Genomic DNA, 72,089 nt, shown 5'->3' on the forward strand with positions numbered 1-72,089 from the left:
ATAACGCACAGCACATTATGGAGTATGCCCCTGCTGTGGAGTCCTGCCTCCATCTACTTGTCGTTTAATCACAGCTGGACAGGTTCATACAAAATATTAGATGAGGCCAATTGTCCTATACATATTTTTGACCTAGGGGTGGGATTGATTGTGAACTGGAAAGGGAAAATGCTTAAGGGGCTGAGTACGGCTGCATCGTTACTGATTTGTAGAATCATTTTGATTCGATACAGGATCCGATTCAATTTGATTGGAATCTGGAAAGTTTTGCCTCAGTCAGAAATATTACAATTCTGGTCATGTATCGGTATATATCCATAATTTCGTATCTAAGAAAGCTGACACATGTGAGACTTAATTAGAGATGTAAACAGAGAGTTATGAAACCCGCAGCTGCAGAAGCCAGCGAAGAAAAAAGAGGCAAACACAGCGCGGACCCGATGACACACCAAAATCTGATTCTGACGCGTCGGGTCCACGCTCTGTGTTCACGTTTGTATGCAGAATCCGTAAACCTGCTCCCAGTTACTGTTTTAGCTGCATGGTGTTTGACGACATGTTGTGAGGTTTAACCTGAGATGCTGGCGTTTCAGGCATAATAACGTTAATTTACAAATCGACACGGGATTGTAATGAATCAATATCACTTTATTCAATTTAGTATGGATTGTAATCAGAAAGGCGATAATCAAAACCCACTCCTAATCAAGAACTTGCAAAGTAAAAACATGATCTATGTCAGGTAGCCCTTTTGTTATTTACATTTAAAAAGAGGATTAGTGTTACTGTGCGCTGGCTGAGTCTGTTTCTTTTCTTAGAAATAGTTTCTCCTGCCCTGAAGAAAATCCACTTGCATGGAACAGAAGAGGCTGTGGAGTGCAGGAACCACACTGCAAGTTGGTAGATAAGCAGGTATTCCTGGGTCCGGCAGACTATCACCTAACAACAATAAACAAAATGATTTTCTAAACTGTGTAGCAATGTAATGTACGTATAATGTCAAATACATTTTTGTAGTCTTCATCAGCTTTAATTCACATGGAAGTGTTCCTGAAGTCATATGCTGTAATGATATTTACATTATGAAAACATGATTTTGGACATTTCAGGTTTTTCACTTCGGCAGATAAAATGAATTGAGCAAAATCAACTCAAAATATTCCCACACGCCAGAACGTCCTCTCTTCCTCGCTGGCTCCATATCTGTCAGTGGAATGATCACCTCGTCGCTCTCTGTCACCATCAACACACTCCACGAATCCCGTGGATGATTCACTTCCTTATATCCGTTTGAATCAGGTACCGAAGCAGTTACGTGCGTAATGAAGCTTCGGACGTCACTGGTCACGTGACTTTTGCCAAACGAAGCAAGCCTCGACACAGTGCTTCTGAACCAGTGTGTTGTTTTTTTCGACACACGCTCCGGAGCGTCAGCTTCAAGCGGGCCATCACTAGTCATTAGCCTAAACGCTAATTAGCGCTAGCTAACCGCTAACGTTAGCTTGTTAGCTTGTTTCGTTCTGCTTTGCTTTGCATAGTAACAGGTCATAGCATCTTCTAATTGTAAGAATGTTTGCTTATATTAGCTCACATGGGATATTTTGTGTTTGTTTACAGTTTTACCATTCATCCATTCATGTATTTCTACAAAGCCATGCTATGCATCCAATCAAATAAATCCACCAGAAAGGAACAACGGTGTGGTTTTTCTACATGGGATGATGGTTGTCTGTCAAGTGCGAGGGCAGAACAAGTAGGTTTGATCAGTTTCAATTATCAAAGAAAAGACAAACTGAGCAAAAAGAAGGAAAAAAAGACCAACTTCTTCCCAACTGACAAGAAAAATACTCGTCATGTTTTCATAATAAAGGATCAGGCTCCCCATTTATGACAGCTTGGACCAATAATGTATGTTACACTGATGCTACTGTAGAGACAGGGTCAACATCTCTATTTAAATATAATTAATATACAAAACACAATAAAAGTTATACATGAATTATTCATTATTTTTCACTATTGATAAAATTCATGTATACTAATCAAAGTCAAAAATCAAATCAAATCAAATCACTTTTATTGTCACATCACATGTGCAGGCACACTGGCACAGCACATGCGAGTGAAATTCTTGTGTGCGAGCCCCACAAGCAACAGAGATGTGCAAACACAACAACACAAACGAGCAAAATACAAGAATGGCTAATCTGAAACTAATAAATATATGTACAATATATAATAGTGTATGCATTTCTGGATGTGTATACTAAATATTTTCCTACGTGTGTGTGTGTGTGTATACACATTTTTACAAATTAAATAGTAAAAAAAAATAATAAAATATATAAAATATACAGAGTTGAATATGTGCAAAACAAGTGGCATTTATATACAGTGTGTAGTGCATAATGTTGAAGTTCCAGTAGTGAAGCTGAGGTGTCTATGAAATGTTCAGCAGTCTGATGGCCTGATGGAAGAAGCTGTCTCTCAGTCTGCTGGTACGGGACCGGATGCTGCAGAACCTCCTTCCTGATGGAAGCAGTCTGAACAGTTTATGGCTGGGGTGACTGGAGTCCTTGATGATCCTCCCCGCTTTCCTCAGGCAGCGCTTCCTGTAGATGTCTTGGAGGGAGGGAAGCTCACCTCCAATTATCCGTTCAGAGCACCGCACTACTCGCTGGAGAGCTTTGCAGTTGTAGGCGGTGCTGTTTTGTTTATGTGTACTGACCACGTAAGATCCTCAGCCAGATGTACTCCAAGGAACCGGAAGCTGCTCACTCTCTCCACAGCAGCGCCGTTGATGGTGATGGGGGTGTGTACTTCTCTGCACCTCCGGAAGTCCACTATCAACTCCTTTGTCTTTGCGACGTTGAGGGTGAGATGGTTGTCTTGACACCAGTGGGTCAGGGCGCTGACCTCCTCCCTGTAAGCCGTCTCATCACCGTTGGTGATAAGACCCACCACTGTAGTGTCATCCGCAAACTTCACAATGATGTTGGAGTTGTTAGTGGCTGTGCAGTCGTAGGTGTAGAGTGAGTACAGGAGAGGGGCTCAGTACACACCCCTGTGGAGCACCAGTGTTCAGTGTGATGGGGGATGAGGTGATGCTGCCCAGTCTGACCACCTGGCGTCTGTCAGACAGGAAGCTAAGGATCCAGCTGCAGAGGGAGCTGCTCAGTCCTAGATCCTGCAGTTTCCTGTCCAGCTTCGAGGGAACGATGGTATTGAATGCTGAGCTGTAATCTACAAACAGCATTCTCACATACGTGTCTCTCTTCTCCAGGTGTGACAGGGCAGTATGTAGTGTCAGGGCTATGGCATCATCAGTGGACCTGTTGTGGCGGTATGCGAACTGTAGAGAGTCTGGTAGTGCAGAGCAGATGAAGTCCCTGGCCAGCTTCTCGAAGCATTTGCTCACGATGGGGGTCAGGGCTACAGGTCGCCAGTCGTTCAATGAGGAGATGGTGGAGGATTTGGGTACAGGGACGATGGTGGCCATTTTGAAGCAGGCTGGGACTACAGACAGAGAGAGGGAAAGGTTGAAGATGTGTGTGAACACTCCAGCCAGCTGAGCCGCGCATGACTTGAGGACGCGGCCGGGAATCCCGTCCGGACCAGTAGCTTTGCGCGCGTTCACCTTCCTGAAGCACTTCCGCACATCCTCCTCAGACACAGTGTGCGCACTGACGTCATCCGCGGTCTCATGGTGTTCGCTGTGTCGAATCTAGCGTAGAATACGTTTAGATCCTCACACAGAGAGGCCGTGGTCTGCGGAGTGCTGGTTTTCCCTCTATATCTACATGAGTAACGACATTATTAATAATGATTAATAATAATAATTCTAATGCCAACATGATGACTGTTCATAGCTCCTGCTTTGAAATACTGAACTTAAACATTGACCTGATGAAAGATCACAATTCACAGTGGCCCACTGTCAGAATCATTCTGAATATAAACTCATCGAGTTAATCTGAACCTTTCTCAAATGTGCTGTGAATAAATGCTGCTGCAAGCCACTGTGGGAAAGCTGTGTTATTATCATGGAAACATCTGTGACACATTCACAGAGGACGAGGACACAAAGGGACGACACGCAGAGGCTGTGTTAAAGTCAAAAATCCAAATCTTTAGTCCTAAACAGGCAGTGGTTACAAACAGGAAGACGAGCAGTCCATTAAACAGTCTACAGGGTCAAACATACAGAGAATTCAAACAGCTATTAAAAACAAATAACTGGACACTGAAAAACTTCAGTGATGTGTGAGGCACCAAAGGGAAGCAGCTGAGTATATTCAATGAATTATCTTCAAATACAAAGACAGAAACTCCTACAGGCAGCATGCAAACTGAGCAGGATACACAAAGATCAGAGATTACAAAATAAATCAGAAAAGGATTTCAAACTTACTGAGAGCAAGGCCTCTGTTACAAATCTGTCTAATAGAAAAACATGCTGTACAGATACAATACGCTCAGTGTTCATGGTCATTTAAAAACTGGTCAAACTGATCAAAACTGATCAAAATACATTAAAACATAAACTTTATAATAGGAAACAGTTTTCAACCAACTGATGAAAAGAAAGCTAACCACTTGACATGAACACTACAGTATGACAGTTTTGAAAGCTTAAAATGGAACTAGGGGAAGAGTTTGATTCACAGCTGCCTCATCAGATTTTTACAGGAGATTCTATCTGAACTCTGTGGAGCCTGATCTCAAGCTTTTTGAGTCTGACACAGAAACCAGAGGATCTTTCTGTGTCTTCAGATTCACTGTGATCCAGTGATGGGAGTGATTTCAGCCCTGAGTGATCGCGCTGATGTTTGCACAGAGCAGACAATGAGGTGAATGTTTGGGCACATTGGTAACAGTGAAACAGTTTATTAGTAACGTGGGATCGTTTGTGTGCAGAGTATGAACTGAGATTCCTGAAGCTCTTGTCACACTGGTCACAGCTGTAGTTTCCTTCCATGTGTGCACGTTCATGAAGATTACGATTACCTGACTGTGAGAAGCTTCTCTCACAGTGTCTGCACTTGTGTGGTTTCTCTCCTGTGTGGACTTGTTTGTGTGATTTAAGCTGACCTGCAGTGGTGAAGGATGACCCACACTGATCACAGAGGTGCTTTTTAACCCCACTGTGAATCAGTTCATGTCGTTTTAAGCGATGTGATGTGGTGAAGCTTCTCCCACATTCTTTGCAGTATTTCAGTTTGTCTCCAGTGTGTCTACGTTGATGTACTTTTAGGGTCTTTTGCCGACTGAAAGTTTTTCCACAGAGGTCACAAAGAAAGTCTTTCCCACCACCACAGTGATGACAGGGTTGAGAACTGGATCCATCTGTGTCGCTCTGCTTCTAAACAAAGACACAAAGACAGTGTAAGTCAGTCCTTCAACATTTGTATCCTGAACGTCGCCTGAAATAAAGAGCATCTCTGCAGACGTCCAACTACATTTGACTGTTTCAGTTAACACACTCAGTTTACTGGGCTGCAATAACTACAATACTACCACCATAATACTACAGTAATACTAAAATCATAACTGAAAGGAAAATCTGAATAATCACTCAGAGCTGCTTTTCCATGCAGTAGAATTGCTAACATGCTAACACAGTTTAATGAGCAGAGTTGTTCCAAACAGTCAGGCTAAAATGACAAGATAACAATATAAATACATACCTCACAGTAGCTGCACTTGTAGAGTCTCTTTCTGGTGTGGATCTGTTGGTGTTCTCTCAGGTGCTGTGGAGTTTTAAAAGTCTTCTCACACAGGTCACATTGATAAGGTCTCTCCTCAGTGTGGGTAAACATGTGTTGTTGTAAGTGTGCGTCTGTTGTAAACTGTTTGCCACACTGTTCACAGCAGTACACATCATGTCTGGTGTGAATGCGTAGGTGTGTATTTCGGTTCCCTCTCTGGCTGAAAGTTTTTCCACAGATGTCACAGCTGTATGCCTTAATTCCAGAGTGGGTAACTAGATGCCTCTGTAAGCTGCTACTGCGAGTAAAAGCTCTGCCACACTGATCACAGCTGTACGCTTTAACTCCACTGTGGATGAGTTGGTGTTTTTTTAGGTAATTCTTCAAGGAAAAAGACTTTCCACACAAGTCACAGCTGAACGGTCTCTCTCCAGTGTGGATGACCTGATGCTGTTTTAGTGATACCTTCAGAGTAAACTCCATCCCACACTCGTCACAGCTGTATGCCTTAATTCCAGAGTGGGTAACTAGATGACTCTGTAAGCTGCTACTGCGAGTAAAAGCTCTGCCACACTGATCACAGCTGTACGCTTTAACTCCACTGTGGATGAGCTGGTGTTGTTTTAGGTAATCCTTCAAGGAAAAAGACTTTCCACACAAGTCACAGCTGAACGGTCTCTCTCCAGTGTGGATGACCTGATGCTGTTTTAGTGATGCCTTCAGAGTAAACTCCATCCCACACTCGTCACAGCTGTATGCCTTAATTCCAGAGTGGGTAACTAGATGACTCTGTAAGTGGCTACTGTGAGTAAAAGCTCTGCCACACTGATCACAGCTGTACGCTTTAACTCCACTGTGGATGAGCTGGTGTTGTTTTAGGGAACCCTTCCTGGAAAAAGACTTTCCACACTCGTCACAGCTGAACGGTCTCTCTCCAGTGTGGATGACCTGATGCTGTTTTAGTTTAGCCCTCACAGTAAAACCCTTCCCACACTCGTCACAGTTGTGTTTTTTCTCTCCCTTTCTTCTGTGAGGTTTGTCGGCCTCCTGAGAGCGCTGACTTCTGGCTCCATGTTGGTCCTGCAGTGACAGAGATACAAACAGAGGCAGTGAGTGAAATGCAGTCGTGGAACAAACTCAACCTTCAAACTCCATTAACACTAGTTTTAAACCTGAAGGTGGAGCGTGGCACCAAACACCTTAAAGGTCTCTTATCCCCACCTGCTGGTAGTTCTAACACATTACATCCAACCTGCTGTTAAAGATAATTCATGACTGTTCAAACACTAAAATCATGCACACACACACACACACACACACACACACACACACACACACACACACACACACACACACACATTATTTTATAATTTAGATTATTTTGTTGTTTCCTATTACATATTTCTATAATTTGTATAGATTTATACAGAATTATTCAGTGATAATAAATCCTATGTTTGTTTATTCTAAAGGAACCCCGTTAGCTTCCACAACAGATGTTGCTCGTCTTCCGTCAAATACTCACATAAAATATTACACAATAAAGTGGATTCAAGATATTGTTAGATTATAATATTATTTTATGCCATGCTATACCCCTAATTAAAGATGGTGAATTATTATGTAGTTTTAGTTTGCATTATTCTCCTGAATTAGAAGAAGTTGATAACTATTGCATTAGTTAAACTGATGTGCATTATATTAAACTGTTGATTGATTGTGAATGAATGATATTGTTTTATGATGTATTATACTGCTGAGTTATAAGAAATACTGTTTGCAGAAAGTCATCGCCTTATTTGTCTGATTAGAAGAGAACAGAACATACTGGAGTTTTCTGCCCCATCTCAGCAGGAGCAGATAAACAGGGAACCAAGGTCGTAGCTCAGGCGCTGTGTGAGAGAGAGCATGTGAATGTTTAGGCTTTGTATGATAACCAGGGGCTATAAGAGTTTGAGCAATGCTCCACCATTTTGAGATTTTGAGGCTGTCTGCATCAGTGTCCATCTCCCACGCGTGTGTTCATTAAATCATCGTTTGACTCAACCCGACCGGACCAGTGTTGTTATTGTGGTTTTTCTCTTGTCTCCATCCCCGATATTTTTGAACCTTAACATTTTGGGGGCTCGTCCTGTGGTATTGGGGTGGAATTTAAAAGTTTGGACGGTCCGAGGTTGTCGAACGGACAGGCACGAGCCAGTGGTCTGATGTGAGTGGTCATAAGCCGGCTTATCTAAAGGTAAGGCACTACCTGTTGAATTATTTCCAAAGTGTGCCAAATTGGATATGACTAAATTAAAGTCTACTCACTGAAATTACTGGTAGAGTGTCTGTTTTGATTTTGATGAGGATCCGCGTGTGTTATGCAGTTAAAGTCGGCTAAGAGTTTTAAATGAAGTGAAAAAGCATGAAAGAAATGCTGGGTTCGAGTCCCAAGCAATTGTGATAAAGGCTCAAGTTTGGTAGGGAAATTAGGACAGAAACTGTTCTGGAGGAAACAGAGACTGGTTAATTGGTCGTAAAAAAGTTATCTTTCTTCGGTGAGACCCGTTATGGTAAAATTTCTCAAAATCGGTTAGGTGAAAGATTATTATAGGACGGCACTGGAAGATGCTAAGAAGCACATAGCCCGGGGGTTACGCCCCCTCCTGGCCGTGGACGCGCGGCTTTGACCTGTCGGCGAACAGGGTTAGTTCAGTTTGGCTTAGCTGTGGGGTACAGGGCATCTCGAGAATAAGCTAGGAGTTACCGAGTCTCCTCATCGTTGAAAACGGTGTCATGTGCTTTTTTGGATACTGTTAAATTGAGTTAGGGAATTTAGAAATCAGGCCATAGGCTGTTCTGGAGGAAACAGATACTGGTTAATTGATTACAAAAAAGTGAGACTTTATTCGGTAAGACCCGTTATTTTAAATTTGTCGAAATTGTTTAGGTTCTTTAGAAATCAGGCCATAGGCTGTTCTGGAGGAAACAGATACTGGTTAATTGATTACAAAAAAGTGAGACTTTCTTCGGTAAGACCCGTTATATTAAATTTGTCGAAATTTGTTAGGCGCTGAATCTGTCAGGCCTGTCAGTGATTGTAGATATAAGACGTCTTTGTAATATAAAATAAAAGAGTTTTATCTGAGCTTTGTGTGACTCTGTGTGTGACGACAGTGCAGCTGCAGTGCTGCAAGCTATTTTTAGACTGTGTGTGAACATGCAAATGAGCGGTGACGCACACAGAGGACTTTGCTTCCTGTTTAGCGTGTTTTTGAGCTTTATAATTATGAGTTGCAAACAATGATACATGCCTGTAATTAAAACGCTGATTTTGCTGATTATAATATTACAAATAAGGTTTTGAATGACTACGGTGAATGTTTGATGTTTGGCTGGGTTTTGATTTAGAAAAGTTCCAACGTATACAACGAATTTTCTTGAAGTTGTGTGTTTGTAGGGATAAATATTACTGGTTTTATACATTCATTATTAATGGTGGATTGTGGCGGAGAGTGTGGAGAGAGGACGTGAAGACGGCTTTGCAGCTGCTGGAGTGAGTAGCTGTGTGTGTGACAGGAACTCGGCATGCCCATAGAAGGCAACTGCCTGACTGTGTGAAGTATGCACCGAGAGAAAGAGAGTAAAATCTAGGCAGATGAAGTGAATGGATGTTTTCAGAAAAGAAATAGTAAGTGAATGTCTTAGTGTGTTGTTACAGGTGGCTACGGGCCTGGACCAACTGCCCCCACAAGCACAGCGGCCGAAGCAAAATTATAGTAATGGAAACCAAACTCAGCAAGAATCAGCAGCTGTGGAAAAGACAGCAGCTAGCAGAGAATTAAAGGAGAAATTAAGAGAAGTTTTAACACATAAAATTGGGGCCAACAGACTTGTGGAGGTTGGGAAGGCGTCCGGAGCATCACAACAAAAAGGTGAAACAAAAACACACACAAGCAGAGAAATAAGAGAGAGAGGCACGTGCTAGAGAAATGCCTCGTTTGAGAAAAAAAAAAAACAACGTTAAATTAGCCCATCTATAAACGCACATACACGCAATGAAGAAACAGCTTACACCCATGAACATGTGAAGATTTTCAAGCAAGTAAAACAGTGAAACTTAACATATACCCGCCGTTAAAAAATAAAGTTTATCCACTACTAATAAATGAACTCCTTGAGTTGCAGGACAACAACTTGATTTCAAAAAAAAAAAAAACAAAAAAAAGACATGACAAATTTAGTGGTTAATAAAAGTCAAATTGTGACATGTTTTCTGCTGATTGATTAATACAAGTGATTACTAAATGAAAGAAAATTCCAATTTTTGTGCTTTTAAACATGATCTTAAGAATTTTAACATGTACCTGTGTTGTCCTGTCACCTTAGTGGGTCATGAGTGGATTATATGGAGAGAAAAAACAAAAAAAGGGGGAGAGAAGGCTGACACAGGGCCTGGTCCCGTTGTTTCTCCCCTCTCTGAATAATGCAGCCAAAATAACATCATTTTCCTGTTCGTTTGTTTTTGTTTTGTGTTTGTTTTGTTTTTTCTCTTTATGCTTGATTACAGGCTGCTTTGTCGGCCTGGGAAGCCGAGGCTGACCCTGGACTCCTGCTCTCCCCCCCCTACCATCTTTGCTCTCTCCTTTACCATCTTTGATGTGACCCTGACCAAATGCTAAAGCAGCTGGACACACAACAACAACTTGAAAATGTCAACAGTGCTGCAGGAAAACGATCTCATGCAGCAGAGACGGAGAGCGTTAAATCCAAGGCCCGTTTCACTACACGGGGAGATTTCCGTCAGCGTCTTTTCTTTCTGAGAAGACTGAGAAAAGGCCCGGCTTCCACCACCGATTCTGACCACCTTCTATAGAGGAACTACTGAGAGCATACTGAGCAGCTGTATCACTGTCTGGTTTGGGAACAGCACCATGCCGGACGGACAAGCTCTACAGAGGGTTGTGAAATCAGCTGAGCACACCATCCGCTCCAAGCACATCATCCGCTCCGAGCACCCTGACCTGCATTCAATCTACAGCAGGCGGTGCTGGACCAAGACCAGGAAGATCGTGAAGGACCTCAGCCATCCCAAACACAGACTGTTCTCTCTGTTGCTGTGTACGTGACAAATAAACATCTGGATTTGGAAAACGAGGCACTCGCAAAGCCACCAGCGTTGTGCCTGATCGGACACACCCCTCTCACACACTCTTCAAACTCTTGTCATATGGAAAAAGACAGCTTCAGCTGACAGAGCTGTGACGAGACGCCCATTAAGCCAAGATGAAAAGTGAGGCCGAGCAAAACCATGCTGACCTTAACCACTCTGCATTAAAACTGAGCAGGACAGTGACAGACCAACAATGACCATCGGACAGCAAAAAGGGCGTGCCAGAAACAGGAGGAGTAACTGAGGTCAGGAGGCACCTCAGAATGGACAAAACACCAGGAGAAAATAAGCTGAAGGCACAGGTGTCGGGGCTCGGCCAGGAGCTGACCTCTGAGAAGAGCTGAACAGCAAAGCCGCAAAAGGCTGTGGAGCAAAGCAAGGAAAACATCGATGGACTTCAATCTGAAGTGGACGGAAAAGATTGTGAGGTTTCTGCCCTCAGTAAGAGCTCAAGGCATCAGAGCAGAAAACTGAGCGTGGCTCAGGAGGAGCTGGCTGATTGTTGGATCCATCAGACTTGGAGTCCCAGACACACGACTTGAAATCAGGCTCAGGACCTCAGCAAGGAGATGAGAACAAAGCAGAACGAGCAACAGTGACAGCAGCTGAACTTTGACCTGAACAAAATCTTGAATTGGCTGGGAGAAACAGAGGAAGAGCTGGAGCAGCAGCGTAGACTGGAGCTTGACACTGACATCCAGACGATTGAGCTGCGTATCAAAACCCTGAAGGAGCTACAGAAGCAAAAGGGTCAAGCTAAGGAGGAGTGGAATAAGGAGAAGATGCAGGATACTGGAGAAAAGGACTGCCTCAATTGGGGCCAGAACCAGTATGGACAGAACTTTGAGCAGCAGCACCAACGGATGCAAACGGACTGAAAAGGAGGAGGGCAGGACCCCAGGGCACGCTTCAGGCCGTGGTTTACCCAGAACACCAGAACAGGAAAGTGATGAACATAAACACCCACATCTACATGCACTGACTCAGAATGAAGAGAAACACACATATGCACATATGCACTTGTTGATTGAGTGAGAAATGACACACACACGTGCAAAAGAAAAAAAATAAAAATAAAAATAAAAAATCGAAATGCTGATTCAATTCACTGAAGAGTGATACACACACACACACACGCTGATGCAATGAAGAATGCTTTACTAACAAATGCTGCACACGAACATCCAAATATGGAGTCGGTTACAACTATAAGAACTCATTGATTGTTTATTGGTTAAATGCATTTCATGCCACACAGAGGGCATCTGTGTAGATTTAGGGGACAAGGTTTAAAGTAGTTTGGTTGTGAAAACAATGTCTGTGCGTGATGTCTGTTTATGGCTTAAGGCCTCCACTGAATTGTGTACTGTGCTTCACACAGCCTGATAAGGAGCAGTGGTACAGAGTGAAAATCATGAGTGAATGGTGAGTTTTATTTCGGAGAGAGTATGAAAAGGTTGTGTTGATTTGACTCAGTTGTTTAAGTTTCTGCCAAAGCAAAACATTTGTGTGTAACCAGTGTCCACTATTGAATTAAGTCAATCCAACATGTTTTTGTCAGTGAAAAAAAAAAAAAAAGGAGTTATGGTGTCTGTATGCCTACACAATATAGTGTGTGAAGTCTTGGTGGATATTTGGGTTTTGTTTGACGCTAGGTTGATTCTATCAGTGAGGTTTGGATTGTTCTCTTTCTCTAAGAGAGAGAAAGATGGTTTGAACTTTGGACATGTTTGCAATGGGCCCCAGTATCTGTTATTATATGAGTGTTTTATTGTTTACGTTTGTTTTTTCTTTTGTTACAGTGCACTGAGATAAGAACATCAGAGGTATGATCCACCGGTGGTGATATTTTGGTATTTTGTGAGTTCCTGATTTAACAAATCAGCTCTTTAATCCAGGCCTGAGAGATTGAACTTTAAAGCGCTATAAAATATTCTTATTGAAAACAGTCGCAAAGTATTTTTTCTCCATGATTATAATGGGATTGGGAGAAAATTCACTTATATGGGACACTGATCCTGAAGCCTAAAAGGATTGCAGCGAGTCAATCCAGTCCAAAGAAGGAAAAACAAACAAGGAACTGTTTCCTTTAAAATGATGACGTCATCTTGCTGGTGATGGAGCCTCGAATAGGTTGCGCGTGAGACTCCATTATCAGCAACTTCTGGTATGAATGTGTGTGGAGGTATGCATGACTGGACTGCGATGGACTGACGACTAAAAGTTTAACTGACTTGATACTGAGACAAAAACGGTGCCGACTTTAGGATTATTGAATGTCCACAGACAATTCACCCAGCCTGCAAAAGAAGGGTGGATGTTTTGTCTTGCTTTGTTTTGTTTTTGCAAGAACAGGTGGAGGTCAGAGAATAAAGAGCTGTAGCTTCACAGCAGTGTGAAATGAAGACTTAACCCTTCAGTTGCTCATTTTGAGTTACTGATGTTTGCATTAAGAAAATTGTGTTTTAGTAGCTGTGTTTTAATTAATGTATCATATTATATGGTTGGGAATGTTAAATGCTAAAGTGAAGAAAAGGTTTTGATTCCACTCATGACTGAACATGTTATTATTAACCATAGTGGGTCACTGTAAAAGTCAATTAATTTTTTAGAGGTAAAAAACAAACAAAAAAACAAACAAACAAACAAACAAACAACCCTCCACCGAGGTCTATGAATAACAGGGGAATGATAGACAGCCACACTCAAAATGGAGATATGTAATGATAAACACTGGTCCCCGTCTTTTGGGCGCTTTCTTGAAGTAGTCAACAATTTAAAAGTAAGATAAAATAACAGGGGCATGTGCTGAGGGGTGGTGCTGCACAAGAACAAGAGTAAAATAAAGAAAATATTGTTTTTAGTTTTGAGAAGTGCAAATTAAAATGTACCATTACACTCAGAGGATCAATATGAAGTTTGATATATGTTAATTTTGAATGAAGTACATGACTGGTGACTGTTCTGTCCTGAGCTTTTGTTTTTACAGCACCCGCTTGATCACACCAACAGTTTCTTGACACCGAAGAGGGGTACTTGCAAAGAATAAAGAATGAGGAGGAATATCATCAAAACTGGAAAAAGGTAATCCCCAAAGGGGGTGATAACGCCATAACTTTCACTTATGGTCAAATTCTCAAAATTTGACCCTGAACTTAAAAATTCTTCAAACATTTAGAGACAGAGTGGAGATTTAGATCAATACATGTCACAAACCACATAAGGCTGGAGCATTTGAATTAAAAAAAAGTGAATTGATACACAGCAAAAATGTTGATCATGTTGATTATGTTTATTCAAGGGTGTAGAGAAGATTAGTATTATTATTAAAAGACAACAAATGAAATAACGAAAACTAGAAGTGGAAAAAATTTTGCATTAACGGTAATAAAATCAAAACAAAAAGGAAAACTAACTAATACTGTAACGAATGTTCACAAAATTAACTAAAATTAACTGGATTTATAGCAAAATGTGTTTAGTTGCATTGATAAGTATTTTCATTTTTTCTTTTTCTTTTTTCTTTTTTCTTTTTAAGAGAAATCAAGTGTTGGGACGGTAAAATAAACACATTGCAAAAACAAAGTTGTTTTAAACTAATTTTATTTAAATTTTATAACATGTGCACTACAGTGCACAAGGGGAGTTCATTGATCACGAATGTGAAACTAACAACAGTCAAGAGCTGTTTAAGAAGATTACATGTTCCACTGAAATTTTTGTAAGCAGGATATTAAAACTGATTTATATAACAATATCATAAAACTGTAGATCAGGGATCAAATTAGAAGTCACTGACACTTCACTAGCTGTAAGCCACTGGTTCAGGAACAAGTGATTGCACTGGGCTTTCTATTCCACAAAAGTCAATTCATTTATGATATCTGAGGAAGTACTGTGATTTTTATTTTTATTTGGAGACACAAAGGAACATTTGGCACTTCCCTCATCTTACATATGTTTTACTGTTGCACCCAACCATTTTATAACTGAAATGCCTTGGACTGTTAACCATTTCAGCCAAGAGGAGCCTGAACTCCAGATACTGTGAGCTCTTTTCACACATTGAGATCACTGATAATTTTTAGCAACGACGTGATCTTGTAGAAACAATTAGGGGTTATGGATTCAGTTATAATTGCGACTCTTATTTTTTACTTTACTGGAAAGGATTTCTGCATTTTACCCATATTTTCTTTTTAACTCAAAATCAAAAAATTCCAGATTCTCCTACATGTTGGTTTTGCACCACATAGGATGACAGATTTTAGGTGGCCCTGGGTTTTTCTCTATTACATCTGCCACTGCATCTCGATAATCTTTGTGTGGCGCTTAGTGGGTTCGCACCCTCTCATATCTGGCTCTCATGACTCTTATCTTTTGAAAAATCTAGGTTTGAATCTCCCTTAATAATTCTGTTGAGAATTCTCTCCGCCTTTGTCAAAAGTTGATTATTAGGAAAAAGTGAATTAAAAAAAAATATAAGTACAAAGTCCCAATGTGTAGAGCACACATTAATACATTAGTCATGTTCTCTGTGAAACTAAATAAGCCTAATTCTCAAAGACCCCTTAAATTATTTACTAGATGTTTATTTTTTTTGAATAAAATAAAAATCTGAGTTTAACAAAATATTTTAAATGTAAATATCAAGCTTACCTTTCCTTCTTCCATAAAATGTGCTGGTGGGCACGCCAGCCATTTTGAAAGGGTGGGAAAAACAATTGACAAGGCCACACCCCCACATATGTGATATAATTTTAAAGGTACTGTTGTCCTCTCTAAGAAACATCAGGACTTAGAGGAGTGGCAAGTAGAGTATGAGAGCTACAAGCAAAAACTAAATGTGTACTACAGTGTGCAAAAATGAAATACTGGGTCATCAGGGGGTTATGAGGGACATTTGTGACACGAAAAATCCCACAAACTTTCAAGTGCACTTGAAAAGCTCACACAAGAAGGTTAACCTAGCTTACCTAGAAGACCTCATCAGGGGGAGTACTCTCCCCCTCTTTGAAGAGCTCACCCACTTAACTCGCATCCCCCGAAAACAGCTAACCCCAGATGAGGCAGCGTGATGCATCCCGAGATAATAGGACTGGGACATCTAAATAAAGGTGTGAAACAATCGCCTTCAAAAGGTTATCAATTCACTTCAACCAAAATTAGGAACACTCGGTGCGGCAAGTTAATAGTGATTAGTCTCAACACCCAAGGATAACCGGAGGAGCATGATTGATAAGATGGAAATGAGATTTTGTTACACTTAATTTTTGCAAAACACAACTAAAACTGAACTGAAACTAAGGATTTTCAGAAAATAAAAACTAGACTAAACTAGCAAAGAATTGGTAAAAACTAATTACAACTGGAAAAATTGAAAATCTGGAGTCGAAACTAAATAAAAAAGATAACAACTAATGAAAATGGCGGAATGTTTAAAACCCTGGTGCAGAGATTGGCAAATCTGACCAGGAAACGTTATAAGATGGATTGTCAGGACAGTCAGCGTAAAGCCACTTTTGACAGTCCATACTAGGATGGCATTGGACATCTTCGGGGCGGGAGAGGGTTGGTGTGACCGAGGTGTGGCTTGGCTTGTTGCGTGTACATTTTGAGATCATGTGGCTCTGGATGGACCAGTTACCAGGGCATGGAAGGAGGACAGACTCATTAAAGGAGGAGAAGGAATTTCCTGGGATTGGAGATCCTCTGGGTGAGTGGTTGATTAAAAGCATGCATAAAATAGAAGTTATCTGTTGTTATTGATTGGTAATAGATTGATAATTGGCCACATTTACAGCTGTATTGACTTGTTGTGGACGTAGTCGACTTCAGGTTTAAACACTCTAATTAACAGGTTGAAAAATAGTGACATTAAAGGAAGAGTATGCAGCGCCACCCTGTCAGACGCCAGTGATGGTGGAGCTCACTGATGAATCAGGTGAGCTGGATTCATGGTTGATTCAAAATTAAGATCCCCCTGCTGTGGTCAGTAAGGGGAGAACAGGGGGAAATAAAATTAAGAATAAAAGAGGCATTTATAAACGTTTATGGGTCAAGTGAAACGGAAAAAGTAAAAAGGGTGTTTTACTGTTATTTTTAATATCAGCATTATTATTGTAGGAGATTCATGCAACAGATATTGCATAGATTGATCATTTATTGAAGCTTTTGAACTTATACTAACATCTGTGTTCCTGTGATTGTTATAACTTCTGATGAATCTTCTATTTACAGGTGTTAGGATAATGATATAATTTTTCATTGCAGGTGTAACCATGATCATTTTTATACATATTGCAACTTGTTGCTCATTGTAGAGTTGTGCTCAAGTTAATAAGGGTTGATAGTTACAGTCAGCGCGAATGTCTGACTGATCTATTGAGGGAAAAGGCTTCGAGCATAGAAGGCCGCACGCGCTTACAAAACACTGATATCATGTTATTCTTTGTGATCTTTTCTTCAATTATGTCTTTAAGTTTAGTTTAAGTAGCAGCAGTTGATTAAACGACATTTATTAAAATATTAAATACCTGAGTCAGAACATTACACGCAAGATCACCTTAAGAGTCTGGGAAACTTTGTAGCTGCCTAACTTTTTTTTTTTAATGTTCTAGCTCCGTTGATTTGACACATTCCAATGTGTCAAAAAAGGGGGAGAGGGGAAGTTGAGCTTTAACATCAAACAAGGATTATTTGAACATTGTATAACTTCATTTGTGTATTTAATACCTTAGGTATGGTAAAGCTTAAGATAATAGCGGTCCGAGAAGTTTCTGGACCTTTTAGAGAATCAGTGAAAAAGCATAAACTATTACTTTCATGTTTAATCATTACTCATTGAAATGAACTGAGTAGCGTTTAGAAGATTTGTTAATTTCTTTGTCTTTGTTAAAAAGAGAGGGTTTCAATAATTTTCAGACACACCTTGCAGATGTGCTTATAACGAGTTGGCACTCAGTCTGTTGAAGGTCAGAAGACCAATTCTGAATCACTAGAAGGTCAATAGATAACAACATTAGATTATTAGGGTTAGGAAGAGAGGTGTTTTGGTTTTCTGTCTCTTACAGGGAAAGGAACAGACACCAGACGAGGTCACAGATATGCGAGGATCCTCCGCAGCAGAGACAGACACGGTGACTGCCGAGACATCAACTGGGTCCAAGGGTCATGGCGTTTGGGCTCCAGCTAGTCACCATAAAAGGATGGATCCCATAAACACAGCAATAACCATGAAGGGTTTGGCAGAAATCCGGGAACACCAGACCAACGAAGTTCGAGAGGCTTTTGGGCAAAAAGGGGAACACCTTCCTGTTCCTTTTTCTGGAGGATACACAGATCGTTGTTTGAAATCGGGGCAGAATAATCCCCTGATCTGTGCCACGACTGAAGGGTTGTCTAACCCCTAAGGTTGAAGAATGAAGAGCAGAGGATCACCCAACTGGACGACACTGGTAGCTGCAGCAATAAAATAAAGGCTAAAAGCTGTGGGAGACCTGGGGAGTGTCATCTGTACCCGCTATTGTTGGAATAATAGTTTTTCTTGCATCTGAACTGCGCAAACACAGAGGTCATCCCACATATGGTTCGCCCATCAGGGGGACAAAGAACCTCAGGAGCGAGAAGAGATGAACCTGGCCACACTGAATTGAAGGGTGTTGGTGAGGTCATTATTCTATTGTTAGATTATAATATTATTTTATGCCATGCTATACCCCTAATTAAAGATGGTGAATTATTATGTAGTTTTAGTTTGCATTATTCTCCTGAATTGGAAGAAGCTGATAACTATTGCATTAGTTAAACTGATGTGCATTATATTAAACTGTTGATTGATTGTGAATGAATGATATTGTTTTATGATGCATTATACTGCTGAGTTATAAGAAATACTGTTTGCAGAAAGTCATCGCCTTATTTGTCTGATTAGAAGAGAACAGAACATACTGGAGTTTTCTGCCCCATCTCAGCAGGAGCAGATAAACGGGGAGCCAAGGTCGTAGCTCAGGCGCTGTGTGAGAGAGAGCATGTGAATGTTTAGGCTTTGTATGATAACCAGGGGCTATAAGAGTTTGAGCAATGCTCCACCATTTTGAGATTTTGAGGCTGTCTGCATCAGTGTCTATCTCCCACGCGTGTGTTCATTAAATCATCGTTTGACTCAACCCGACCGGACCAGTGTTGTTATTGTGGTTTTTCTCTTGTCTCCATCCCTGATATTTTTGAACCTTAACAATATCCACATAATTTCACTCTTACATCCACAGTGAGGTTTCACAATTGTTCAAATATAAGCAATCAATAATAATAATAATAATAGTATCAATAACATTGAGGCACATTAGACAAATTTCAAAAACAAATCATGTCTTACAATATTTACAACAACTAAAAGCTCTGTAAATCGGCTTTTAAGTGTTCATTGAAATTTTGAACAATTCTCTAATTTTTTAAGGCAACTTATTCCACTTAAAAGTTGCTCTAAATGTAACAGTTTTACAAAACATTACTTTTAACTCGAGCATTTACTAAATTGCAGTTTGTCTGTCTGTCCTGCACTCACTCTCTGTTTCTTTCTCTCTGATTGTGGAATAAAAGTATGAACATGTGTTTATAAGTTACACTTGTGTTTGAATCCTGCAGCTTATCACACATTTGATTTCCATGTGTGACGACTGCAAGTGTCCAGAGTGAGGACAGACTGAGGGAGCCACTGCTGCACATCATCTGTGAGGCTTTGCAGCCCTGATGATCCACCAGGACAAACTCAGCAGTGTGTGAGGAAGAGGAGGAGGAAGAGCCAGCAGCAGCTGACAGATGGAGAGAATAGACAGACTGTTCCCTGTTTGTGAAGGACTGCTAGGAAAGTTTAACATAACTGTCTGTGCTGAATCAGTCTTATTAGGTAATGTTCAAATAATGTGATCATCCCAGTGTTTCCAGTGTGGGAGAAAGTACTCAGGGCCTTCAAGTTACACACTATGAAAGGTAGCAACAAGTTTAATGTTCAGAAACCTAAAGTCTGTATCAGCAGCAGGATGGAGCTAAAAATAAATGTTGGTTTCAGTTCTATGAAGCTTTGAGTATTTTGGATCAGTAGCTGCTGTGTTTGTTGCATCATATTGCTGTAATTGTTTATATGCTTTATATATTCTGAGCTAAGTTGATCTATAGTGTTACATCATCTTCTATAAGGATGTTATGTGTTTGTAGACTTTCTGCCCAGTTTGACCCATTTAGCAGAAGTCAGCCTGTTTAAGGCTCTGATATCTATTCTGTGTGACTTAAAGCAGTTATGACATGGTCTGATTTTCTCACCCAATAAAGGAATATTTCATATATCAGTCAACTCTTCATTCTATCAGACACAGTTATCACAGCTCCTACATTTGCTTTTTACACATATATGTAAGCATTGAGCCACATTTAGTACCAACATATTAAACAAACAATATTTGTCTCTTATATATGATACATCTGTATACACACTGTCACAGATACTTGTCTGTGAGTGAAGATTTAAGGTGACAGGAAATATAAGTAACTGCAACTTCAGTGTTTGACCCACAGTTCAAGCTCACTGCTGTAATATATATATATATCATAATAATCTGACAATACTATAATATTGTCCATATTATATATACACTGAACAAAAATATAAACGCAACACCTTTTTTACTGCTCCCATACCCCATGGGATGGACGTAGAGACCTAAAATTCATTCCAGATACACAATATAACCATCCCTCCCAAACAGTGGTCACAAATCAGTCCAAATGTGTGGTAGTGGGCACATCTGCTATATTGAGATAATCCATCCCACCTCACAGGTGTGCCACATCAGGATGCTGATCTGACATCATGAGTAGTGCACAGGTGTACCTCAGACTGCCCACAACAAAAGGCCACCCTGGAATGTGCAGTTTTTTGCGCTATTGGGGGTCTGGGGACCCAGAACCGGTCAGTATCTGGTATGACCACCATTTGCCTCGTGCAGTGCAACACATCGTCGCATGGAGTCTATCAGATTGTCAATTGTGGCCTGTGGAATGTTGGTCCACTCCACTTCAATGGCTGTGCGAGGTTGTTGGATATTCGTGGGAACTGGTACACGCTGTCGTATACGCCGGTCAAGCACATCCCGAACATGCTCAATGGGTGACATGTCCGGTGAGTATGCTGGCCATGCAAGAACTGGGACATTCTCAGCTGCCATCTGCCCTGATCAATGTGAACCATGATTCATCCGTGAAGCGCACACCTCTCCAACGTGCCAGACGCCATCGAATGTGAGCATTTGCCCACACAAGTCTGTTACGGCGACGAGCTGGAGTCAGGTCAAGACCCCGATGAGGACGACGGGCATGCAGTTGAGCATCCCTGAGACGGTTTCTGACAGTTTGTGCAGAAATTGTTTGGTTGTGCGAACCAATTGTTCCAGCAGCTGTCTGGGTGGCTGGTCTCAGACGATCTTGGAGGTGAACCTGCTGGATGTGGAGGTCCTGGGCTGGTGTGGTTACACGAGGTCTGCGGTTGTGAGGCCGGTTGGATGTGCTGCCATATTCTCTGAAACGCCTGTGGAGACGGCTTATGGTTGAGAAATGAACATTCAATGCACGGGCGACAGATCTGGTTGACATTCCTGCTGTCAGCATGCCAATTGCACGCTCCCTCATTGCTTGTGGCATCTGTGGCATTTTGCTGTGAGACAAAACTGCACATTCCAGGGTGGCCTTTTGTTGTGGGCAGTCTGAGGTACGCCTGTGCACTACTCATGATGTCAGATCAGCATCCTGATGTGGCACACCTGTGAGGTGGGATGGATTATCTCAATATAGCAGATGTGCCCACTACCACACATTTGGACTGATTTGTGACCACTGTTTGGGAGGGATGGTTATATTGTGTATCTGGACTGAATTTTAGGTCTCTACGTCCATCCCATGGGGAATGGGAGCAAAAACAAAGGTGTTGCGTTTCTATTTTTGTTGAGTGTATATTACCACAGTGAGATGACTTTAGTCTCATGAACAACATCAGCTAATTGTTATTTACAGCTAATCTTAAATGACTGTTCAGCACAGAAATGAAGCCCAACAATCATGTTTTACAGTCCTGTGGTCTCAGCCTCAGATACTCATCAAATCACACAGAGCTCATGTAGAAACAAATGAACTAAATATGTTCTCCTTCATTTCTGTCAAACAAAGCTGTATGAAACGTTTCCAGCTGTTAGTATCATGGTTGCTAGGCAACCTGGGCAGGGCGACGGAGGCTAGACGTCCCATTTCACGAGCCTACGAGCCTCGCACTTCAGCCTTAGCGGTCTTTGAGTACGCGGCCCTTGAGGACTTTAAAGCTGCAGATCCTGAATCGGGATACAGCCATGATGATCTCCAGCCTCGTGCTCGCCAACATTCTCACCTGAGTTAAGAAGACGATCACTGAAATGGTCTCAGCAGGTCCTTTGATGACAGCAATGAAATGCAGTGGTAAGGCTTTTTGGGGATTAAGTTCGTTTTCATGGCAAAGAAGGACGATGCAGTTCATCTGATCACTCCTCATAACATTCTGGAGTGCAGGCAAAATGCTATTATAAAAACTTAAGCAGCAACTTCTCCAGGTTCCAATATTTATGCAATTCTCAAACCTTTTGGCCACGACTGTATAACCTCTTCTGAAGTTTAGTGGATATTATACATGGTTATGCTCAGGATGTGTCGGCCAGTTTCCACTGGAAACGCCTTTTGGTTAAACTGTCAGCGAGGAATTTGCATTTGCACTGTTACATTTTTATATAACTTTAATGCACATTAACAACATCTGCTTGTTTCAGTGAAAATACATTGATGGGTTTTTAATAAAGTTGTGCAGCTGTAAAGTATTTTGTCTGGTGTCAATTCTATCGTCAGCTACATCGTTATGGCAAATGTTCAAATGTATATGGTGATAAATATCTTTGGTCATATGGTCCTGCTCTGTCTGTCACCTTCTGTGTTGAGCTCATTGTTTCCTCTGTAGTGGCTGAGCTGAGTCCAAGTAGCTGAAAATGTTCCTCTGCTGCTCCGTCAGACTCTCCTCCTCCTGCTGATCAGCTGGGACACAAAACAGATCTTTGTTAGGCTCCACACTGCACTGAAGAGTCAAAGTGTCTCATATGTTCATCTGACAAGTAAAAGAACACATTTTTGTTTCCCGAGGTGGGCAACTTGTTGGAAACAAACACAAAAGGTTTGAGCACTGATACCTGCCATTGCTGGCATTGAAAGATGCAACGCCAGCAATGTGGATTGTCAAGACTCAAACCAATCATCAAGCAAAGACAACAGGGATCATTTGTTTCTGTTTATTTAGCATTCACAGCATTTGTAGTTGCCTTCTGTGCAGGGGAAGTCCACGCACACTGTGTGGTACCGCCATCCGCAGAAGGTGCATTCAACCTCTGTAAGAGAAACGAGATTGTCTGAGACTGAAATGATATTCACTAAAGAAGTGGTGATTTGTAAAACTTCACATTTTGATCCGGGACGTACTCTGCATGAAAACAAGCGCTCACTCTTCCTGCTCAACAAATGACACGGGCGGAGCCTTATACCACGTGATACAGAAGCTGTGCCGTGTGATGCTAAAATTAGCAGGGAAAAAACAACTGAGAGCACGTCAGGGATGACGAGAAAGTGACAGGAGAAAATCCGTCCCGGTCAACCACCCAAACATCAATAACGGGAACCTTATACAGCGCTTCCCTATACACGTCGCACTCCCGCAGGCACAAAGACATTACGGAGGCTATCACTTATCACCTCACCAAAGATATGGCTCCATCAACACTGTGCAAAACGAGGGATTTAGGAAAACGATCAACACCCTAGACAAACGCTACACAGTGCCGTCCCGCAACTATTTTTCTATTGTTGCACTACCTGCTCTGTACACGCAGCGTCGAGCAACGGTGGAGACGGAATTTCAAGCAGGACAACATTTTGCTGCAACAACAAAACGTGAGACATTTGTTGTTTTATGTTTATTGTTATGAGAGAATCATGATCACAATTCTAAGCCAAAAAATCGTGATTCTCATTTTATGCAAAATCGTGCAGCCCTAACATTAACACAAAACTATTGTTTCACCAGAGAAACACACATGAAGAGAGAGAGAGAGACAATAACAGCTACCAAACAGTCGTCATAATTCGTCACACAATGAGAAAAGGACAAATCAACAAGTAACAATGACTAATTAATATTAAAATCTGTAACATAATGTATTGTTTGGAGTTTAGTCTGATTGGTTCAGGATGAGCTGCCATTATCCAATCACACGTCTGCTTACCTGCATCTTTTCTCTTTTTTCTAACCTGAGCACCTGATGGCTTTGAACTTTTGTTGTCCATCTTCCATTGGTTTGAATTTTGCGCTCCAGTACAAACACAAATCCCCCAACCCGAGGATCAGCACAATTAACCTAACAGACCTACACCTTAGTTCACAGATTCACTTTGTCTAAGGTTGATTTCTGGGATTTCACACAACCCAGGATTCAGATCGTGAATCCATGATGGGCTTGGATTTACATCATTATAAATGAAATGTGCTCTACTTGGAAGCAGCCGGCCCCGCCCCTTTTGACGGGTTGTGTGAGACTTTAAATCATCAAACTGTAAATTATAAATTAAATTTTTATTGATCCTTTACCCCGAGTCCTAAAGTGTAGATTTATTTTCTTACTCTTCTTATATTTATTGTTTGTTTACTTGCACCGCTGTAACTGCAGCCTCGTCGTCTCGTCTCTCTATATGCTGGACTGTCTGTAGCGGAGATGACAATAAAGTTTACTTTGACTTCAGCAGTGCGCAGGCGCACCGAGGGCTCTCGCGCTCACTTTATAGAATTTAGAAAAAACATCGGTGCAGATTATAAGTCTGTATCATAATATCTGTTTGTTTCAGTGTATTTCAGACCCAGCAACACACTCAGACAGAAACTGGTTCACCCGAAAGACAAAACGCCAAAACACAAACTTAACAACGTGGTGTATGCTGTACAGTGCAGCGAGGAATGCCCAGACCAAACAGCCACTTCACAAGCGCATGGCACAACACAGAAGAGCCACCTCCACAGGACAAGACTCAGCAGTCCATCTGCATCTTAAGGATAAAGGACACTCTTTCGAGGATGCCAATGATCACATTTTGGACAGAGAAGATAGATGGTTTGAAAGAGGAGTGAAAGAAGCCATCTATGTCCACTGTGAGCGACCATCTTTGAACAGAGGCGGGGGTTTACGACACCAACTCTCTGCCATCTATAATCCAGTTTTGAGTTCCCTTCCCAGACGCCTTAACGCCCACTCACATCCTGGGCCATCTGATCTCAGGAATTCGCACGACAAGGTGGGGCCAGGCTCCACAACGAACCCACCCGAAACTCTGGCTGATTGGGTCCCACACCCAATTTCACACCTTGGCTCAGGTGATTAGAGGATCATCAGGGGGTTCTTTTGTCCCTCTGTGGGGGGAAACTCCCACTAGATTTATATCTGGGACTCTCCACCATTTGACCTTAGAACTGAAGAAGCTTCTCGGATGAGAGGTGAAAAGTCTTCAAGCAACTTAAAGAAGTCCAGACGCTTTTCTTTGCAAGCTCCTTTGACAATATCTGTTTGTTGTTTTTATTTTGTTTTGCGAGTTGGTTATTAGATGCCGCTCCAGCCAGCCAGAGACTCCCCGCCGCCCCGCCCTCTCCTCCCTGTGCCGCCAGCAGCAGGCGCACCTCGCAAACGGAGGGCGCCCTTACTCCCAGCAAATGGCTCATAGAAAACCGATCGGTGCCTACGAATTTCCCAATATGCGCTGGCATGACGTCGGGGAAGCATGGGTACGACCGATTATTTTATTTTTTTCTTGCCAATGCCCGTGATACCCCCCCACCACGATGCATTCTATTGGTTTGCACACTCACACACACCCAGCTGTGGTTTCCTGTTTTGCTGGACTCTGGAGAGCCCCGCCTTTAACGCTCTTCTCTCACAGAGAGCAACAGAAAACTTGGAAAAACTCCAGATTGACTGAACTCAGTTCAAAGTTACCTTGACACCTTTAGATGTGAGACGGAGCGATGGTCCGCTTGAAGCTGACGCTCCGGTGCGTGTGTCAGAAAGATCAACGCGCTGCTTCAGAAGCACCGTGTCGAGGCTTGATTCGTTTGGCCAGAGTCACGTGATCAGTGACGTCTGAAGCTTCGTTTAGAACGTACCTTTTTTTTAAATCGAACTTTATTGAAACACAATGAGTATACAACATACAAACAGATGAAGTTTACAAAGGAACAGAACATGAACATACAGAACCAGGAGTAAAAAAATGATGATATGAGTAGGCGAAAAAAATCAACATATAAATATTGTTCTGAGAGGCTTTTTGTTGGTTGAGTCTGAAATTGATTGTATGTACAATTCATATCCTTATAAAACGGCAGAAATATGGTGTTTTATTAATAAACTTACATTTATGGATATAAAATAGCTAAAAGTATTAACAAATATTTTATAAAAAAAACATTTATCATTCTTCCTGGGGAACTTAAAGAAAAACAATAAAACATTTCCCCATCGTAAAGAAAACTCCCTTAAAATATGGACAATAACAAAACTGCTAAATTCTTCCAGAATCTCTGTGTAGAGGAACCAAAAGAGATGTGCCACAGTTTCTGGATGATCCCCACAGAAAGTTCAATTAGTATTTATGTCTCTTTTAAATGTTACCATATAGTGACTGGCTGGGTAACATTTATGAAGAATTTTATATGAGATTTCCTTCACCTTGTTCACAATTAGATATTTATGGGATCATCCAGACTGTCTTCCAGGTGATATCTGGAACATGTCGGTTCCAGTAAGATATTCTATATATGGGAGAGACATGATATCTTCTTGGAATAAACTACGTATTCTCTTATTGCTGTTACCAAGTTCCTGTGAAAAGCAGATTTTTCCCACTGCTGACTCAGCTGGATCAGGGAGAGTGACTGAGGCAGATATTGAGCTGTCAGTGTTTTTATATAACATTAAAGTCCCTGAGGGTATGGCACCAAGCACCATTGAGAATTCCCCAACACTGTTTGACAAGTTTGACGAGCATCTTGACTTTTGGTCTTTGGATATTAACAGTCCTGGGTATGTGACTTCTTGTTTAACAGAAATGTTACAGAGAGCATTTGCAGTGCAGCCTTTAATTGCTAGTAATTCACATTTTTTTAGATTTCGACATAAAGCAGATGCCTCAGAGAAATCACTAATAACACTAAGGGCTGGACGGATTTGATTTGCATTCTTCAAGAAGAGTGTGGTGTCATCAGCTAGCTGGCTGATGATGAGCTCCTTATCAGCTGTGCTGATTCCTTGTATAACAGGTCAAATCTCGGGGTGGAGTCTTAATCGTTTTAATTGAGCTATTGCCATTCGTGTACAAGATTTTGATAGCTTTACAGAAAAATGCCAAATTTTTCCAAAGAGTGGAAAATAAATTGATGTTCAATTGTATCAAAAGCCTTTTAAAAATCCAGGAAGAGAATGAAGCTATAGTCAGATACCAAATCAGAGTAATCAAGTAGATCTAAAACCAGTCTCATGTTCTTAGAAAGGTGTCTGTTTCTCATAAAGCCTGATTGTGTCTCATCGATAATTGTGTCCAAGAACTCTTTCATTCTGTTAGCAAGTACTAAAGCCATAATCTCATAGTCATCATTGAGCAGACAGATGGGTCTCCAATTATCAATTGGTAAGTCTTTGTTTGGCTTTGGAATTAGTGTTATGAGACCCTGAGTAAGAGTAGGAGGGAGGATGTTATTCTCTACACTTCCTATGAAAAGCTGCAGTAAGAACGGAGCCAGGAGATTAGAAAATGATTCATAAAACTCTGCAGTTAAACCATCTGTGCCGGGAGATTTGTTGGCCTTAAGTGCAGAAATAGGATTACAAACGTCCTCCACAGTCAGAGGGCTGTCACAGTGACTTCTATCTTCCACAACAATAGTTTTTAGGTTTTTAATATTATTGAGAAACAGCGTTGAGACATATATATATGTATATATATTCTACTTTTCTAAATGATTGACTATTTCAATGGAGAACCTAAATGACACGGACCCGTGTTTGTTATTACATATCTTTATTTTGAATGTGACAAGTCTATCATTACCTGTTATTCATAGGTATTAACAGAGTTTTTGGCCTTTTTTCCCTCTATAACAGTTAATTGACTCTTTACAGTGGCCTGCTATGGTTAATAATAACATGTTCAGTCATGAGTGAAATCAAAGCTTTTCTTCACTTTAGCATTTAACATTCCCAACAATATAATGTGATACATTAATTAAAACACAGCTAATAAAACACAATTTTCTTAATGCAAACATCAGTGACTCAACATTAGCAACCAAAGGGTTCAGTCTGCAGCTCACACTCATGTGAAGCTACAGCCTCCCCCTTTAGTCTCTGTCATCCTTCTGCTCCTGCAACAACAAAACAAGACAAAACCTCCACCCTTCTTCTACAGGCTGGGTGAATTGTTGTGGACATTCACTAATCCTAAAGTCGGCACCGTTTTTGTCTCAGTATCAAGTCAGTTAAACTTTTAGTCGTCAGTCCGTCACAGTCCAGTCACATGCATACATCCACACACATTCATACCAGATATTGCTGATAATGGAGTCTCACGCGCAGCCTATTCGAGCCTCCATCACCAGCAAGATGACGTCATCATTTTAAAGGAAAACAGCTCATTGTTTTTGGACTGGATTGACTCGCTGCAATCCTTTTAGGCTCAGGACTTCTCATGTGATCAATGTCACATATAAGTGAATTTCTCCCAAGCCCATTATAATCATGGAGAAAAACACTTTGCCACTGTTTCCAGTAAGAATATTTTATAGCGCTTTAAAGTTCAACCTCTCAGGTCTGGATTAAAGAGCTGATTTGTTAAATCGGGAACTCACAAAATACCAAAATATCACCACCGGTGGATCATACCTCTCAGATGTTCTTATCTCAGTGCACTGTAACAAAAGCACAAACAAACGCAACCAATAAAATACTAATAAAGTAACAAATACTGGGGCCCATTGCAAACATGTCCAAGCATAAAACCATCTTTCTCTCTCTTAGAGAAAGAAAACAATCCAAACCTCACTGATAAATTCAACCTAGTGTCAAGCAAAACCCAAAAATCAACCAAAACTTCACCAGAAAGTTTTTCTCCCTCCCGGGACAATATTGTGCAGGAATACAGGCACCGTAACTCCTTCTTGCACTGACAAAAACATGTTGGATTTACTTGATTCAATAGTGGACACTGGTTGCACACAAAGGTTTTGCTTTGGCAGAAACTTAAACAACTGAGTCAAATCAACACAACCTTTTCATATTCAGTAAACCTGCATGTTGTGTTCATAAAACACGATTGAAACATGTTCAGATGGAGTAAGTTGAGCTCCTGGAACATTTTAATCCTTCAATTGAAATTGAATGGGTCTACAACAACTAGAGATGGCACGATACCACTTTTTTATGTCCGATACCGATACCGATATCATAAATTTGGATATCTGCCGATACCGATATGAATCCGATATAGTGTTTTTTAATCAACAAAACTGTTTTTTAAAATATCTTGCTGCATTTTGCAAGTCTGCAAGTTCATACTCAAGTTTAAAACAACAACTACACTAAAGCTATTCTGTATACCTGTATGCAAAAAAAATATTTCATAGTTCAGCAATACTGATCAATCTAATAAACTTAGACCTACACCATCCTCCCTATTCTGGTATTTTAAAGAGTACTTAGCGTAAATATTAAGCAACCTAACTAATAGGGTTCCAACTCCCAGCAACAACAAAAATAAATAAATAAAAAATAAGGAACCACCCCTCACGCTCCACCTCATGATGCTTAATCGACGTAATCAACCTTAATTTGATGCAGTGTGAAAAAAATGCACAGAAATCAATTATTTTTCAAGAAATATTAAATAGATTCAACATCTTTCTTCAACAAAATTGCAGACTGCACAGATGGTACCTTCCCAAAGTAAAAAGTACTATAGCTTACTAGGATATATATTAGACTTAATAGTCACTATATACAGTAATTGACTTCTATTCATTTTACATCAAATTAAAACTTTGGGTGTCAGATAATTATTTATTAAAAGCTCGACATTTTAAATGAGAATAAGAAAGAAAATAAATAAATTCTAACAACAGCTGATCAAGCTTAAACGTGCTGCTGTTGTTCAGCCGCTGGTTTCCTCTTTCTGGTGCAAAGTGGGCCAAAAACAAACAAGAGAGACGGACTCGCGACAGAAAAGCCGATCAGCTGATCATTTAAGCAGTTTCACGATTGAAGTAGCAGCCGGAGAGCGAGAGGCAGTCGCTTGTTAAGCTTAACGCAGGAATGCTTTACAAACATTCAGAGATGGACTTACACACTTGCTTTACTTCTCTCGGGGATAACTTTGTCGGAGATGAAATGCCAGGTTGCTAGCGAAGCTCCACATGCTATCCAGACCACCGACAGGTCCCGCATGCCACAGCTGCTCTATCACGTGATGCATACGTTCTGAGGTGAGTTACGGCGTGTTGCAAGTTTTGCGAGGTGCTTTCGTGATATTTAATGGATCGGATTACATTTTTTATTTTTCTCCGATATCCGATCCAGTAATTTAGGTCAGTATCGGACCGATACCGATATGTAATATCGGATCGGTCCATCTCTAACAACAACTACCATCCTCCTATCTCTATCCTGGTTGCAGCAGGGCTGGGAAATAACCCTGAAGTGATAGGTTACCAGGCAGGGTACACCCTGGACAGCTCACCAGTCTATCAGATAGAAACACACAGCCGTTTACATTCATGGATAATTTAGCCCAGGACCTTCTTACTGTGGAGCAACAGCACTAACCAGCATGCCAACAATGGAGGAAATACAGGAAAGCTATGATTTCCTGTATTTGTCTGAAAGCTATGATTTCCTGTATTTGAGGCAGAATTCTTTTGTTCTTGCCCTTGACAGGTTAATCCACAATAAATAGCAACAGCATGCATGTGGTGTGTGTGTCGTTGTCTGCCTCTTATAACTCCAGTGATTTTCCTGTAGTTTGAAATCTTATGCGGTGTTGACACAATAATTTGTTGTAAACCAGGAAATTCCCAACTGTGGTAGAAAGCACAGCTTAGCCTTAGCAAATGTTCAAAGAAAAGTCGTCACGTCCTGATTTCTGCTTCACTGATAAATATTGTCACACTGGGGTTTTTACAAATGATATCAGTGAGCACTGTGTGGCAGCTGGAGTCAGACAACTGAAGCTCCCACAATCAAGACCACAAACAGCTTTCAAAGGAGATTTGAAACTTTTCTGGCAGCAAGCTTCATGATTTATGGGACTGGAACTGGAACAGAAACTACCTGATCACCAATGGTGAGCTGGCATGGAATTATTTTTATGACATTGTGGCGGAGGCGTGGCCCCGGGCGCAGCTGCAGGGGAGGAGTGGAGCAGAAGGCTCAACGGGGCGGCGCTGCGAGGCCGGTAAGAGCAGCTGATATTGTTTATGGACTGATGATGGTCTCCTCCGCTGTGTTTATAGTGAGACGAGGAGGAGCGGCCAAGGGAGATCAGCTGGGCTCGAGCTGTCAGACGGTGCGACTGAGTCAGCTGTCAAAATACAAATATATCAATAAAGGTGGGAGTTGGCTATACCTGCCTGTGTGTGCGTGTGTCTGTGCCTGGTGTACTCCACAGGTGGTGCCGAAACCCAGGACAGTGCCGGTGGGGAAATGTCCGACCCACAGGCCACGCCACCCGCCCAGCCTCTGCAATTCTTGGCGCAGATGCTGGCGGAGATGGCGACAATGAGCCGGGATCAGGCGGCCGACCAGCGTGCCCACCTGGCCGCGCTGCGGGAGCAGACGGACCGACAGACGCAAGTTCTGGAACGGCTGGTCGGGGCCGCTGCCACGCCGAAGCCCTCGCCACTGTCGGTGTCGGTGCCCCGGATGGGGGACGGGGACGACCCACAAGTTTTTTTGGAGACCTTCCGTGCCACGGCGGAGGCTTGCCAATGGCCGCGGGAGGAGTGGGCTCCGCGGCTGCTCCCCCTGCTGTCTGGGGAGGCACAAACAGCGGCCCTGAGTCTGCCTCCGGCGTCGAGGAGCAGCTTCCCGGACGTGAGCCGGGCGGTGGTGGACAGGCTGGGGCTCACCGCCGAAGACCATCGCCGGCGGTTCCGGGCCTGTCGGCTGGCTACAACGGACCGACCATTCGCCTGGGCCCGGCAGCTGCGCGACGCGGCGGTGCGCTGGCTGCAACCGGGAGCATTGGAGGGCGAGACGAAGCTGGTGGACAAGGTGGTGCTGGAGCAGTTCACGGAGGGATTGCCAGCGGAGACGGCGAGATGGGTCCGGTGCCACCGGCCTGCAAGCCTGGAGGTAGCGGTGACGCTAGCGGAAGACCACCTTGCCGCTGGAGCAGGGGAACCCGGGGACGCCGGACGGAGGCCGAACAAACAGGCCCCAGTGCCGGCCCCGAGACGCCGTGTGCCGGCACCAGGGCAGGCAGAGCGGCTGCCGGCGCTGAGCCCCACTAACCCTTTCGCGGCGTTGGTGCCGTCCAGGGTAGCCGAGCCAAGTGGAGCCGCCCCCGAGCCACGGAGGGCCGCACAGACGCCGGGGCCGGAGTGTTGGAAGTGTGGGCAGCCGGGGCACCTGAGGAGGGATTGTCCGCTTATGGAAGTGGGGCAGGTGTTTCGCGTTGCTGGCGCCCCAGCACCCTCCCCCGGTCCAGGAGGGACATACAGTATTCCGGTAAGGACTCGAGGGGGTATACGCCAGGCATTGGTGGACACGGGCTGCACGCAGACCCTCGTACACCAAAGCTTGGTTCGACCCGGGGCATTGCTGGAGGCAGAATGGGTGGAGGTGAGGTGTGTGCATGGTGATGTTCACAGGTATCCCATTGTGCCGCTGCTGTTAAAATATAAGGGCAAAACACAGAGTAACGGCGGCGGTTAGCCCGCGCCTGTCGCACCCCCTGATTCTGGGTACCAATTGGCCGGGGTATCATCAGCTACTGGGGCAGTACGCGGGGGTGCGATCACGACCGGAAGCGGGGTGTAGCGTGTGCGCGGCATTCAGCGGTGACGCGGGGTCGTCCGACACCGACTCCGGGGGGGAGGAGCTGGCGGGTCCCTCACGGGACGTCCCGCCGGCCCCGGAAGTGTCCCCCATGGGTGATTTTCCACTGGAGCAGTCTCGTGACAACACCCTACGCTCAGCCTTTGACCAAGTGATGGCTATTGATGGTCACGTGGTGCGCCCTGAGGCCGCGCAGACCTACCCGCGTTTCGTCTTATTAAATGACCAATTATATCGAGTGAGTCGTGACACTCAGACAGAGGAAACACACACCCAGTTGTTGGTGCCGCAGGGCCGCCGGGAAACGCTTTTCCAGGCGGCCCACTATAACCCCATGGCAGGGCATATGGGCTATGAGAAAACTCTGGAGCGAATAACGGCCCAATTTTATTGGCCGGGCATCCGAGCGGATGTGCGCCGCTGGTGCGCGTCCTGCCCGGACTGCCAACTTGTTAACCAGCCGGCCATACCGAAGGCGCCGCTGCGCCCTCTCCCCCTCATTGAGGTCCCGTTTGAGCGCATCGGCATGGACCTCATCGGGCCGTTTCACCGGAGTGCACGCGGCTACCGCTTTGTGTTAGTCCTGGTGGATTACGCAACGCGGTACCCGGAAGCAGTTCCGCTGCGCACCATCTCTGCAAAGAGTGTGGCGCAGGCACTGTTTCAGGTCATCTCCCGAGTCGGAATCCCGAAAGAGATACTGACTGACCAGGGCACGTCGTTTATGTCTCGTACACTGCGGGAACTGTACGAATTACTGGGCATTAAATCTATTCGGACCAGCGTCTACCACCCTCAGACTGACGGGCTGGTGGAGCGGCTGAATAAGACTTTAAAGTCCATGATTCGGAAGTTCATTAACGAGGATGAACGCAATTGGGATCACTGGCTAGACCCTCTGTTATTCGCAGTGCGGGAGGTGCCCCAGGCCTCCACGGGATTTTCTCCCTTTGAACTGCTGTTCGGCAGGAGGCCACGTGGGGTGCTCGACCTGATTAAAGAAAGCTGGGAGGACGGTCCGAGCCCCGCCAAAAATGAGATTCAGTACGTGTTGGACCTGAGAGCAAAACTCCACACTTTGGGGAGGTTGTCACGGGAGAATTTGCTCCAGGCTCAGCAGCGTCAGCAACGCCTGTATGACAGAGGGGCTAGGCTCAGGCAATTTTCACCGGGAGATAAAGTGCTTGTGTTACTCCCTACTTCCAGCTCGAAGTTGCTCGCCAAGTGGCAAGGACCCTTTGTGGTCACACGGCGAGTCGGGGACGTGGACTATGAGGTCGCTCGGTCGGACAGGGGAGGGGCCACGCAGATTTATCACCTCAATCTCCTCAAACTGTGGCGAGAGGTTGAAACCGCTTCTCTGGTGAGCTTGGTGAAGGAGAGAGATGAGTTGGGGCCTGAGGTGCCAAATTCCATCATCCCCGCCTCCCTCCCTTGTGATGACCATCTCACACAGGCCCAGAGAGCGGATGTTGTCGCGTTGCAACAGCGTTTTGCGGACGTGTTCTCCCCCCTGCCCGGCCGGACGTCCCTCATCGAGCACCATTTCGTGACGCAGCCTGGCGTGACGGTGCGTTCACGGCCCTACAGGCTCCCGGAGCACAAGCGAAAAATCGTGCAGAGGGAATTGGCGGAAATGCTGAGGATGGGAGTAATAGAAGAGTCGCACAGCGCCTGGTGTAGCCCCATCGTTCTGGTGGCGAAGAAGGATGGGTCTATACGGTTCTGTGTCGACTATCGCAGGGTGAACGAAGTGTCACGCTTTGATGCCTACCCCATGCCTCGGGTCGACGAGCTCCTGGACCGGTTAGGCACGGCCCGCTTTTTCACGACACTGGACTTAACCAAGGGCTATTGGCAGATTCCCTTGTCTGCCGAGGCCAGGGAGAAAACGGCCTTCTCCACTCCGTACGGTTTGTACCAGTTCGTAACACTTCCGTTTGGCCTGTTCGGGGCCCCGGCCACTTTCCAGCGTCTCATGGACCGGGTACTGCGTCCGCACGCAGCGTATGCTGCCGCCTACCTGGATGACGTGATCATCCACAGCGACACCTGGGCGGAGCATGTGCTGCGGGTGGCCGCGGTCCTGGAGTCCCTGAGGGGGGCGGGGCTCACGGCCAATCCGAAGAAGTGCGCGGTTGGACGGAGGGAGGTGCAGTATCTGGGGTACCACCTGGGGGGCGGGCAGGTGCGTCCACAGGTGGAGAAGATGGCGGCTATCGCATCCTGCCCGCGCCCCAGGACGAAAAAGGAGGTGAGACGGTTCTTGGGGTTGGCGGGTTACTATCGTCGCTTTGTGCCGGGGTTTGCGCAGCTAACCAGCCCCCTGACCGATCTCACTCGAAAGGGTGCCCCGGATCTGGTCCAGTGGACGGGGCCGTGCCAGGCGGCGTTTGTGCAGGTGAAAAAGGCTCTCTGTGGGGAGCCGCTGCTTCACACTCCTAACTTTTCCCTCCCTTTTGTTCTGCAGACTGACGCCTCGGACAGAGGGCTGGGAGCCGTTTTGTCCCAGCAGGTGAGGGGGGCCGACCGCCCTGTCCTGTTCATCAGCCGGAAGCTGGCGGAGCGCGAGCGCCGGTACAGCACTGTGGAGAAGGAGTGCCTGGCCATCCGGTGGGCGGTCGGCTCCCTGCGCTATTACCTCCTGGGACGCTCATTCACCCTCTGTTCGGACCACGCCCCGCTGCAGTGGCTCCACCGCATGAAGGATGCCAACGCCCGGATCACCCGCTGGTATCTGGCGTTGCAGCCCTTTAAGTTCAAGGTGATCCATAGGCCGGGGGCGCTGATGGCAGTGGCCGATTTCCTCTCTCGCTCGCGGGGGGGGGGGGGGGGGGGGAGTTGGCTCGGCCGGACGGCTCCCCGGCCTCGAACGGGCGGTGGGGGTGTGTGGCGGAGGTGTGGCCCCGGGCGCAGCTGCAGGGGAGGAGTGGAGCAGAAGGCTCAACGGGGCGGTGCTGCGAGGCCGGTAAGAACAGCTGATATTGTTTATGGACTGATGATGGTCTGCTCCGCTGTGTTTATAGTGAGACGAGGAGGAGCGGCCAAGGGAGATCAGCTGGGCTCGAGCTGTCAGACGGTGCGACTGAGTCAGCTGTCAAAATACAAATATATCAATAAATGTGGAAGTTGGCTATACCTGCCTGTGTGTGCATGTGTCTGTGCTTGGTGTACTCCACAGACATTTTATCAAAGTTATAAATAAGCATGCCCATTAACACATAGTGAGTGAGCATGTTGTCTTCCCACGCAGTGAACAGCGGATGCTAATGTTTTTGTCACTTTTTACAGAGTCAAACTCAAAGTAAGGTCAGTGCTTCCACGCTTTAAACGCTGCACGCTCACACTCTCTCCACACTCGATAGATTATCCATTGTTCATCTGCACACAGCTGCGGTTTTAGTAACGCAGTAACGCAGCGTGCTTACGGGAAAGTAACAGTAATCTAATTACCTTTTTTGCAATAGTAATCCCTCACTTTACTCGTTTCTTGAAAAAAGTAATCGGATTACTGCCCATCTCTGGTTGGAGCTGTGCACTTGTGGGTTCCACCTTGTGTACACGTTTATCTTTGCTGTGTGTACTTGTACCTCTGAGTGGAAGCTGAACTCTTGAGTTCGAGTATCGAAGCATCAGCTGTGACGTTAAAGTCCAAACAGCTCGTTCATTTGACGTGCAAATGAACGAAGGTAACGCCGTTTTCATGTGGATGTGTCACTGAGACACTTTCCACATCCACAGCTCACAAAATGGGAAAACTATAGAAGTATAACAATGAAGAAGTTACTATGTTACGGGTCCCAAGGATGAAGACCTCGATGACAAATATGTTACCTGTAAAAGCAGGTGAAGAGCAGAGTAAGGAAGACACGATGCGTCTCTGCTTTCCTCCAGAACGTGTCTGAGTCTGATTTATTTCACACAAATAAATGCTATAAAACACTAAACATGAGCTTTCAATATACTGTTCAGCTGGTTCCTCATTCACATCAATTACATTTACTTATTTCACAACATCAGTGAAATATACTCTTTTTAACTGGTTCAGTTTCTCAAGTTCACACTTCTTTCCATAACAGCTACATCCTTTTATCATATCAATAAACACATCACATTGTCTTCTGCAGTGTCTTACTGGCTAAACAGTTCTATTCAATAACAGCATTGGTAAATACATTACATTTGTTCCCTCCAGTAATTTACTGGCAAAATCACTATTTAGTGCATCATGAAACACAGCTTGTTTAATCAACCCATGAATGCCTCTGTTAGCTACACAGAGTTGCTCAGAGTGCTTGTGTTACACTAGCTAATCTACTCAGTCACTTTAACAGAACTATTAACATTCACATCTCACAGAACTGATTTGATTGGAGCATTACAACACGTTTGCACAGAGCATAGGAGCGCACTGACTCTGCTTCACGAGCGCTCCACCTAACGAGCGGGCTCGCGGTGCGGTCGCGCGGGACACTCCTCTGGTTTTCTCCCGTGTTTACATATAAATAACTTTGGCGGACCGCCTTAACTCTCCCATTCACATTAACGTGGGTAACCATGGTGACAATAAACAACATTTTCGGTGCGAGCACCGTGTACCGACCTGTAAAAGCAGGTGAAGAGCAGAGTAAGGAAGACACGATGCGTCTCTGCTTTCCTCCAGAACGTGTCTGAGGAAGCAGCGGAAGGTGGGCTCCACTTACTGCTCCCCGAAACCCCGGAGCAAGCACCAAAGTTCCGCCCTCACTGCTTTCTAACATAAAATGAATCCCTGTTACATGGATTTTCTATCCTCTTAAAGAAACTGAAAATAAATACATATAGCAATGAAAAATGTCCCGTTACATGAGTGTTACTCTTAGATTCCTCACATGATTCTCCTGTATTCCTACGGGACGCCAAGGTAATATAACATCGAAGTGTGTCGCAGTGCCTGGTGGCCACATGTTACCCATAAACTGTCAACCTGACCGTGCTGTAGCTACGTCAAACTAGTTAAAGATTAAAGCTTTTTGGGGGGTTAAATCTGACATAAATAAAGAAAGAATAACATTAAAGTCGATTCTTTTGATCACTGTGGTTCTACTTTGAGGATATGATGTGTAAAAACCCTCAGTTGTGGCTGTGGATCTCACATTCCTGGTCTTGTAATTCAGTTCAATGAGCCTCATTTTCACCTTTTTCCAGGTAAATTTTCCCAACTGTTCTAATGTCCATGCTGTGGCATTGTCCCATCATTTGTATTTCCTGTTAATGGATTTTTAATATGGTCTGGGAAATTACTATATATGAGTAACTTCCTGTTGTATTGCAGCTTAAGGCCATTGTCACTGAAATAAAGCCCAAGTTGTAATATTACACAAAATAATATTCATGTGGTCATTCCCTCACAGGGGTGCCACAACTACACTGCTGTTTTGACAGAGACACAGTGTGTTTATCTAACTTGGCTGAAGCCAAAGTTCTCCAGACAAATTCAGTCTGTTTCTGCCAAGTGTGAACTCACTGGATGAGCGCCAGATACACAGAATCAAAAAGGGATAAATTACTTTTCTTATGTCATGTTCCCGTCACAAACTGGCTCAAGGAGAGGGGAAGCAGGAGTCCACAGATGAAATGTTCCTATAAATAAAGTGGAATTTATTCAAACTTTACCAAAACTTCAACACATCAAATACAAGCAGTTCAGCAGGGAGTGGATGTGTGTTGCATGTGCCAGGTGGATGCAGAGAGAGGCCAGGGCCACGTTCAAACCTGAACACGCTGCACAGTGTTTTGTTCCATTTGTTAGGGATGAATGAAATGCTTCCTTGAAAGGATGTGTGCAGTCACCAGTGGGCGTGGAAGCATGTGCGCCCTCATTTGGTGGGTGTGCAAGAAAAGTCATCCTGTCACACAGCAATGCCTACATAAATCACACCACTCTGCTTAAAATAATAATGTTTAGTGAAGCAGGTGAAGCAAAGGGCTGCTTTTAATAGGCTGGGAGACCCAGGTGTGCTGCTTTAGCTGCTGAGCCTCTTATGACAGAACAGCGGAGAGTGGTAAGAAGGGAGGAGGGGGTCTGGCTGTGTTTGTGAACGATAGATGGTGTAACTCTGGGCATTTCTCTATCAAAGAGACGCTATGCTGTAAGGACATTGAGCTGCTAGCGGTTAGCATGAGACCGTACTATCTACCACGAGAGTTTACACACGTGATTATGATAGCTGTGTATGTCCCGCCCTCTGCTAACGCTGCAGCAGCCTGTGAGGTCCTGCACACTGTAACCAGCAGACTCCAAACACAGCACCCTCAGGCCCTTTTCCTGATCTCTGGGGACTTTAAAGATGATGTAACCATTTAATTATGGTTACATAATTAATTATGTAATTAATTATGCAAAATGCAAAACGCTCAGCTGTGTCTCCAATCAAAGCTCTGTAACTTCAGAGGTGATGTTCATATGTTGACTAATGGTTTTCTTTCATTTTTGATGTACTGCAGAATATTTGTATAAAATCCAGGCCAGGAAAATCTCCTTCATGTGTTTCTGTGTTTTGTCTTCAGCTACGTTGACACAAAGGCCTCTGCTGTGACGCTCACACCTTTGATAAAGTCTGGAGAGTGTCAGCTTCCTTTTTATAGATACAAAAATATGTAATGTTGTGAACTCTGGCCACAGCGGCGCAAGAAAAAGGAGAATTACGGGAAGCACTCACAACAGGTAAAATCAAAATAACAAAGTAAAGTACGATAAAATAAAAACCAACAAAAGAACAACACAATATACTTCCCCGTACTGTTACTGCTAACCTCTGTTAACCTAGTAACTCTTACCTTCTAACTGACAGCTGGTCAATAAACGAGCTCCATAAACGCTCCATATTCACCTTTACATGGAATATAAAGGGAAAAGAAGAAACACAGTGCTGTGTCAGCGTTAGACATATAGATATATCCTTGCTTTTAATACATTTGAAGGTGGGTGGGAGAGGTGCTTCTCCGCGTAGTCTACGGTCTCTTTGGGATCGGTAAAGCTTTTCCTCACATCACCATGGGTCACTAACAGCTTTGCAGGGTATAGCAGTCTGTACCTGACGCCGGTCATCCCACGTAGTCTTCCTCTCATATTTGCAAATGATGCTCTGCGTTTCCAACAGAGGGAGGGAAATCTGGGAGGATGTTTATTTTAAAAACCCTTATACATCAGGTTCTTGTTCTCTGCAGCTTTCAGCAGAATTTCCTCACCAATGTGGTAGTAGTGCAATCTCAAGATGATGGGCCGAGGAAGATGACTTTGTTTGGGACGCTGGCGATTCACTCTATGTGCTCGATCGATGAGTGGCTTCTCCTCGAGAGATAGCGCCTCCGCCAACAGGTGTGAACCAACTCAGTCATCTTGGGTCCCTCTGTGCCTTCTGGTATTCCTGCAGTTCTTAAATGATTCCTCCTGGAGTGCCTCAAGAGCTCCACATCTCTCATCTAACTTCTTTACCTCCGCAGACAAACGCTCCACAGTGGCCTGGAGAGTGGCGATGGTGTCAGAGTGGTTCGAGGCACAGTCCTGCAGTTCAGTCAAAGTGTTATCATGCCTGGCCACGTCGCTTTTTATGTCCGAAATTGAGGGCTGGTATGCTCTGGTTCAAGGATGATATCTCGCCTCCTATGGTGGTAGAAATCTCTAATATGCAAGTGTCCAGTGCTAGTTAGTTAGTTCTAGTTCTAGTGGTTAGTGGGGCTTTATTTGATGATTCTAGTGTGTGTTACATTGTTGTCATATTGTTGAGTCGCAGAGCTGCACAGTGTTACAGTTTCTGTAGAGTCTGGTATAAGGAACTCAGATCCCTCTGTGAATAATGTTCACTGAAACTGATCTGTAGTTAATGAACTAGTCAGGATTTACACTAGAGAATGTTTCTGCCATTACATGGCCTGTATTTGTAGAGCGCTTTACTCGTCCCTAAGGACCCCAAAGTGCTTTTTGCCCAAGGACACAACAACCGAGAAAAAGCTCTTTGTCTCTACAGATGTTTCTGGGAAACACGTTAACAATATTTAAACATTTGTTCTTAATAAACGTTTTTACTTAATGATGCTTTATGATATTTCTATCTGACCTAATGCAGCAGCGTATCCACATGAACTCTGCAGTGTTTCTACCCAGAGGCCACCGTGGTCCTTCTTTACTAATGCTGAGGGTTTTCTCCCAGCCGTGATAGCCTTTGACAGGTAAACTGAGTCATTCCAGCCCAGTGCAAAAATAACCTCCCTGTCTGCTCTTAACTTCACGCATCGATGCTAAAACGTTGCATAACTGAACCTGCAGACTGTGATCCTGTAGCTGTCGAGGAGAGGGCTTGATGCCGTCCATCTTCTGCTCAATTAACAACGCCTGCAACCTTTTGAGCCTTGGTCCTGCTACAGTCACAAATATAACATCATCACTCTTTATTTGATCCACTACACTGCTGTCATTTCTCTGTTATGGCCCCACAAGGTCACTGAATCAACCCCACAGCATCACGTACAAGTTTTCAAAGCGGTGTTCTAATCTGCTTCGAGCTTTCATCATTTTAGCCAGCCCCTCCGATCTTCTCCAGGTAAACACTACAAAGAAAGAGTTCAGTCTGAATAAAACATCTTGTGCATGTCACACGATACAGCATCCACAGCAGTATACACTGCAAACAGCAGAAGCTCTTCCTTCTTAGCCTTCGGTCCAGCAGTGATGATCTCCTCCTGCTTTTGGTTCAGATCACCTTTCTCCTGAAAATCTGAGCTGGGCTTGACAAACCCTCAGCTCAGCATGATATAAAGGTGGCTCTTCTAGTGTATTTGCCATCTCCTGAGCTCTCATTGTTACCATCTCACATTCTTCTCCAATCCATGGTTAGGGAGCTGCTCATAGGGGGTCATATGATTGTTGGGTTTTTCTCTGTATCTATGAAGCGCCTTGAGGCGACTTTTGTTGTGATTTGGCGCTATATAAATAAAATGGAATTGAATTTTCAGGGTCAAAGTTCAGAGGAAAGTTTGTTCAGCAAATGAATGACAATAAATCACACATGTTTGCTGATTCACAGGTTAACAGCCTGGAGGAACAGGGCTGTGTCGTTCCTGTGATGCGATTCAGCTTTATTTCAGCCACTCAACAAAACAACATTATATTATATTTAATATATATTAAATATGTGCCAACTGATTCAGTACGTTTCATGTAGAAATATCTGTGGCAACCTTTTGTTGCAGCAATGATCTCAAAACACAAGGGGGGGGGGGCTAAGATGAATGTCTGCTGTGAGGACAGGGGGTGTGCATGTGCTCAAGTCACGTGACACGTCATTTACGCAACATTTGGTCGATTTAAACGTTACAGTGAGATAAAATCATGTTATGGATTGCACTCAGTATATTGTGCCGACATGGTGAGATTGTGTCTGTCGAGCCGAGGAGAGCGTCGCAGTGCCAAAAGCTGTAAAATGAACTATCAGGCTGGAGTGTGCTGCCACAGCACAGAGCAGTCACAGAGTCCTGCAGGCAGAAGAGGAGTGATCGTGTTAGCCACCTTACAAAACAAAAAGACATGAAGTGAAAAGCAGAGCGCAGAGTGAGGCAGAAGAAGACAGACTGGGCCAAGTCCTGCATGTGCGAGAGCGAGCGAGACCCGGGACAACGTCATCCGCCTCGCCTGGACTAGTCCGCCGGCCGGAGGAGGGACAGTGGCTGCACTGTGCAGCCGAAGACTCACTTTGATCGCGCAGGAGACGAGCGACGCAACCGGTCCACCGTCCGTGCAAACCGCGCCAGGCAGCGTATTGCACGCTGGAGGACACCGAGGAAAGTCACAGTAGGAGCGGCGCTTAGTGAGAGGTGATGTCGGGGGGACATGGCTTCTTCTCCGGTCACCCCAGCATCGCTTGAAGGAGAAACACCTTCACCCACCGGGAACGAGGAGCCCGCGACCACCCGACAGGTACGACACGCCTCCGAGACCCTCTGCGCGCCCGGTAACGTTGTAACGTTTTACCGAAGTTCATTCGCAAACACACCAGTTTAAGATGGACCCGAGAATCAGCACACGGGAGCACTGGTGTCTGACTCAGCAGAAACGGCGCGACGTGCGTGTAATGCTTCGTATTTGATAACGATGGAATAATTCTTTAAAATAAGCACACAGATAAACACTGGTGGGTGGAAAAGTTCGTGTTTTGGTGAAATGAGTCCCGCCTAGTCCGGTCTACACCTCATTCAGCAAACATCTGAGTCACCCTGAGACGCCAGTGCGCGTCCTTGTGATGCAAAAAGCCGTAAGTGACACGCTGTTTACACGCAGGAGCAGTTTAACACATGCAGGTTGTGCCAGTAGGCGTTTCCTTCAATGTGACACCAAACGTGTAAATCAGTGCTGGGAGCGGATGTTGGACCTGATCAGTCTTAATCTGACAAACTGTAGTTCATGCTCTGTTTCTAATTCAGCCCCATGACAGACAACCAGCATGTTCTCCTGTCACGTGTTATTGACACGCACATATTTAGTCCGTGTGTGGGATGTTAAAGGTGAGTTTGTTCAGGGCACGATCAGACTGAGGCCATTTCAACAGGTGCAAGGAAGTGTTAGTGTGGTTACTACGGCAGCACTGATGCCCTGATGAGTGCACATGGCTGGAATGAAAAGTCAATGCTATGTATAGCATGAACTACTTGTTGTCTAAGGCGGTGCAGAGAGTGAGCAGGAAATATCTGAGGTTGGATATTTCAGTACATACAGAGCTGTGCAGAGACATTAGGATCTTAAACTATTGTCTGTATCTGGCAAAGCGAGAATCTGAGCCTTGTGTACAAACTGTCTGGTGTTTGTTCTGGCAGGAATATGAAACTACTGTGCACAGCATGCTTATTAAGATGGCCCAGGACCAGGTCATCTTGCAGGATGGTAGTGTTACATCGAGAAGGTTCCTCTTTAATTGTTGGATTTCTGTGTGAGTTTTCTCCCTGTGCCTCTGTGGCCTCTCCCCACAGTATCTGTGTTTGTGTTTAAAGTGTTTAAAGTACAGCACTAGATGATCGTATGGGTGAATGTGACTTGTTGTAAAGCACTTTGAGTTGTTGTCTATATAAAGTCTAAATGGAAATCCACTTATGTGCAGAGGACCAGAAGATCCAGCGCATCGAAATAAAAAGTTCTTTGCTTAAACAATGAATTGTGCGATAAAATATTAATTTACAAATTCATTTTTAAGTTATTTTATTTATTCAATACAAAAGTAATTTATTATCTAGTAATTTAATTGAAAATAAAATTCTGTTGGTTTTTGTTTTTTGCCCTTCTCCCCCGTCCCTCTTCTCAGCTGTTTCTCTTTCTTTCTCCCCTTCTTTCCCCCAGTCAAGTCTGTCCCATATTCAGTAAGTGAAAATAAAATAAACAATAAAAGGTGAATCAAATGGACCATTACGGCAAGGCTGGGATGGTCAGTTTGGTAAAGTAAATCCGTTGGGCATCTTTCTTTGCCTTTAGACAACAATTCTGATGCAAAAGAGCCAAACGGGACAGGCAAAAAAAAAATAAAAAATAAAATAAATATTTATAAATCAGTATTTGAAAATAAATAATTATTCCATTAATAAATACTTCAAATCAGAAAAAAAAAAGAAATAAAATCTCAATAAAAACCTCACATCAAAAATCCTTTTCCTGTGTCATCTCATGTCCAACATCTGTGTAGGCAGAGTGTAAACACAGAGGCTGAATGGTATGGAAGCCCGTTTCCGCCACTAAAAAAAAAAAAAAAGGATCCATAACTCGAAATTTCGAGTTATTTTCTCGAAATTTCGAGTTATTTTCTCGAAATTTCGACATATTAACTCAAAATTTTGAGAAAAGCAACTCGAAATTTCGAGTTAGCGCTGCCAATCAGTAATCTACGTGAATGACGTCATTTCCATTATTAAATTATTCTGTTATTTTATGTTACCTTATATATGTAATCAAAGTAGTTGAATTAGAATACTGCTGTAGATCACATTATACCCTTTAATATAGAGTGTGTGAGCTGTATGTAGTTTAGTTCTCATTATACTTTTGAGTTAACAGAACATATTCACATATTAGTTCATTAGATAAATGTGCATCACTCTGTATCCTTGATCTGCTGGGAATGTGTTACACTGTTTTCTTGACATGCTTAATTGTTGAATCATGAAGAGAAGGTTGTAAGCAGGAGACTCTGTGTCTAAAGACAGGGGAGATAGATAGACTACATTCCACACCCCCACCTTACAGAAAGCAGAGAAACAACTGCCGAGGTCATAACTTAGGCGCTGTAACAGAGAAAAAATGTGATGTTTTGGCTTTTACGACTAGCTGGGGGCCACTAGAGACTATAAAAAGCTGAGCAACCCGTCACCATTTTGAGACATGTGCCTGACCCTCTGGTAGCATCTCTCCCGTCCGGACGTTGTAATGCTCTTATTGTTGAATTGTATGGAAATAAATGATTGTTGATTGAGCATTGATACACCGAGTATTGTCCTTCCTTCAGCCCAAAGATTCAAAGAACTGCGTGTTTCCAACAACTTGGTGCCGTGTGACCCGGATCTTTGGTGTGCTGAGGAGGTGCAGATTTGACCTTTGGTGAGATCGTGAGGCGAGGTGAACAGAGGACCGGTCCAAAAAATAAAAAGGTAAGCACAGCCTGTTGTATTATAAATACCAAATGTGCATATTGGGCTTTCCAAATTAATCTGTTCACTGAGTCACATGTATTTTCACAGTAAATTTGTCGGTGTCTGGTTTTTGGCGCAAGATACTAACAACATAAGTTGAGGCTGAATTCCAGTGTGTTAAATAAACTGCTTCTACCGAGAAACTAATAAGATACTACGTTGAGCTAGTTGCAGCCACTTTACCTTCCACATTTAATTTTGTCTAATACTGGCTTCTGTAGCAATAATACGTTAGAATTTCTTCTGAAGACGCGGCCATTAGTTCAGTACATTGAAGTCGAGGTTTGTTTATTTTGTTTATGGTGTCAGTGACGTCCTGGCTTTTGCCGGCTATGAAATAGAAGTTGATTTAAGGAAAAGCAGATGCTGGCTTCACGGTGCAGTTGGACGCTGGCAACGCGAGAGCGAAACACGTCCGTAGGTTTGGTTTATGATACGGCGTGTTCCGGTGGTGCGGCCGTGAAGTGCGGTAGTGGTTGGTGCTAGTTTTAGTACATTTGATAGAGGTTTTGACGGTGGTTTGTGGCGTCAGTCGAGTATAAAGGGCTGCGGTCATAATACAAAGTAAAAATTTAAGTACATAGCAACACCTGGTTTATGATGTCAGGTATAACTTCGGGGATGCAAGCATCACTTTTATGATGCGACTTTGCCCCGTTGTGGCGGTCATAAGCGCAGAGAAAAGGGTATTTTGGTCTATGGTGCAGTGTGCTTTAAGAAGATCTAATAGTTGAGCTCAGAGGTTTCTGTGTAAAATTCCCGCTGAGGAAAAGTGTTGTGTGTGAGTGTCAAAGCGCGCTCTGGGTGAGAGAGTGTGTGTGAAGCTGCGAGGCGCGCTCTGGGTGCTGTCTTGTGGGTAAAGCGCGCACTGAGTGAGAGTGTGAGTGAGGCGCGCTCTGAGTGTGTTTTTTGTGTGGAGTGTGAAGCGTGAACACAGTGACAGTGACGGTTGATGTGTTTGATTAGGAGGACATTAGAGCAAATACACATTTTAGGATCAAAGGTTGATGCCTAGTGTACCTGTGGAACATTTGCCCTAGGAGTGGCGACCCTCCTGTCCGTGGACGCGTGGCCAGGACCGGCGGCGTCCGGGTGCCGAGGTGGTGACTTGGGGAGGTGAGGGCCCCCGCATAGCTACGGAAATAACACTGGAACGGCCGTGTAATCACGGGTTCACATTTATTCCGGACTAGAACAAGACACATTTTGCGAACAAAGGTTGAGTCTAGATTAGTAAAGAAATAAAAAGGTTGAATTCCTCGTTTCAGTGGTTGAAATTGTTGTGTGCCTGTCCCCTGACGAGTGTGAAATTAGAATAAAGAGGGAATTTGGAGCCACATAGAGATAGACGGGCATAATTGGGTGTATTACTCTGTGGTGTAATAAAAATAAAAAGGAGAGATAGTAAGAGGTGTGCAGTGGAGAATTATGGAGGAGTAGAGAGAGGAATGTGTTGGGAGACTGGCGTACAGTTTACGCTGTCAAGGTAGGCGTGTGGCCTGCTTATCGGTTTAAAAGTGATGAAAATGAAATTAAAATAAATCTCTTAGTGTGTTAATACAGGAAGCTGCGGACCTGGACCAACTGCCCCCACAAGCACAGCGGCCGAAGCAAAATTATAGGTAATGGGAACCACACCCAGCACGAATCAGCAGCTGTGAAAAAGACAGCAGCGAGGAGAGAATTAGAGGAGAAATTAAGAGAAGTTTTAACACATAAAATTGGGGCCAACGGACTTGTGGAGGTTGGGAAGGCGTCCGGAGCATCACAACAAAAAGGTGAAGCAAAAACACGCACAAGCAGAGAAATCTGAGAGAAAGGCTCCTTTTAAGGTAACGCCTAGTTTGAGAAAAGATAAAATTAACCTGCTTTTATACAAATGCACATACACGCAATGAAGAAACAGCTTACACTCATGAACACGTGAAGATTTTCCAGCAAGGTTAAAGAAAAATTAACATACTTAAATGATGAAGTCTATACATTACTGACAAAGAAACCCTCTGGGTTGCAGGACAACAATTTAACTAAAAAAAAAAAAAAGGAACACTGGTCTAACCAACCAGGCAAGACACAACAAATTTAGTGGTTAAAAGATTCAAATTGTGACATGTTTTCTGTTGATTGATTAATAAAAGTGATTACTGAATGAAAGAAAGTTCCTTTTTTGGGCTTTTAAACATGATCTTAAGAATTTTAACATATACCGGTGTTGTCCTGTCAACTTGGTGGGTTAGGAGTTGATTATATCGGGAGACAAAAAACAAAAAAAAGGGGGAGAGAAGGCTGACACAGGGCCTGGCCCCATTGCCTCCCCTCTGAATAACACAGCCAACACAACAACATTTTCCTGTTCGTTTGTTTTTGTTTTTTGTTTGTTTTTGTTTTTGTTTTTCTATACATATTTAATTACAGGCTGCTTTGCCGGCCCTGAAAGCCGAGGCTGACTGGACTCCTGCTCTCCCCCATACGTGACACTGACCAAATGCTGCAACAGCTGGACCCACAACAACGACCTGAGAATGTCAACAGACCTGCAGGAATGTGATCTCATGCAGCCGAGACGGAGAGCACTAAACCTAAGGCCCGTTTCACTACACGGGGGAAAATTCCCAGACTGCGTCAGCTGACAGAGCTGTGACGAGACGCCCGCCAAGCCCGAATGAAAAGTAAGGCCGAGCGAAAGAATGCTGACCTTGATAACTTTGCATTCACACTGTGCAGGACAGTGATGGACCAACACGGATGATCGGGTGGCGAAAAAGGGCGTGACCGAGACAAGAGGAGTAACTGAGGACAGAAGGCACCTCAGAATGGACAAAAACACAGAAGAAGATGCAGGTTTCACCTGCGGTGAACATCGACACTGGAGAAAGGACTGCCCCAATTGGGGTCAGAACCAGGACGGACTGAATTTTGAGCAGCAGCAGCAGCAGCAATGGTCGCAAACAAACTGAAAAGGAGGAGGGCAGGACCCCAGGGCACGCTTCAGGCCGTGGTTTACCCAGAACACCAGAACAGGAAAGTGATGAACACAAACACACACACACACACACACACACACACACACACACACACACACACGTCTCCAAACACACAGATTCAGAATGAAGTGAAATACACACATGAACACGTGCACTCGTTGAGTGAGTGAGAAATGACACACACACACACACACACACACGCTGATGCAATGAAGAATGCTTTGCTTATGCTGATATGCAAAATGCTGCACACAAACATCCCAATGCATAATTTTTATGAGGAGCCATTGATTTCCATTGATTTCCATTGATTACCATTAAATACTTAGAATGTGTTATATGTCACCCAGAGGGCATTTATGTAGATTTTAGGAATAAGGTCTAAAAAAGTTTGGTTATGAAAACAATGTCTGTGCGTGATGTCTGTTTATGGCTCAAGGCCTTGACTGAATTCTTTGCTGTGCTTCACACAGCCCTGATGAGGAACAGTGGCACAGAGTGAAAATGATGAATTAATAGTGTAAGGTTAGGTTGGAGTACGGCATTTTCTGTGATTGAGTTTTAATTCAAGGAGGAACAAAAGGTGTTATGGCACCTGAGCTTCTCATTCCCACACAATATTGTCCCGGCAGGAAGCAAAATGTTCCTGTGAATTTCTGGTTGATTGTTTGGTTTTGTTTAGCGCTAGCTTGATTTTATCAGTGAGCTTTGGCTTGTGTTCTTTCTCGTAAGCGAGAGAGGGATAGTTTTATGCTTGGACATGTCTGCAACGGGCCCTAGTTTGTGTTATTTTAGTAGTATTTTGTTGGTTATGTCTGTTTTCGTTTTTGTTACAGTGCACTGGAGAAAAAACATCTGAGAGGTGTGATCCACCGGTGGTGATATGTTGATATTTTGTGAGTTCATGATTTAACAATCAGCTCTTTAAACAAGGCCTGAAAGATTGAAATTTAAAGCGCTATAAAATATTATTACTGTAAACAGTTGCAAAGTGTGCTTCTCCATGATTGTAATTGGCTTGGGAGAAATTCACTTATAGGGAACACTGATCTAAAAGGATTGCACCGAGTCAATCCGGCCCAAAAAAAACAAGAAGGAATTGTTTTCCTTTAAAATGATGACGTCAACTTGCTGGTGATGGAGGCTCGAATAGGTTGCGCGTGAGACTCCATTATCAGCAACATCTGGTATGAATGTGTATGGAGGTATGCATGTGAATGGACTGTGATGGACTGACGACTAAAAGTTTTGACTGACTTGATACTGAGACAAGGACTGCACCCACTTTAGGATTAGTAAATGCCAATAAACAATTCATAAACAATTCACCCAGCCGACAAGAGAAGGGTGGATGCTTCGCTTTGTTTTGTTTTGTTTTTTCAGGAGCAGGGGGATAAGAGAGACTGGAGTAGGAGACTCTAGCTTCACATAAGTATGAACTGCAGACTTAACACTGTGGTTGCTGATTTTGAGTTACTGATGTTTGCATTAAGAAAACTGTGCTATATTAGCTGTGTTTTGATTAAGGTATCATGTTATATTATTGGGAATGCCAAATGCTACAGTGGAGAAGACTTTTGATACCACTCATGACTGGAATATGTTATTATTAACCATAGCAGGCCACTGTAAAAAGTCAATTAAATTTTATAGAGGAAAATCGCCAAAATTTGACAATACCTATGAATGACTGGCCACATTCAGAATAGAGATATGCAATAATAAACATTGGTCCACGTGATTTAGGTTCTCACTTGAAATAGTAAGTTATTAAATGTAGAATATAATCGACAGGGACATTTGATAGGATGTGGTACTGCAAAAGAACAAGAGCAAAGTAAATAAAGAAAATATTGTGTTTAGTTTGGATAAATTCAAATTAAAATGTACCATTACACTCAGAGGATCAATATGAAATAAAACATATGCAAAATTTGTAGGAAGTACATGACTGATAACTGTTCTGTCCTGAGCGTTTGTTTCCAGAGCACCCACTTGACCACACCAACAGTTTCTCGCCACCGAGGAGGGGTACTTGCAAAAAGAATAAAATAAAAATCTGAGTTTAACAAAACATTTTAAATGTAAATATCAAGCTTACCTTTCTTTTTCCATGAAATGTGCTTGTGGGCACGCCAGCCATTTTGAAAAGGTGGGCAAAACAATTGGCAAGGCCACACCCCCACACATGTGATATAATTTTAAAGGTACTGTTGTCCTCTCTAAGAAACATCAGGAATTAGAGGAGTGGCAAGTAGAGTATGAGAGCTACAAGCAAAAACTAAAATGTGTACTACAGTGTGCAAAAATGAAATACTGGGTCATCAGGGGGTCATGAGGGACATTTATAAAACTAAAAGTCCCACTAACCTTAAAGTGCACTTGAAAAGCTCACACAAGAAGGCTAACCTAGCTTACCTAGAAGACCTCATCAGGGGGAGCACACTCCCCCTCCTTGAAGAGCTCACCCACTCAACCCGCATCCCCAGAAAACAGCTAACCCCAGATAAGGCAGCGTGATGTATCCCGAGACAACAGGACTGGGACATCTAAATAAAGGTGTGAAACAATCGCCTTCAAAAGGTTATCAATTAAATTTAACCAAAATTAGGACCACACGGTGCGGCAAGAGTTAATAGTTATTAGTCTCAACACCCAAGGATAACCAGAAGAGCATGACTGATATGATGGAACTGGGATTTTGTTACAGTTAATCTTTGCAAAACACAAATAAAACTAAATTGAAACTAAGGATTTTCAGAAAATAAAAACTACACTAAACTAGCAAAGAATTGGTAAAAACTAATTAAAACTGATATAAAATTGAAAATCTGGAGTCGAAACTAAATAAAAATAACAACTAATGGAAATGGCGAAAAGTTTAAAACCCTGGTGCAGAGATTGGCAAATCTGACCAGGAAACGTTATAAAATGGATTGTCAGGATAGTCAGCGTTAAAGCCACTTTTGACAGTCCATACTAGGATGGCATTGGACATCTTCGGGGCAGAAAAGGGTTGGTGTGACCAAGGTGTGGTTTGGCTTGTTGTATGTACATTTCAAAATGTTACAGCTCTGGATGGACCAGTTACCAGGGCATGGAAGGATGACAGACTTTATTACATGAGGAGAAGGGACATTTTCGGGATCGAAGATCCTCAGGGATGACAAGGCTGGAGCAACGGTACTCGAGAGAAGAATTTCTGATACTTTCTGAGATATGATGTCACTAACCTTCTCTTTTAATTGTCTAGCTCCAATGAATTGACACATGGGAGTGTGTCAAAAAGGGGGAGTTGAGTCCGAACATCAAACAATGGTTTTATGAACATCTTATGACGTTATTTCTGTGTTTAATAATTTAGCTATGGTAAAACTTAAGCTTATAATGTGTTAGACTTAGAAAGGGTTCACTAATTTTTGATTTTTTTACACACACATAGATTATGATTAGAATAAGTCCTGAACATAATATTTTAAACCAAATTTGAATCATTAGAAGAACAATGGATAACAATATTAGATTATCAAGGCTAGGGAGAGAGGTGTTTTGGTTTTCTGTCTCTTGCAGAGAAAGGAACAGACACCAGACGGGGACCCGGAGATGTGAGGACCCTTCACAGTAGGGACAGATGTAGGGACTGCCGAGACAGCAACTGGGGTCAAGTGTCATGACGTTTGGGCTCCTGGAGAAGATGGATCCCACAAACACAGCAATAACCATGAAGGGGTTGGCGAAAACCAGGAACACCAGACCAACGAGGTTCGAGAGGCTCTTGGCAAAAAGGGGGACATGCCGGTGACCCCAAAACACACAGATCCTTGTTTGAAATCGGGGCAGAATAATCCCCAGAACTGTGCAATGACTAAAGGGTGGTCTAACCCCGGAGGTCGAAGAAAGAAGCTGAGAATCACCCAACTGGAAGACACTGGTAGCTGCAGCAATAAAAATAAAGGTTAAAAGCTCCTTAGACAGAGGTTCTAGTCTAAGTACATTTGAAAGGTATAAGGGGGCATTAAAATGGGAGAGGAAAACTGGAGCACCAAAATAAAGCTGTGGGAAAATTGGGAGTGATGGGAGTGTCATCTGTAACTGCTGTTATGGTTGTAAAGCTAACTTTGCTTGCATCTGAACTGCGTGAACACAGAGGTCATCCCCCATATGGTCCACCCGTTAAAGGGGGACAGAGGGCCTCAGGATCAAGAAAACCTGGACCTTGCGACCCTGGAGTGCATGTTGTAAGTGATCTCTTTCAGAGATCAAAAGGGGGAATTATTAAATTATTCTGTTATTTTATGTTACCTTATATATGTAATCAAAGTAGTTGAATTAGAATACTGCTGTAGATCACATTATACCCTTTAATATAGAGTGTGTGAGCTGTATGTAGTTTAGTTCTCATTATACTTTTGAGTTAACAGAACATATTCACATATTAGTTCATTAGATAAATGTGCATCACTCTGTATCCTTGATCTGCTGGGAATGTGTTACACTGTTTTCTTGACATGCTTAATTGTTGAATCATGAAGAGAAGGTTGTAAGCAGGAGACTCTGTGTCTAAAGACAGGGGAGATAGATAGACCACATTCCACACCCCCACCTTACAGAAAGCAGAGAAACAACTGCCGAGGTCATAACTTAGGCGCTGTAACAGAGAAAAAATGTGATGTTTTGGCTTTTACGACTAGCTGGGGGCCACTAGAGACTATAAAAAGCTGAGCAACCCGTCACCATTTTGAGACATGTGCCTGACCCTCTGGTAGCATCTCTCCCGTCCGGACGTTGTAATGCTCTTATTGTTGAATTGTATGGAAATAAATGATTGTTGATTGAGCATTGATACACCGAGTATTGTCCTTCCTTCAGCCCAAAGATTCAAAGAACTGCGTGTTTTCAACACCATGTTACCCGGAAGCTGAAGCCCTCAGCTACAAATGCTACAGCTAAGCTACCGGTATTACATCCAGTCGTGAATGCACAGATTGCTGAGTGTTTTCAGCCTGGCTTCACAAATGATGAAATCCCTGTGTTATTAGCTGAATCACATGGTGTTACTATCAGCAAACATACTTTAATTTGTTGGGATCCGTTTTTGAGTGCGCGGTCCTGCGCCATATGCTTCCGGGTAACAAGAAAGCGACCTCATTCACGTATATTTTTGATTGGCAGAGCTAACTCGAAATTTCGAGAAAATAACTCGAAATTTCGAGTTATGGATACTAGCTTTTTTTTTTTTTTTTAGTGGCGGAAACGGGCTTCCATAGAATGGCCTTTGGTATAGGTGCAAAGCTAAGACTGTCTAACCAATGACAGAGCTCCTTACCTCGCACCGGCTAATTTGCATTGCTCCGGGATTTCGGAAATTTATTCATTTATTCATTATGATGTGGTTCAGCATCATAATGCTGAACCACAGAAACACACACACACACACATATATATATATTAGGGGTGCAACGATACTCGTATCGATATTGAACCGTTCGATACAGTGCTTTCGGTTCGGTACGCATATGTATCGAACAATACAACATTTGTAATTTATTTTATCAACTTTCCTTTTGACGATGCTGTCTGTGTTGAGAGCTCAGTGGATCTGTGTTCGACTACTCCGCCTAGGCTGCACTGTCGAGCACAGATCCACTGAGCGCAGCGCAAGCTAGCGAGACAGAAGTTAAGCTCTCCTTGCAACATGGCAAACTGAACCTCCCGCACCCTCATTCAGATCTGGCCTTTGGAACTATTTTGGTTTTCATGTGACGTATGACCCTGAAGTAGAGCTGGGCGATATAAGATTTTTTCATATCACGATATGTTTTTTTCATTTCAGGCGATAACGATATCTATCACGATATAAGCCAAATAACTATATTTGTAAGATTTAAATGTGCCGTTGCTCACAAGTAAAATGTGAAATAATCAGCAGCTTGTTTTTATTTAAATATTTATTTCCCATAATAAGTTCAACAGGGTAGATGTACTTAAGGAACATGAGACTTTTTCAGATAAATAAAGGCAAATATTGCAAACTACACAAAAGGCAGCCGCTAAAGCGTTTAAGTTTCAAAATAGAACAAACGAAACAGACTAAATTGTCGATTCCACTTAGAAACAAAATATTAATTCTAAAAATAAATCTTAGTTTGTTTTACAGAAGAACAGACAAAACTGACTAACTTTTGTCAATATCAAATAAACTGAGAACTAAAAGGAAATTCTCAATCTCTCCTTGTTGTATAGCTGAGCTTTTCAAACAGTTTTAACAGTTACTTTAGTCTGACAAAAGCCGAATGACGAATTAGCGCTTCCAGTCAGAGACTGAGGCTACGTCCACGCGTACACGGGTATTTTTGAAAACGGAGATTTTCCGTTTTCGTTTTAAAAAATAATCTCGTCCACACATAAAGGCAGAAATGAAGGAAAACGCTGCTATGAACATGCCAAAGCAGCAGGTGGCACTAGATTCCTAACCGTGCAGAAATGTTGGCCAATCAGAAGTCTAGAAGCCTCGGTGGGAAAAAGTAAACAAAGCTGGGGCATAGAAGCAGAACCGAGTCATATGTGTGGAGGGACAGTAACTGTGTGTATATGTAAGCATTTAAACACTGCAGAGAGTAGAATTAACAGTATTGTAGAAATTCATTTCACCGAAACAATAACGTGGCGCACAGTGTGACGCATGCACCAGTTTATTGTATTTCCAGACTTGCTTTCGGCACATTTACAGTGCACGCTACTCTGTTTTTTGTCAGACTTGAAATAGCCGAAATACCTTCACACTACGGAACTTCTATGGCTCTTCCGTTCGACAATCTCTCCGGCGTTGGAACCATCATCTGTTTTCTCTTCGGTCACGCTCGGTTGATTTTTCTAGTCGGCACACTCATTTCCTCCATTACCCGCTGGCTGCTTCCCAAACAAACACACGTGTGGCTTGGCACTTGTGCTATACGGTAACAAGTCACGCGACGTGACACTGCGGCTGTGATTGGTTCGGCTCTGCGCTACTTAATTTGGATTGGCTGACCTTTTTTTTTTTTTTTTTTTTTTAAGAGGACAAGAGCGGCGAGGTCTATCGTGATAATTAAATTTCTCTATCGAGTAAAAGTTATATCGCGATACATATCGTTATCGTTCTATCGCCCAGCTCTACCCTGAAGGTAAGCGCGTCATGGACTAAAGTAAAACAGTATGTTGGATGTGCCACGTAATGCTCAATTACATGGGTGGGAACTAGTGTGTTAGCGCAGTTAGCTCGTTAACGTGTTGGCCGTCCAGCTCCACGCACGGGGAGATCCGCGGTAGCTTGTTAACGGAGATTTGCCGTGTTGTGGCGTTAACGTCATTTCAACGAGATTAACGCTGACAGCACTAGTGGGAACACAACGAATATGACTGCACATTTACTCCGACATCATCCTAGTGCAAAGACACGTGGAAGCAGACAAAACAACAAGCACCATGCTACAAACTTTACCCGAGTCATTTAGACAGCCGTTAGCACAGGATTCTCCTTATGGGGACCTGATATGTTTAATATGCTGCTGAGAATATAGCCCAGAAGAAGCGTATAGTAGAGCTTTTATTTTGGAAAGAGACATTTCTCTGTAATAAACTCTCTTTTCCAAAGATGAGTGATTTCTCCATCAGATATTTATTTTTTTATTACTTTGTTGTTTCAGCAACATTAAATTTAAAAACTGTACATTTCAGTTAAAATATATATTTATAATTTTAATAAATGAAAAATTAAAAAGGCATGAACATTTTTTTTGTATTGAAAAAATATCGAACCGTGAATTTTGTTTATCGTTGCACCCCTAATATATTTGTATATATGTGTGTGTGTATTTATACATCAATCCATTTTCTTGCTTATGGAGTTCAGGGCCTGGGACCTACTCCATGTCAGCTTTCAGTGTTTATGAACATGAACATTATGAACTCATGACTCCCTTGGGAAGCCTATGGTTTTTCATAGGCAGGGGATATTTGTTTTATCACAGTTCATTACCAAACAGAGCAGGGTTCTAGTTGATTTGTGGCTTTTAGGATATTATGTACAGGTGTGTAAAAGTGGAGTGAATATAATTACAAACAGCAATGCTAGTGGAGTGATGACAGACAGGGCGGTTGGGGGGTGGTGAACAGTTTGCCAACAGTTCTGCCCCTGTAGAGAAGGACATCTGCCATTTCTTTTTCCTTTTAGTCAAACAATTCAGGTAGTGATGAAAGAAAATCAGACTGTGGCAGTGCTTGCAGCAGGTAACGGAGTGATAATGCAGAGTTTTTACTGCAGTGGACAGTCCCTAGTGTGACCATCGCTGGAACCAACCAGCTGATTTACACCATGGCAGCAGTTATCAGTGAAGTTCTTGGCTGCAACATGAACAATCTCAAGTAGCAATGCCTCCCATGGAGAAGGACACTAAGGCTAAACAATTGAGGCGACTTTTGTTGTGATTTGGTGCTATATAAATAAAATTGAATTGAATTGAATTGAAAGACCAAGGGAGCACGAAGGGATGTTAGCCAACTATCAGAGCTGCAGAAAGGTGCAATGATAAGATAAGATAAGATAAGATAGAACTTTATTAATCCCTCGGGTGGGTTCCTCTGGGAAATTCGACTTCCAAAAAAAGCACAGCAACGACCAAAGTTACAGTTACAGAACTGTTATATATATACACACACACACACACACACACACACACACACACACACACACACACACACACACACACACACACATATATATAAATACAGAGACAAATATAAATAAAATATACAAAGGGGATAAATAGAATAAATAGGAATAAAAAATAAAAATACAAGTGAATTGCACATTTCAAGTATTGAGTCTATTGCACTGTTGACTATTTACAAAAAGTATTGCACAAGGTATTGTACAGTGAGGTGAAGAGGCACTACAGCTTAGTTGTTCCCCCCTCCTTTGTCCTCCTGTTTCCCCTCCCTCTCCCCTCCAGAGAGGAGTTAAACAGTCTGATGGCGTGTGGGACAAAGGAGTTTTTAAGTCTGTTAGTTCTTGTCTTGGGGAGAAGCAACCTGTCACTGAACAGACTCTTCTGGTTGTTTATGGCCGTGTGCAGAGGATGCCCAGCATTGTCCATAATGTCCATCAGTTTCTTTAATGTCCTTTTCTCTGCCACTGTCACCAGAGTGTCCAGCTTCATGCCGACCACAGAGCTAGCCCTCCTGATCAGTTTCTCCAGCCTGGATGAGTCCTTCTTTGCTGTGCTGCTCCCCCAGCACACCACAGCATAGAAAAGTACTCCAGCAACCACCGACTGGTAAAACATCCTCAGGAGCTTCCTGCAGATGTTAAAAGACCTCAGCCTCCTGAGGAAGTACAGTCGGCTTTGGGCTTTTTTATACAGGTGCTCTGTGTTGCATGACCAGTCCAGTTTATTGTCCATCCACAGCCCGAGGTACTTGTACTTGTTGACCACCTCCACCTCCTCCCCCTCTATTTGAACCGGCAGTGGACCTTCTCTGGACCTCCCGAAGTCCACAACCAGTTCCTTGGTCTTTGAGGTGTTGAGTTGCAGGTGGTTTGTGTGACTCCATGCGACAAAGTTCCTCACCAGACTTCTGTACTCCTCTTCCTGATCATCCCAGATACACCCCATGATGGCCGTGTCATCTGCAAACTTCTGAATATGGCATAATTCAGAGTTGTAGCAGAAGTCAGAGGTGTACAGGGTGAAGAGAAGAGGGGACAGCACAGTTCCCTGTGGTGCTCCTGTGCTGCTGACCACTATGTCAGACGTGATGTCCTTCAGCCTGACGTACTGTGGTCTGTCGGTGAGGTAGTCGGAGATCCAAGCCACCAGGCAGGGGTCCACCTCCATCCTGTTCAGTTTTTCCTGAAGCATACAGGGCCGGATGGTATTAAAGGCACTGGAAAAGTCAAGAAACAGGATCCTGACCGTGCCTTTTCCCCCATCCAGGTGTGAGTGGGCTCTGTGTAGGAGGTACAGGATGGCATCCTCCACTCCGACACCCGCCTTGTATGCAAACTGTAGTGGGTCCTGGGCATGTTGTACCTGTGGTCGGAGGAGGTTGAGGAAGAGCCGCTCTAGAGTCTTCATAAGATGTGACGTCAGTGCCACCGGTCGGAAGTCATTCAGCTCATTGGGCCGGTTCTTTTTGGGGACCGGGACGATGCAGGATGTCTTCCATAGGGCGGGCACTCTCCCCAGTCGCAGACTGAGGTTGAAGACTCGTTGTAGCGGCTCCCCAAGTTCAGCAGCACACGCCTTAAGCATCCTAGGACACACCTTGTCTGGGCCTGCTGCCTTTCTGGGGCGAAGCTTCCTCAGTTGCCTCCTGACCTGATCCACTGTGACACTGGGAGATGTTTGGGAGGAGGGGAGGGGGGGAGATGTCTTGCTGCTGAGAGAGGGATTGGAGGAGGGGGGTGTCATGGTGTCAGGAAGGGGGGGAAGCGAGGGAGGCAGGAGAGTGGGGAGAGGACTCTGTAGTGAAGGTGAGGGTGAGGGTGGGGGGGTTGTGGGCTGGTCAAACCTGTTGAAGAAGTTGTTGAGTTCGTTTGCCTTCTCCACAGTCCCCCCCACTGTGCTTTTCTTGGTGTTGTGGCCTGTGATGGTTTTCACACCATTCCAGACCTCCCTCATATTGTTCCTCTCCAACTTCTGCTCCACCTTCCTCCTGTAGGTGTCCTTTGCTTCCCTCAGGCAGCGTTTCACCTCCCGCTGTGCTGCTTTCATCTCCTCCTTCACTTTGCTCCTGAAAGCCTTCTTCTTCATGTTGAGGACAGCTTTGACTTCCTGTGTTACCCACGGTTTGTTATTAGGATAACACCGTACCGTCTTAGCAGGGGCGACTGTGTCCACACAAAAGTTGAGGTAGTCTGTAAGACAGTGTGTCGCCCCCTCTATGTCCTCACCATGTGGGCTCAGGAGCACATCCCAGTCTGTGGTGTCATAGCAGTCTCTCAGAGCATCCTCTTTTTCTGGGGTCCATCTCCGGATGGAGCGCGTTGTGACAGGCTGCCTTTGGACGAGGGGTGTGTATTGTGGCTGTAGGTAAACCAGGTTGTGGTCTGACTTCCCTAGTGGGGGGAGGGGGGTGGCTCTGTATGCATCTCTCACATTAGCATACAGTAGGTCAATTGTCCTGTTGCTCCTTGTGGGACAATTCACAAACTGGTGAAAAGCAGCCAGAGTAGAATCCAGTGTGGCATGGTTAAAGTCTCCAGATATAATAATGAAAGCCTCGGGGTTTTGTGTCTGAAGTCTTGCTGTGACTGTGTGTATTTTCTCACAGGCAGCTGTTGCGTCGGCCCTCGGAGGGATGTAAACACACACACAGATCACATGACTGAACTCCCGAGGTAGATAATATGGCCGCAAGCTAACAGCTAGCAGCTCCAGGTCCGGACGGCATACCGAAACTTTAACGGAGACGTGTCCAGGGTTACAGTATCTGTTGTTAACGTAGACAGTGAGTCCCCCACCTCTGCTTTTTCCGCTGGCCTGCGTGTCCCTATCGGCTCTCACAGATGTGAAACCGCATAGGTCTACGTTAGCCTGCGGCGTTAGCTCGGTTAGCCACGTCTCCGTGAAGATAAACAAGCTGCACTCACGGTATAGTCTGTGGTTGTTCAGAGCGCACAGTTCGTCAATCTTATTCTGTAACGAGTTCACGTTGCCCATGATCACTGTCGGGATTGATGGTTTGAATCGCCTCCGGTGATCCGCTCTCCTCGCTCCAGCTTTGCAGCCTCTGTAGCTCCTCTTTAGCTCGGCCGGGATGTTGTGTCGCATGCCGGTCTGTCCCTTTGTTTTTAGTGCCAGCAGCTCCGCTCTCGAATAAATGAAGGAGCTGGTTCCAGAAGTTTTGAAAAGTGCATTATCCATCTTGTATCGCTATATCTAAGAGGTATAAGTAGAGGAAGGTGAAAAAAACTTTGAAAAACCTAGTCTAAAAAAGTTAAAGTTAAGAAAAAAGGTGCGGTGTTGCAGAGCTACTTGGAAAGGCTGCCGTCACTCCAGCGCCATCTTGCCTTAAGAAGGTGCCTAAGAAGTACAGCAAGCTCCCCATACCTGAGGCCTTGGAAACTGCCAAGCAACGACTCAAAGCCTTGGCCAGCCGCTTGAAGGGACCATACCAGAGAGATAGAAGGCAGGAGAATTAACTAAGAGTAATCTACAGTTCAAGGTATATTCTCAGTGGCAGGGGGACACTATGAGAAGAGCCCCACCAAGGCTAGAGATGGAGCAATACTGGAAGAGCATATGGGAGTAGGATGCAACCCATATGGAGATGCTCTGTCGCCGCTGCTGTTCTGCATAGGCCTGAACCCTCTCAGTGAGGTCTTTGACAACACTGGCTACAGATGCAGACTACAGAATGGAGCAGTTGGATCAAACTACCAGAAGGCAACATTGAAGACATAGAGGACAGTTACAAGTACCTGGGGATCCTGCAGGCGAATGGGAACCATGAAGAGGCCGCCAGGAAAGCTGCATCCACCAAGTACCTGCAGAGGGTCAGGCAAGTCCTGAGGAGTCAGCTGAACAGTAAGAACAAGATCCGGGCCATCAACACCTACGCCCTGCCCGTGATCAGGTACCTGCTGGGGTAATAGGCTGGCCAAAGGAGGAGATAGAAGCCACTGACATAAAGACAAGAAAGCTCCTTACCATGCATGGAGGGTTTCACCCCAAGTCCAGCACCCTGAGGCTGTACACTAAGCGGAAGGAAGGGGGCCGGGGACTGGTGAGTGTCAGCACCACAGTCCAGGATGAGACAAGGAACATCCACAAATACATCAGGAAGATGGCCCCAACTAACCAAGTGCTCAGTGAATACCTCAGGCAGCAGAAACCCACGAAAGAGGAGGGAGACGAGGAACCATCATGGAAGGACAGGCCCCTGCACGGTATGTACCACCGGCAGATAGAGGAGGTGGCTGATATCCAGAAATCCTATCAGTGGCTGGACAAAGCTGGACTGAAAGACAGCACAGAGGCACTAATCATGGCAGCACAAGAACAAGCTCTGAGCACAAGATCCATAGAGGCTGGGGTCTATCACACCAGGCAAGACCCCAGGTGCAGGCTGTGTAAAGATGCCCCAGAGACAATCCAGCACATAACAGCAGGGTGCAAGATGCTAGCAGGCAAGGCATACATGGAACGCCATAACCAAGTGGCCGGCATAGTGTACAGGAACATCTGTGCCGAGTATAACCTGGAAGTCCCGAGGTCAAAATGGGAGATGCCCCCAAAGGTGGTGGAGAATGACCGAGCTAAGATCCTGTGGGACTTCCAGATACAGACGGACAAAATTGTGGTAGACAAACAGAAGAAGACGGCCGTAGTGATCGATGTAGTGGTCCCGAACGACAGCTGCATCAGGAAGAAGGAACACGAGAAGCTGTAGGGGTACCAAGAGTTGAAAGAAGAACTGAAAAAGATGTAATTTCTTACAAAGAAAGACATTTCTTGAACCATTTGGCAGTGTTCAGCCTTTTCTCCGTTTCCCTTCTGTAACAATGATATCTTTACAGCCTGTTAAGGTTCAAAATTGAGGAGGGAGAGTACAAACCACCCTTGGTCCAAAAGATCTTGGTCAAACAATGATTTTAATGACTACACACGTGTGGGAAGACACTCTGTACGCAGACAGCAAGTAGTCTTCAACTTAATCAAAGCATGAACAGATATTTTATAGCATCAGGGTTTGATTTACTGACGCCCCTTCATGCGTCACAGATACATTTTATACATAGATCAGATCAACACCACAATGACTTTTAACCCAGAAGATCATCTTCTATTTTCATGGCTGGTACTTTCCGTTCTTGTCTTAAAGTGAATTGTTCCTCTTTCTTGCCGAGACAACAAGGACGGTTCCTCTTTTACCGAGACATGACTAATCTCTCCTCTAAATAAATCTAACTCATGTGTGTGTGTGTGTTGACCTCACATGCTCTTTGTGTCACCTCTTCACCTAGTAACTGTCTGTGTCTCGTCCTCAAATGCTCTTTCTCAATTCACCTGTTGCACTTCTGACCTTTTACCAGAACAGAGGAACAGAGGCTCATCCTTATGTGTTACAACCTAACTGAGACTATGTGTATGTCTTCTACTAAATAAATGTTTTAACCAAGAACCTCTACTAAAACCTTAATATGAAATGACCTGATATATAAGTGTTTTGTAAGCATGTATTGCAATTCCTTCTATGTTCTAGTTTTCCCTCAGCATGTATCACCTGAACAGTCACGTCAGTGAAGCTTAAGACCTTTAAAGAACCTGAACATCAACTCAAATAAGCACAGATATGCAATATGTATAAAATAGTTATAACTGCATCTGAAATACAAAATTAACATCATCATAAACATCTTAAGGCCATCTTAAAGCTATCTGTTACATTGTTAAAGCAATGATCATACTGCAGATTATATTATTAATGCAATGGTAATAATGATGATTATTTAACAATAGCAGTAAAATAATTTCCCTGCTCCACAAGCCTCCCAGACAGCTGTTTGGGAATCACGCTGTTGCAGAGATGCTATTGTGCCTGTCAAACTATGTTGTCTTTGGCATTTTGTAAGAAATTAAATGTGTTTGAGAGCACAGTTTAAAAGATACAGTTTAAAATTGGTTCTTTGCTAAGTCTGTTATGTACGTGCTAGACACAATACTGGTTCATCCCTTGACTTGAGTGCCTTTTTTATGTTTCAGTGATCAATGGCTTAACAAACAAAAACATGCTTCTGAAATGCTTGATTTCCTTTAGGATTGGTTAAACTAAAAGACATTGACAAGGAATTTTAAGGGTTTTAGGAAGCATAAAACCGAAATCAGTTGCATTGGATACGAGTATAAATGAGTGCTTAGGCTCATGCAAGAAAAAACATCTTAGACAGGATATGACAAAACGTACTGTGATACAATTCTTCATTACTACAGCTCATTGAGTGCTTTTGTAAAAAGTCAAATCTGTGTGCTCCATTAAACCCTGTAGAAGTTGTTTCGAATGCTGACAGTGGACAAACAAAGTTGTCATTTAGCTTAAACATTAACAGTAGAAAAGGCCCGATAGGAATCTAACATCCTTGGAATCAAGCTGTGGGAGTGAGTTTTGAAACCTTTCTGTAGGACTGCTTTAAACTTGCCTTCTTGGTGATGTGTTGTCTGATGTCTTGTTTGACTTGAGCAGATTCTTTACGTGCTTTAAGTTTCTAACACATTTGCTTTAACCAGTAATTGAAACTGCTGAGTAGGAAGTACTAAAGTGGGTGTTGAGCATTTTGGGTGTGTTCTTATTACCTGTTTCGATGTTTTCTTTTAATTGAAAGCGTTTCATGAATATGAAATGCTTCTGCGTAATGTTAAACGTTATAAAATATTCTTATGATTTAAACTCTGTATTCATGGCTTATTCTTTCCTGGCCTTTCCTGTAAGCACTTTTATGCTCGGTGGTAAAATATCACAGAACTAGCAGTTTGGCGAGTGTCATACCGCCTGGATTAGTGGCTCAGCTGGTAATTCAGAGATTTATGTAGCTTAGTTTGCTGTGTCATGCTGATTTGTGGAGACTGGACACAGACCTGAGTCATTCTCTTCTGGGTGATCACAGTGGTTACTCTCCTCCCTTCCTCATCTCACCCTGCAAAGAAATCTGCCTTGACCTCTTCCTCTGTGTTAGTTTGCTGTCCTTTCATTAGCTAGCATTAGGTCTCTGTCTCATTCTCCTCTCCTCCATGAATTTATCCCCACTAATCCCATTACATGCTTGTCCTGCAGACACACCAGCAGATGACAAACCATCCATTATCTTGGACGGAGGTACACGTAGCGATGAATTAGGCAGCAATAAAGCTTTTATTCAGCTGCAGTTATTTGTCTTTCACAGAGATACGTTGGGTTGAACACTGTTGCACTGCTGTAATAGAAACATGTACACACTAGTGATGGGTCGGTCGCGAACGAAATGGCTCTTAGAGCCGGATCTCTGACATGAACGACGCGAGTCTGCTCCTTATCCCGAGCCGTGGGGTTTTTTTTTTTTCTCTTTCTCTCACCCTCTCTCTCTCTCTCTCTTGCACTTTTTCCCGCTTCACTCCGCACGCGAGCCTTGTGCTTTACGCTGGGCAGAGGGGGGAGGGGCGGTAGTTACACTCAGTAGCACAGGAACAGAGCGGGAGAGAGAGAGAGCCATGGACAACAACGTCACATTAGAAAGGTATAGTAATCATCCACAACTATTTTCAGTTGCAGATGATAAAGGACTCAGAAAGTGTATTCATGCAGGTCCATATGACAGAGAATATGCATCTTCTTTTTGTTTTCATATTTTAATTTATATTTAATTGTGTTGTGGTTTGCAGTGTTTTGTGTTGTTTCACTTTAAATTTGTGAAAGGAAAAAGCTGAAAATTTAAATAGTTAAAAGTTGAAATGTGAATAGTTGATTTTTGTATTATATGATTTATTTATTACATTTTATGTGGAGTGAATAAATAAAAGAATATTTACGGTGGCCCCTACAGACAAAGCACATACAAACTTCAAATCACATAAAAACTCAGAAGCACATAAAAACTCAAAACACGTACAAAAGACAACAGAAGTGCTCCAGGATGCTGGGCGCAGTGTTGAGCTTTTGTTACCTCGTGGCTACACAAGCCAGCAAGTACCAACGACCGGATTTGGTGTGTGGTAGTAACAGGTAAATGAACTTTTTTTTAAATTATTTGAATATATATGAGTGCTTGTGTATAAATACACAAACAATACACACATGCTTTCATGCTTTCAATTGTGTAATTTAGGTGATCTAGTAGCTCGGCTTTGGAAGTTCAATTCATGCTAGAAATGTGTTTTGGAGTTTGTACGTGTTTTGTCTCTAGGGGCCACCGCATATATTTATATATAAACATATATAAATAAAACCACTTTTGTTTTTTTACATTAGTAATTCCTTTTGTGCATAATTTTATATTATTGTTAATAATAATGTAAATTATAGCAACAAAACAACCTGAAGAGCCGGTTCTCTAACAAGAGCCGGAAATCCCATCACTAGTACACACTGACTATAACATCAAATGTGAAGTCGTGCAGGCCGTGGTCATTTTTTAACATGTCTCTTCCAGATTGGACATGACCTCACATTTATCAAACATACTTTATAAAATCAAACAGTTAGAAATGACATTCATTACTTCATTATGTAACATGTGATCTAAACAGCCCTCACAGCACATTTGTTTCCAAAGCAAAGTAAATTGAAATAATTGTGCCAATAAATTAGATTTGAAAGCTCTTATTCTAATTTTCTGTTTTGATGATATTTGGGATATGCTGTTTATGTAGAACAGCTAAATCTAGTTCTTTATATTCCCATATAAATGATAAACACACATTATTTACAAAACACTGCCCGGTGGACGCCAAAGGACGGCCTGTTTTGATTACGCTGGGATCTTTTTGGAGCGCACATTTTTGGTCTACGATCAAAGCTGCCACACCACGCTGGATTAATCTCCCAGTAGCTGAGTTTATGAAGTCATAAGAAAGGAATGTCCCACACGTTCCTGGTGTTACACCATATTTGGACTGGGACACCTTTGCTAACCTCTGTTGCTCAATGACACACTGATTTGAATCTGGAGGTGCTGGCGACATATTTGCAGCAGTGTGGGTTCACAGAGGCTGTTTAGACTCTGAGCATGTGACACACCAGTAGCGTGCCACACTGGGCCTCTCGGGGTGGCGTACAGTGTCACTGTGTGTGTCTATTTAAGTGTTTGTCGTGTAAATGAGGACAACCAAGATATGTGAAGTATAGAGTGGTGTACCACAGTGACAGGTTAATGTCAGTGTGAGTGTGTAGCAGTTTGTGTGGCCAGAGAAGGTCAGCAGCCTCCAGAGGACAAAGCGCTTGTGTTCTTCCACAATCGCCCGTTTGATCAGACAGATCATTTGGCATCTGTCAGGCTAAAAACAACAACACAACATAAAACCAAGCATACGCTCTGCAGTCCTACAGCTAACTCCTGACAGTCTGTCTGCTGTAGGCTGAAGAAATCAGGGGCTCATTCATCTGCACCTGTCAGCGTCTTTATGCTAACAATAGATCAAACAGTATGTGTCCACAGGATGTGTAATGTTGAAGGTTACCGTACATCCTTATCTCCAGCACTGAGAATCAGTTATCACTGATCGCTGTCTCTGCTTTGTTTTGACATGTTTCATATTTATATATTTCATATTTATAAGGTAAATACCCTACAACATTACAGAGAAGAAGAAGTAACCCCAGGCTCGGTGAGGGGCAGCCATCTGCCGTCACCAGCTGGAGGTGATGAGTGGAAGACTCGATAGGCCACTCTTATTTTCATCCACTGCTTCGTTACCTCGACACGATGTTTTGGATCATCGTCATGCTTGAACATCCATCTTCATGGGACGAAGGTTCCTCGTCACAGTACGATACGCGGTCCTGTCTATTGGCCCCTCCATGCAGGGAGGTCATGTTGTGCTCTTAGCAGAAAAGTGACCCATGTTTCCACCGCTTTACTGTGGGGGTGGTGTTCTTTGGTTTTTTAGTGATTGTGAGGACGTTTTCACAGACAAACCGTCACAAAAAACCCCATTAAGTGCCAAAATAACATAAACCTGTAGTTTTAAAATTTTTAAAAAACTTCTCAACAGAAAATCTGTTTAAACAAAAAGGTTTTGACCTGCTTTTTAAAAGAATGGACAGAGTCAGCTGTAGACTGGTGCAGAGCCTTGGTGGTTTCTCTAATCCAGCACAGAGGCCAGTACATTAATCTAAATGCAATGATGGAAACGCATTGATAATTTCTTCCAGTTCAGCAGAGGAGACCATGTTTCACAATTTAGAAATGTTAGGAGTGAGATAAAGATTTTACACAGTTGAAACTCAGAGAAGACTCAAACATTACACCAAGATTTTGAATGCTGAACTTAGCATGTGAACAAAAACAGAATAGAATGCGTTTTATTGTCACTACACACATGCACAATAAGCTTCAGAGCATCTCCTATTCAGTGCAGACGTGGGAAAGAAAGAGGGGTGAGTTGCACAGTTCTGCAGCACTATCTACAAATATAGAAACAAAACATAGTGCTATATATTACAGTGTGGGTTACTGCACGTAAATTAAGTGTTGCACAGTGGTGATGATAGTTGTGTAGTCTGTGTATAGAGGTCCTACATTGGGGGGTGGAACTGTGTTTATCATGTGTGAGTTCAGGTTACGGGTGGAAAAAACTGTTGTGAGTCTGTGGGTCTCCTTGCTGATGCACCTGTAGCGCCTCCCTGAGGGAAGCAGGTTGAACAGGTTAGAACCGGACTGGAGCTGTCATAGATAATGCTTGCTGCTCTGCTGAGGCAGCGGGAGGAATAAATGTCCATCAGGGAGGGGAGAGGGCAGCCGATGATCTTCTGTGCTGTCTTGACCACACTCTGAAGCCTCTATCCGCCTTAGTGCAGCTGCCGTACCATACCGTGATGTCAGCAGCAGGTTGGAGTTCAGCTTGTACTTCCTGAAGACTCTCAGGAAGTGCAGCCGCTGTTGGGCCTTCTTGACGACCGCTGAGATGTTGTCTGTCCAGGAGGTGTCAGCAGAGATGAGGACACCAAGGAACCGGGAGGTGTGGACCCTCTCCACACACTCCCCGTTGATGTAGACGGGGGCCAAGTCAGTGCCTCCTGACGTTGACAATGACCTCCCAGTCCCAGGCTGTTTTCTGAACACCATGCTGCCAACTTTAGGACTCTTTATGCTGATTCTTTCATCCGGGCTGGACTTCTTATTCTTGACTGAAACTTGGCTTTGCCCTGGTGAGTTCTTTTCTTTCTCAGAACCAACCCGATTCACCTTTCTAAGCTCACCCCAGTCTTTTGACAGAGGTGGAGGGCCAGCTTCAGTTTTTAAAAACAAATTCACTGTGGTGTGCCTCAAGGATCTGTGCTCGGCCCAGTTCTCTTTTTCCTTGTACATGCTGCCTTTGGGAGTAATACTTAAAAAATATAACATTTCCTTTCACTGCTACGCCGACGACATAAAAATTTATTTCCCTTTGACATCAGATGTCTCTACGTCTCTGGAACCCCTATTTGACTGTCTAAATGAGGTACAAACGTGGTCACGTCTCTCACACTGAAAGACAAAAGTTATAGTTTTTGATAGTCACACCCCGCTGGAACAACTTACTGATGCCTTAGGGTCCCTTGGTAGCCATCTCTCACTCACTGTTAGAAACCTTGGTGTTTTCCTGGACAGCTCAAGAAATCGACCTCCTCTGTGGTAAAAAACTGTTTCTACCAGCTGAGTCAGATATCTAAAGCAAAGCCATACCTCCCTTTGAAGGACCTTAAAAAACTCATTCATGGTCTTATCACTTCCAGATTAGACTACTGTAATTCTCTCTACTCGGGCCTCCCACCTTCCTCTATTCACCGGCTCCAGTTAGTTTGAAATGCAGCTGCGCGTCTCTTAACTGGAACTAGAAATTATGCCCACATCACACCAGTTTTAGCCAACCTACGTTGGCTCCCTGTTGATTATCGTACCAATATTCAAAATTCTTTTGCTTACCTTTAAAACTTTAAACAATTTAGCTCCCAGCTATCTACGCGAGCGCCTCCATTTGTGCATCCCTAATAAGGCACTTAGATCTTCCAATCAAATGCTCCTGACGCAACCGAGGTCTCGTCTGAAGTCCAGAGGGGATCGGGCCTTTGCTGTCGTACCTCCCAGACTCTGGAGTAACCTCCCTCTTTATATTCGTCTCTCCGAGTCCATGCAGTCTTTTAAATTGTGTCTTAAAACTTATTATTTTAGTCTGGCTTTTGATCCAAACTACTATGTTATTTCTATTTTATTTATTTATTTATTTTGATAACACTTCTGAAGCATCAGAGCTGTCCTTGCCTGTGATAGAGCTGACCTGCCATAGGACACTGGGAAGAGTGTAAATCCAGGCTGAATTCCTTGTGTTGGACAGTATTTGTGTGCAGCAGCAGCAGAGCGCACAAATCAAACTGTATGTTTTGGTAAGCCTGGCCTTCTTGTACTGGATGTCAGTGAGCCCGTAGCTGGTGAGTTTATCACATTAACATTTTTACTAGCAATTTCACTAGCTGGGACCACATCCTCAGTTACGATGAGCGATGATGGATGAGGGAGCGTGTACTGGTGCTGCAGTGTGGGGAAGGCCTCAAAGAGGACCGGCAGCGGCTCCTGGGCTCCAGGTGGGCATGAAAATGAGAACCGAAGGTATTGGTGAAGGGGGCATATATAAACTGAGGCGGCGAGAATGAGGTGTGGTCCCACTCCTGAAATTCAGATAATATCTCCACTTAGAATAAACTGGGTCAAAGAAAAAGTGCCTCTGATTGGGCTGCTTTCTACAGTTGGCTGTGAGTCCATTGCAGGGCATCAAACATGGATAAGGGGTTGTTTCAACAGTAATTCTATGATGAAAAATTAACGAGGCATTTATCAGGATCTATATTTAATTTAATATCTATTTAACATATTTAATCAATATAAAGCTCAGTGTCTATTTCTTAGCTTGTAAAGTTGTGAAATTCATGGCAGATTCACTTCTTGGCTGTTTTGCGTTTTATTAGATAGTTGATAATAAAGAGTGTCTTTGCCTGTGGCTTTGTTAAGACTGCAGGTTTTTGTCCGCCTGACCTTTGGTGACCTTGGCGAGCTCAGGATGAACAGGCTGTCTGCTCTGTTTGGGTGTGATGCTGCCTGCAGAGACAGTCTACTCTCATGCAGACACAACATCTTTACTGATATAACGTGGTCATGGACTCTTCTCTGTTCTTCCTTATTAAATAATAGTAAAATGACTCTGCAGTTTTGATTCAAAATGCACCAGGTCTGCTCAGTCTGAATCACACCGTTAGAGCCACACCAAATGATTGGAGCACCAATGTTAGCACTCAAAGAGTCTAAGCAGTACCAGCTTTGGCCAGTGCAGGAGTGAACATGTAGATCCATTCTACTGAGCAGACACTGAGCAGAGGCAACATGCAGTAAATGAATTAGTGGTCTCCACATGTTTGCACCCAAAGTTTCCCTGCTTTTGTGAGCTGAGCTGTTTTAATATTTTCCATGTATTAGATGATACTGTCCAATGCTTCCAGGGCTGTGAAGATGGAAAAAATGATGTTGCAGTCGTTGCTGAAGTGTTGGTACCATTTGAAGGAAGTCATTAAAGCGCCAGAGCGAGCAGACAAGGCAAGCACTCAAAGAATGTGGAAGGCAGTCGGGGAAAGTTGCCATGGACGGACTTAATTCCTCCCAGCCCCAAACAGCTTTATTACTGTGGACAAAAATACATGAAAGTGTGTGTGTGTACCTGTTTAGATGTCTCTGTGGGGACCAAGAATTGGAATGTTACTATACTTGTGGGGACCAACAGTCATTTATGAGGACAAAAGTGCCTCACGGGTTTGAGACTCACAATGTGGTTCTAGTGTCAGGGTTACAGTTAGGTTATGGTTAGGTTTAGGTTGAGCGTTAACCATCCATTATTGATGGTTACAGTGAGCGGCTAGGAAAAGGATCATGTCAACTAGGTGTCCTCACTAAGATATCAAAACTAGAATGTGTGTGTGTGTGTTAGTGAAAGGAACTGTAACTGGTCCCAGTAGCAGCAGGATACAAACGCCATAATGACACAGCTGCCTCTCGTCTGCCTTCCTCCCCTGAGTGAAATAACATATTTGGGACCTTTGAATAGTTTTTTGAAAATATTTTTTTGTTTAAAGAAAGGAAAGAGAAGTTTAATCCTTTAACTATTTAACTGTTAGGTGTCAATCCCTGGGAGGGTTTCCCCCTTTTATTTGGCGTGGAGTCAGAATTATGGCTTCTCCACACTGTGGAAGTAGCTCTTTGACACAGTCGAGCAGTCATTGGTCATAACAGGATCATTTAAGACTGGATGATGAATAAGACTGTTGAAGTGCATGAGAAGGATCTCATATAAAACAGTCTGTGTCTGCTCCTCAATTCAATTTAATTCAGAAGACCCCTATGAGTGCAAGATCAAGGAAACAGTTCACCCTGCCTGGGATAGTGTTACCAGGGCCCTGCCCTGGAGCCAGGCCCGGGGAGGGTGCCAGAAGCTGTACATCTGGTGGCCGGGCACTGGTCCATGGGGCCTGGCTGGGCACAACCCGAAAAAGGGACATGGGCCCATTCTTATGCAGGCCCACCACCTGCAGTGGGCGCCATAGGGGTCGCATGCAATGTGTGCCACGTGGCAGCCAGGAT

General features: G+C 43.5%; 1 long non-coding RNA gene across 2 annotated transcripts; it reads right to left on the reverse strand.

The window, feature by feature from the left end:
* Positions 1–23,202: 23,202 nt before the first annotated feature.
* LOC113016797 (uncharacterized) lies at positions 23,203–25,982 on the reverse strand. Of its 2 annotated transcripts, none has more exons than XR_003271306.1 (2): positions 25,959–25,982; positions 23,203–23,312 (listed from the first exon to the last, which is right to left on the reverse strand). It is a non-coding gene; the product is annotated as an uncharacterized LOC113016797 (long non-coding RNA). The 2 variants fall into 2 exon arrangements; XR_003271307.1 differs by lacking the exon at positions 25,959–25,982 and adding an exon at positions 23,404–23,436.
* Positions 25,983–72,089: the final 46,107 nt, after the last annotated feature.

Source organism: Astatotilapia calliptera, chromosome 3 (assembly GCF_900246225.1).
Source record: "Astatotilapia calliptera chromosome 3, fAstCal1.2, whole genome shotgun sequence".
NCBI classification, from domain to species: domain Eukaryota; kingdom Metazoa; phylum Chordata; class Actinopteri; order Cichliformes; family Cichlidae; genus Astatotilapia; species Astatotilapia calliptera.